Genomic DNA, 72,089 nt, shown 5'->3' with positions numbered 1-72,089 from the left:
TAGCCTGCAGCAATTAAATAGGCACAATTTATTTGCTTAACACTTGGCATGCCTTTCTGAGTCAACTTTTAAACAATATTGCTTTCATCAAATTAGAGTGACACGGGAATTGTATACGTCACCACTCACACCGCTTAACCAGCTCAGTTTTCCGTGTTAATGTAGCTGATGAAACAATTAATTTTGTCACCAGATGTGACCAGAAGTTCACGCTAATACTCAATGTTTCGGGCACTTGCCTTTTATTGACTACCTTGTTGCTTTCCTTGCAAGGACGCTCTATCCAAATAGTACAAAGATTGAACAAGCAGCCGCGTGTGTCGAGTTTTTACAACTAACCGGCATCAAGTCACGCATGGATGATTAGACACAAAGATGCACCGCCTCATTATGCATTATGCAAATATCGGACTCTCGTAAAAATCCCAAGGAGAGTGAATGTGAACAATGCATGTAGTCATTGGTCGATGTTGTGACCCTGTCTGGTTTTGTTGTCTGTGGTGTCAACGGCTGGATTATGATTACCTTGGCCGAGATGCCACAGCACGGGGAGTGTTTGAAAGGCAAGGGGAAAGTTATTGTATGGTAGGGACTGGTCTGATTGCACACACTGCCTGGGGATTTTGCCAGGATCAATATAGGTGGAGTGACAACCGTACACTTGATTAAAAGTGACTGCTACATTTGGCAGGCTTGGCCATTACTTTCCCACTCAGAGTCTCCGGGGTGAAAGAGCATAAAGTGACAGGGCTCCGTCAGCCCTCCATTACCACCTTTCGGAGGTCCCGCAGATAGAAGGCAGCCAGGGCAAAAATAGGCTGATGGACGATCCATGGGGAGATGAAAGTGAGTGAAAATAAAGGTGCTGCAGGTCTATATGCGAATGTGTTTGGAAGAATGTGTCAGTATGCTATATGCATCACTTTGTGTGCGTGAGTGTGTATGTGTGTATTTTGGAATCCACAAGTGAAGGTAGGCAGATGAGTTTTTGAGTATCAGCCAAAGGTCAGGGCTGGGTAGGAGAGCGTAAAAGCTAAAAGTAAACATTTCAAAAGGTTGTGTGGGAAGTTGTTCACACCGATAGAGACAAAAACGACTAAACTACCAAAACTTCTTCTAGATAAATACCGTTACATATTATGCCAGCATAGTCAAAAGAAGTTGTTTCGGATGTCACTGGCATAAACTTAGATGCATTTTGATAGCGATTTGATCTCAGCCGTAAAAGCTGAGTGTGTGATGAGAGTCAAATAGAAAGCGACATAAGAATCCATATGACTTGATGATGTTAATCTCCCTGACAAAATGCATGTCTGCTTTGGAACAACATAAGACCTTGACACATGCAAAGCTTTTAACAGAGCAATAATGAAAGGGGAACATGTCAACGCTAAACGGCTCAAAACAGTCATCGCTCTGTGCTGGTGTAAGTGACTGCTGGCCTGCCGGTGGAAATTTGGCCGGAGATGGATGTATGGATGAGGGTATTGCTTGGTGGTCGTATGTATTGATGGATGCGATGGGATGAAAAGAACGGGGCATGCCCTAGATTGGCTGTCCAAGGGATGAATGGATGGATGCGGGCGATGAGTTGATTGATGGATTGAAAGGAATGGGTGTATACCATGAATGGATTCATACATTTTTGTATCAGCGCAGTTGGTAGGTTAGTCGTTTCAGCGGATGGTTGGATGGATGATGGAAATGATGAAACGGATGGGTGGAAGCCTTCAATGGATGGATCAATTGATTCAAATAAATTAATTGGTGGGATGGTGCCTTCAATGGATGGAGGGATTGATGGGCATAAGAACAATGAATACTCAGATGCCTTGAATTGATGGACTGATTAATGAATGCAGTGGACGTGGATGTGTAATGGATTGACTGATGATTTTAATGGGATGATGCGATTGATGGTTTGGATGGATCATCAATAGAAGGGATGTCCTGTGGTAAATGAATTGATAGGCATAATAGAAGGAATGGGTAGGGTGGTTTGATGAATTGATATGAATGAATACATGGAAGAAAAGGAATGAGAAAATTCTTGAACGGATGTTGAATTCCATATACAAGACAATCAGAATTAATGGGTGGGATGGAAATATAATGGGGTTGATTGGTGGGTCAATTATTTGATGTAATGACTTTTGAAATCTTTAAATAGTCACTTGTTCGGTCCAACGATGCTCTCCAAAGGCCTTTTTTACATGGCACTTAACAGCGCAGTCAACCAACTCATTCTTGTATTGACGTATTGATGCACCAGTGCATGCCACAGCAGCATGTAATGGGCGCCTACCGCTATGGCCAAGAGGTGGGCGATATATATCGTCATCAATATCATCGTCAATCTTGCTTTCACGATGTGTAATTTTACATGATCGAGTATTGATACTGCCTCTTAAGCATAACGTCTCGAGTGAGCCCGATGGCCGCAAAGTATGAGGAAATGCTGAAAGCCAGTGTGCATGGACGGCAGAGGAGGAAGTGATAATCATTTGCCGAATCAGCGGGCAGGACCCGGTCACGTGACGCTGTCCACCCCGCAGACGAGCCTTTTCAAACATGGAGTGTCGAGAGAGGATTCATAGCGAGGCGCGAGTCCGCGTCGTCGGTAGTCAACCCCAAATGACAAGCCCAACGTCGGTGGGAATAATATTGTTAGATGTGCCGCAACGGTCACCGTGAAGAGCAATTCTGTTGCACCACGGGCTATATGGATTACGAGGAAAACGTGTCGACCTCGCAAGCACGCTAAACAAAAGCTTAAACACGCACACACACTCTGAAAACAGTCGCCGAGTTGAACCAACAAATATAAACGCATGCACGCACTCACGCACACACACACACACACACACACACTCACTACTTTAGCGAGCAAGTCAAATGTGACATCCTGGATGATCGGTTAACATTCAGTTTACAGGCTTGTAGTCCGCATCATTCATAACTAGCCTGTATTCCCGAGGCATGTTGCACAAATTACGGTGCCTTATCAGTGTGACGCCAGGATACACCCAAACATGAATAAAGTCACAAGTCTACATATCACCGCGATGAATGAGTGGGAAAATGAACTTTTCGGTAAATTGCAGCTTTGTTATTCAACTTTATTCTGAATACGGTGGCCAATGTGTGAGAATGGGTGTTGTCATGACGACGTCATTTTTTTTCTCTTGCTGGGTGACACTTTGTCACACGTCACATAAATACATTGTTTCTCATTCTGATTTCTGTAGTTAACACCTTTTTTCATTCTGATCCCTCTAGGAGTTGGCAGTGGTACACCAGTACTTACTGCAGCTCAAAATGTCACATCATTATGGAATAACAGCACAGACATTTCAATGACATAAATATTCTCAAAAAACTATTGTAAGTCTATACATAATTTTTTGTTCTTTATCGTTAAATATTGTCATAGAATATCATTATGTTTTGCGGAAGCTGTATTTAGCCATTTAAAAGAGATGTTGCTCACAAAGACTGTCTATCCACAAGTGGTCTGTGAAGCAAGTGCAGATTTAAAATATTTTTGGTAGAATATCGTCAAATTATCGTTATCGAGTTTTTGGAAAAAATATCGAGATTTTTTTTTTTTTTTTTGCCCATATCGCCCACCCCTACTATGGCCATACACCCAATTTGAAAACTGTCAAATTTATGCTGAGTTGTACATTGAAAACAGCAAGGAAAATGTAATAAAAGGTTATTGATTCAGTGTCCCAACCTCTGGGACACAAGACAAATGTCATATATGTAACAATAAAAATGTCACAGTGACCTGTTCTGCTTGAAGCACACCAAGAGTCTACATGAAGCTGTAGCTCACGGCAGAGCTGAAATCTCACCAGATCTTGTCATGACATTAGAACCGGATGGACTTGCTCTCTCTCTCACTCTCTTTTTTTTATTTTTTATTTTTTAGCTGCTACTCATTTCCTTCCCCTACTATTTACAGTAGTTACTAGCTTTTCTTCTAAACATGAAAAATCCTTGAAACATGAAACCAGCAAGAAAAGGCACCAGGTTTCTTCCTGTTTAGTTGCTTCGCAACCAGTACAAAATATGGACAAGCTTGTGCTGGGCCGATGTCGAACCTGTGGCGTCCTGCGCCCTAACCCGCGACATTATCTCAGAATTCTCATTACGGACGTTGGGGCCAAAGCAAAAAGTCAGATGAGAAAGGTGAGGGGGCAAACTAGGAAGGAAAAAGGGCATAGAGACGAGATCCCTATCTGCCACTAATCAGTTGTTAGTGAGGCTGCTGCATATTAATGTAACCACTGTGAGTTTCGATGGGCAGAGTGCAAATTCTGATTGCTCTGCCACTGATTGTAGCTGCTGATGAGGGCTTTGGCCTTTTTCTACTATGCTCTGATGGTCATGATAATTTGATCAACCAGTGATAGGTACAAAGGATGTCACAGTAGGAATGAATTCTTCTAAGATTACGTCTCACCTGTTGTTTTTTTCTAAGAGCTCTAAACTGACAACAAATCAACTCTATATCCAATTGCTCTAAACCCCACATCTAAAGGCCTAGATACACCAACCCGGCGTCGGAGGTCGGGAAGCGTTGTGGCGTCTGATTGCGCCGTCTGATTGTTGTAGTGACCATCGTCGTAGCGTCTTAGCCCATCAGAAAGCGTCTGGTGGGCATTTCAGCATGTTGAATCAGCGTCGTGAGTCGTGACATTTGGTCACTCTGATTGGCTGTTAGCTAGCAAATCAGCGCTCGGAGCACTAACGGAAAGTGACAAAAGCAGGCAAACAGTGAGCACGCTTTTGCTGCCTTAATCTTCTTAGAAGTACAAGAGCGAGGGTTGACAATTTAAGTATTTCACGATACTGTGTCAAGAAAGTGAGGGTTTACTTCGCGTGGGAGTTCAATCGTGAGCGAAAAATATAGCTGGATGCATTGTTTACGTTTTTATAATCTGCCTCCGGCCAATAGCTTTCCGGTTGGATTTTTCTAACCATGAGGAATAGTGACTACCGCCGCCGATGGTATGGAGGAGTATTACATCTCACGCATGTACAGGAGGTACTTTAATGGTCAGCGTCGCTGTCTGCCGTTGCGGTGTATTTTTCCAGCGTGGCGTGCAGACAGCTGGTCCGACGCCACAGGGGGTAAGCGTCTGTCACAGTTGGCCAACGTCGGATTGGTCTATCTAGGCCTTAACACAACATCCAACAACTTAACCACAATCACGAATCTGAATCATTAAACATAAGCATAACCCTCTTAAATATAACCCCACCCGACTGCTAACTTTGCCTTAACCACCTTTTTGAGTTACTTGCCTACCTCCCCCAGACAGTGGCACAAATGTAACTCCTCCCAGGCACATCTTCAGTGTGCGTGTTTGGTGTGTGCGTGGGTGTATGTGTGTGTGTGGGAGCGTGCACGCTAAGCCATGGCTTGTGCTCAATCTCGGGCCCATAATACGCTTTAAAGCAGGCAGCACAACCTGCAGACTCAGCTGCGACGGGTCATCAAAAATGATTCAAAGGGAGGAATCCCATTTAACCCGAAACCTCAAAGCCTGTGTTCCAGAGAGCCGGTCCAAATAGGCGCCCTGCTCGCCAATTGCCGCTATAAAAGCCTCACGTCACAGGACAACATGTTTGTCCCTCTCCAATCACTGGGGGAGAATAAGGGGTGTATTGTGCTTGCAAACATCCTTATAATTACCCTCAAAATGACTTTGTCCTTCAAGCCCGATTTTAATTTCTATAGCAGATGAAAATAACGAATGAATGCATCATTTTTGAGTGGAACGGGTGTTGTACCTGAACATTACCACTCCCATGTGTCCCTCTAACACTCAGTAGGCAATCATTAATTGCAGCCTGACGAATGTAGCTCACAAGATGATCGACAGCAATGAATAAAGCCTCCGCGTTACCTGCGACCCAGTGTCTGCTCCTTTTTTTCCACGATCGTGTCACGGCACGTATGAAGAGAGTGACGACGACGCTGCCGTGTTGTTGTGTCTGCGCTCATCACTGTAATGACACAACAATAATGATAACATATGCGCAGGCCACAAAGGCTGCCTCATTAAAGTTAACCGTCTGTACCTTTGCATTAGGATAGATGATCCTTCCATTGGGAGGTGATTTGTGCATTAGAACTGTTTGTTTTGTAAGCACTAGAGGTAGTCCACTGATATTACAAACCACAAAAGGGGAAGTGATCCATGGTTGCCGTGGCAACACACAAGATAATCCTCATAATAGGGAATGCATATTAAAGCTGTTATTTTGTAGCCATATCATTATGCGTTTCGGAGAACATTGGCCTTCACACATAAAATGTAAAAAAAAAAAAAAAAAACATGATGGATGAAGAAAAGAAACATTTGAATGCAACTTTGAGTACACAAAAGTTTCATTGTGCAAAACAGACTTTTATCGCATCCATTTATTTAAATCCCTCCCAAAATATTCCTGTTGCATTATTCCTCCATGTTTGAATTGTATGATAAAATGAAGGCTCTTCTCACCTCTTGAATGAAAATAAAACCTTTATGCACCTCATCGAGCAGCCTCTGCTCAGGAAGAGCGCTGTGGATGTTAATGCAATCCCTCAGATGGCAAAAGAGGTCAATAATACTCGTATATTATTTGACTTCCCTTTGACACGGTCTTCCGTTTGGCTGAGAAGATTTTGCAAGAAGCAATGGATTAACGAAAGCATTATATTCTGAAATTTTCAGGAGAAGGAAGCAGATTCTGGTCATCTGGCCAACGTGAAAATGTCCAAAGGGGATTTTTACCATGATTTTCCCCTTCCATTAATTTACAATGTGAATCAATATTTGTCAAAGCTGAAGATACTGTGAATTAAATCCCTCATGGCCTGTGATCCACAGTCTTATAACAGTTTTCGGCTCAGGTGATGGAGTGAAAAAGACAAGAGGCAGAAAACCACGTCCAAACGTGCTGGCATTCCAGAAATTCTTGTCATTTATTCAAGCTACATCTCATTAAATCCTGTCGTACAGCACCTGTTTGTTCTTCTCTGTACCCAAAATGGGAGACCAGACGTTTCCTAGTCTTAAGGATTGAGTTGATAGACAAAAGAGGAGCTATAATATATCAACTGCAACTATGTATGAGCAGGTGTGCTCATCAACTGGTGGCAGCCTGTGCAATGACTTTCCCTGATGACGTTGCTTCTCAGCAACACACAATAAAAAAAAATTGCCCAAATGACTGTTATGGTGTCTTCCCCACTAACAGATCCTGCTGGGCATGAAAACACAGAGCGCACAAGCACTCTCCCCGGCAAGTGCAAACAGTTGGCTGCTGCCAAGCGCTCGTCACGGGGGCCAAGCCTAGATGTGTGTGCGTCTTGTTGACGCCATTAACATTTTTTAATAAACACCTTGCGGAGCTGCTGACAGCAGAAGGCATCCTACTTGACATGTTCCCTCCCCCGGGCTCGTGCAAACAGCTGTTGGGAGCAACCATACATGCTGGCTGAGAATACGCACTTTGCCACGCGCTATGTCTCGTGTGGGCCGCCGTATCGTTTAATGTGTGATGATTTAAAGGAGTCATATTAGGCATTTTCCCCCCACAGTTTAAGCGTTCCCAGGTGTCCTGATAACACGGCTGTGACATGGTTTTGTCAAAATACCCAAAGGATCGAGTTATAACACAATTGACACACTGAAATCAGCCAGTTTTATCATGGCTCATGGCCCCACCAATATGCTCTGATGTTGCCCTCGATTAGGTAGTTTGATTAGCATTTTGCACACAATTTTTAAGGGAATCGCATTTTATCATCTTATAAGTACAAATACATTAATTGACAGGTTGCTGTCATCAAAAATATAGCACAACATTTGCTGTTATATACACATAAGCGGTGCACTGGTACATGTGTGGTGTAAATTGAAAATGTTGCCTTTTTTAGGGTTGGGGGAGAGTTCGATGGGGCTCATGTGTGTTGTCTCATTGGTGACCGACAACAAATCTTTTTGGGGAACGCGATGAATGAATGGAGTCACTTCATGAACAGATTTGCGTTGCTGACTCCCCGGCAACAGCGTCAAAGAAGTGAGGACAAAGAACATACTTGTACATGGACCTTAAAATTTCCATTGATTTTTGTTCTGAATCATATTTTATTTAAAAAAAAAAATGATGATGATATAGTGAATACATAATATGAGTATTACCCTTTGTATTGAAGTACTGAAAAAAAAAAGGTTTCCACAATATTTAAATTTACTGAGCTGCCCCTGGACATATGCAATGTGTTGGCTAATGGTACAGCGGGCCAGTCACCAGAGAGTAAAAGGCCGACTTGGGAAGAGTTTATCTACAAACATAGCACTATGAATCAAGCTGAGTTCAGGTAAACTTGCAAAAATGTCCTTTGGGAAACAAACATCGCCTAGAAAACTACAATAACAAAAGATCTGTCATCTGGTAAGATGCACAAATGTATGTTTCTGAGGGTACAAAAAAAAGAGAAAAGAAAATCATACTTTCATTAAGAGCATTTCCTGCATTCCCTGCATTGTGGGACTGCTAAGTATGATATAAAGCCATCACCATATGCCTGTGTTTAAAGTCCCCGTACAACATGATCTTGGATTATGGTGACAGTGGGGAATGTTATCGCAGCTCTGGACTGCACCAGTGTGCTTTTAATCATGTAATGAAGAACACAGTGTATTACATCAGACTTGAAATAAAGCAAAGCGGGTATTAACAGATTTCCTTGATGGGCTTTAAGCTACAGTTTATCATCCCATTATACTATGCACACGATTCAAGTCTGCAGCTGAAAAGATTTTTTATTTTATTTTTTTGCAGCCAACAATATTTGGTTACATGCCTCTCTTTTCATTTGGTCTTTGTGTAATGATCATCACAGTGAACATTAGCAGAGCTGAGCCCTCCCCACTTTGGCGTGCTCCTTTATGGCCTTGGCAACGCATTCCGCCTAATAAATAGAACACAACTGTTAAGGTATGAGCCTCAGCTAATCTGTGCAGCCCAAACAAAAGTGCACATGAAAAGCAACAATCGACTTTGAGCCAGCATCCACCCACGTACCTCAACTTACTGTACACACCTGAACAGCACAAAGGATTCAAAGAACTTTTTCATTCGCACTGTATCTGTTCAAGGGATTGCATATGGATTTGGGCAATAAAAATCCAAGAAAAACAAACAAACGAAAACAACTCTGTCAGATTGTTCAGGTGAAGGAAAAATGCATTTACTGCCAAAAGAAAAATAGTCACACCAATGTATCGATCGATCGATCGGTCGGTCAGTCAAGCCAGAAAGTTGCCATTTGAAATGACTTTAGTTTTGTGTTTAGTTTTATGTCTGTGATCTGTTTTGTTTTGTTGTTTTTTTTAACGAAATTAAACGACTGAATGAACATTATCCGTGACTGGTAATTCCATGTTTTTTGCCACAGGTACTAGACTCTTTTTGCAAATAGCAGGTGAATCTTGCCACTGAAAGAAGCCTACTCGTAAAGACTGCCTAATGTACAGTAACATATTGTCACTGATCTGTGAAAAACACTTATGTCTAATTTTGGATTTTCTTAAAATTTCACTTTATTGCGATGTCTGTTATGCGGAAACACCATTCACGTAAAAATACGAAAATTGAAATGGACATAAGTGTTTTTCACATGACAGCAACGATAAACTCAAAGCACTGCAGCAAAGCATTAGTTTGGCTTTATGAATGTTTCAACATTATTGTACCTTTTTCATTTCATTTTATTTTTCACATTGAAAAGTCAGTTGTTGAGGTTACTGTGTAGGAAAATATTGCAACTATATAACATAAGATATGTTGTCCATCCTTTTTTATCCGTCTTCATGTTTTGTAGCATCAATTCAGTTCTGGAGGTGAGGTCAAGTGAATGTGGCAAGTATTATGTAGTTTTCGACATCGTTTTAAAAGGAAAAAATACACATTTCTGTCTTTCGCCATGTGAAAATAACACACTATTCATTGTTCTCCCCCCTTGCTACTTATGTGCTATCATCGCGTCCCTGAGCTAGCAGATAGACAGCTTCTCACATCATTTCAGCCTTCCCCCCCACAGATTTATTAGACAAGCTTTGGCTAACAGGAGGCTGGGAGAGCTCCTCCTCACTGAATTACAGAAATCATCTCCCATTAAGCATTTTAATGGGGAGACGAAATTCAAGGACACCCTCAATGTTATGATTATCACTTCAAAGACAAGCTGTTGACACTCTGCAAAGTGGTAACCATGTCATGAATGAATCATGAGCATTTCTTTTTGGTCAGAGGGCTCTTCCTCCTTCCGGCGGTGCAGTGGCAGTGACAGGTGGGCCCACGGATGGAAGGACATTGTTTTCAAACCAGGGATGAAGAGAGAGGGACTTTTGTCGGTCATCCATGTGCCTTGATCGTGCGTTGTCGTACCGGGATAAACGTCATGTTAATCGGCTTTTATGCCGCATGTCGACAGGCGAGTGTCATTGAATCGGCGTAGAGTATCTATGAAGCCCTTATGAGTCCGCCATGACTCACATCACTTTCACCATCAGAGGGTGCACATACGGCATAGGACTTTCACATGCACACTCAAATGAACTAAAAATTGGACGGATCTTGATTGGCCATTACGATTTTTTTCTTTCTCACAGGTACCCAATGTTTCTAACATGGATACATTTGGGAGCCATAGCAACAGAAGTCATGATAATGAACCCAACCATCCATGTTAGAAGGGAACATTAGGGCCATAATCTGAAGGGGGAAAAAAGATTAAGCCATAGACTGTCAAGAAAATTGATGTAATTTAAAGAAATGTGAACAAAAAATTCATAACAAATAGTCAGTTTTGTGATTTTTGTCATTCTCAGAGAAGAAGTGGTACAAAAGTTGTAGCTTGAGAATAAAGTGTATAATTATAATAGTATAAGAAGAATATAAGAATTTATATTTTTGTAAGGAAAAATGACCATCTTTTTACAGAAAATGATGTTTGAATGCAAAATTGCTAGTTTAAGTAAAATACGAAGAAACGGTTGAAACATTTTAGGGATAAAGGTCATAAAGCATCAGAAAATACCAAAACGCACAAAGCTGTCATCTGGGCAAAATGTGTCTACTTTGAAAAATCTAAACTATACAACATATTCTGTTTTGGTTAACGTGTTTTTGTTTACCAAATAATTCCATCAATCTTTCTTCATAATGTTCATGACTTACTTATTCAATTCAGGATTGTTTTAAATAATGAAAAAACTGGGAATTAGATGGAGTTTCCAAATGTTTGACTGGAAAGATATACAGCACACGCACACGCATACGCCCCCACACACACATCTGCAACTTAAGTAAGTAGTAAATGTACTTTATTTTGGTTGGTGACATACTTCCAGGATTGAAACAGGTGGTACTTAACATGTCAAATTTTGACATGAAAATCCCTCGGTGGAGCATCTGTATTAGAGCAGGATTAAGCCTTTGTTGTCAACTTCTGTGTTTTCCTTCCTTTCTTCTTTGGGGTTTAGAGGCAAAATGTTTGTCTCTGTCACACACCTACTTCACCTCAGCTCATCTCCAATGTGTTCCATCGCAAATAACTGGAACCAAGTACAAAGTAAGTACCATGTGACCAGGGAGATAATGTGTATGCACTTCAAAGAATGCATAATGTGACTGTACTGTAGGATCCTGTATTTATACAGTACTGGTTGACATTTTAGGAGACAGTTTCTTATTCAGTGGCATTAGGAAGTGTGTCCAAACTTTTTATTGGTTGTTGTTCACATACACACACTCACCCAAACACGGTATATAGAAACCGTGTGGGTCCAGGCTCAATTCCGGCCATTGACAAGCAGAAGAATATGGGCAATAGACCATCCACCCACAACATCAATCAACAAAACTCCTGATCTTGATCTGCTCCGCGCTAAAGTTGCTCCCTGCACCAGCGTCCTATGCAGGGGCATCGAATCCAGTCGTTCATGTCGAACATCTAGTGTGCTTTGCTCGCCACTGTGTTCACTGTTTTCACTAGTGTGATGAGTTGAAAAGCAGAGATCAAATTAAGTGAATATGCATGTACACATATGTGTGCATTTTAAAACAGCAAATAGGATTCTTCTATATACTAGAAAAGATACATTTCAAACAACAGTATTAAAAACTACAAGTTTTCCCCTTCAATATAATCGCCCTGGAGTATTTAAAAAAGTTTAAATATTACTGAAATAAAGTCTGAATAGTCCTAATGTTGCAACTATATAGTTGCTTAATTACAAGATTAACAATTCAAGTAATTTTATTGTCATACCAACACACATTTCCATTTCATATGCCACAAAATATGATCAGAACAACAAAAATAGATACAATTAATATGTTAAAAATATAATGGTAATGATGCAAGGTTAAGTAAATAATGCAATGTTACAAGAATAAAGTGTCAATATTATAAAGTTTTAATTTATTTTTAAAAAGTACTTATTGCTATGAGAGTAAAGTAATATTAGTAAAAAGTTTCCAGAATGAAATGGAAACTTTACGGATAAAAAAAAGGAATGTTATGGGAATAAAGTTCGAATATTACATAAGTCATAATATTGCAAGTAAAAAGTCACCATGCAAGTTAAGTCAATAAAGTCATAATGTTACGAGGATAAAAAATGTTGGTCATCTGACAGATGCGATATGGGTCAATCTATCCTCCGTGATGAGGAAATGTTTGGCGGATTGTCAAATGGCGCAGAGTCAAAGGTCAATCTTGAACTCCTACCCCCCTTCTTTTTTCCCGTGAGCACTCCCCACGCAAGCTGGCGGGCCGTCGAGGTCTTGGACGACGGCTGTGATCTTTGGCCAAACGACGTCTCCACCAACCCGGTCAGACTGGATCCTCTTGTTCCCCGGCCAACTGGCCTCCTTCCCCTTCCCCCGAGCTGTGGCCAGCGCTCTTATTTCTTTCGTATGCTCGACACTTCTCTTGGCCCACCATGGATGCCAGCCGTCCCTGGGCGCCCTCTGAAGCCTCACCAGAGAGGAGGATTAAACAGATTTATCTTTTTTTTTTTTTTTTTTTTTTTTAGGAGAGCGTAATCACCTATAATCTCAAATTCTAGGCCTCTTGATAATGAACCGGGGGCTGTTTGGGCCATTTGGATCAGCTCCCCCAGGTCACCTACTTAAACCATGAAATGGACCTGTCAGAACAGCGGAGCAGTCTCAGTGAGGAAATGGAGTTAAGGTGGCCAGCGGGGGGTTTGTAAAGTTGACTTCTCGTCTTGCACGGGCCGACGCTGACGACGCTTTGGCCAGCGACCACTCGGCTATTGATCCCAGCTAAGTTGAAAACCCTCAGGAAGTTAAGCTCTCATCCGACATGTAACGTGGAGGATGAAACAGCAGACGAGGACATGTGCTCGCTCTAATCTTTGAAAAACTAAGAAGTGGAGCAGCATTTTAATGTAGTGGGGCAAGGCAAAAATGAAGGCGGGGGCCCAAGTGTCCATCCCGATTTAGGACACTTGGGGGTGGGGGTGGGGGTTTTTGTGTGTGTGGGGGGGTAACATCATATATACCTTTTCACAGTGACATCAGACATAAGTGGAACCTGGTTTTTGTGATTAATCTGCTCCAGAATGTTTAAAACTGAAGAATATGAAATCTAGAAATATTTTCCATAGAAAATAATGAGAATCTATTTAATGCTTTCCAGACACCCAAAAATATGAACAAAAAAAGGGAAGAGGGAATATTATCAATTATCTTTTAAAGATGGAGTATGTAGTCTTGAAGCTGCTAGCAAGATTTGATTGTAGCCTCGCTTCACTTCTCCCTCCTCCCCGCTCTCTTCTCTGCTCAAAGAAACACCCCCAGCTCAGTAGCATTCGTGCACGGTGGGTTGCCAAGGCTGTCACATTGCTAGCATGACTTGTTTATGATGGAGTGTGTTGCCAAAAATTAAATGTTACTGGTTTCACGTTGTATTTTTTGGAATGTACAATCAATTAAAACATGAGGTGATCAATTAACTTGATGACCCAATGTAAGCGGCCACATTGCCGCTGGTGATCGGTGCCGTATGTAGCTGTCCATACACAGCCGCCCGTGCCTCAAAAACCAGCATTATATCCCTTGATATGAAGAGCTATCAAATTCCTTTGTTGTAACTTCTGTTGTTAACCAGTGTTCAAGAACCAGCCAATAAACCATAATAGTCTCTGTTACAAGAGCCTATGTCTCAGCACAAGCCTCTGTTAGCCACAGTGCCCGTGTGCAAATGACATGCATCCCTCAGATATGCCTTCTGTCTCTATAGTCTCTGACTGGCTAGTTTTAGGAACGCCGTAACAATTAAGGAATAATAATTAACAATTGAAGTAGAGGCACAAAGTGGGGCCAGAGAGGGATGATAAAAAAAATATATATATATTTTACTTTCAGGTCATACAGACAGTTTTAACAAATATTGTATGACAAAAGCGTGTTTTTCTTTTTTTTCATCTTCTTTTTCATCACCGCGTACCCCAACTTTAAATCATGTTGACAAAAAAATAAAACGGCAGATGTGTTTTGGATTTCATTTAAATATCATGGACTAAGAAATAGATCCTAAAGTGTTAGGGAAATCAATAAAATAAAGCGAATGAAAACCAAGTGATTTGACTCGCTACAAAATGGAGAATAAAGCAGAAATGAGAAAATTGCAGTGTGTGGATCAGTGTTCTGTTCAAGTGTAGGTGACATTGTGTTTTTAAAGTAGCTTTTCCATAATACATTAGCTGTGAGAGAAAGACGAGAGAAAGGTGGTGGACGCATTGATATACTGTAAGAAACAATGGATCTGACAAAGCTAATGTTCTCTGGGAGGTGGGGTGAAAATAATACTGATAAAAACAAAAAGAATGTCACGACAGGTGTGAAAATTCTGTTTTTCATCTTGAATGCTTGTGTGAGAATAAGGATGCCAGTGAAGAAGTGTGGCAAAGTTGTTTATGCCAACTTGTGTTTCAGAACACAACAAGAGTATGAGTGAAGACAAATAAAATAAAGCAGTGGCATTTGTACTAGTGTCACACAGTTGTCAGAAACATATGTAATGTTATGGGAATAAAGTTATAATATAGTTATAATAAAGTTATAATATAGTTATAATAATGTTTGAAGTTTTTCCTTTTTTTGTTCAAGAAAAAAGTGGTACTACTTCCAGTGAAAAATTTTAAATTAAGTACATTGGAACTTAGCCATGGCGTTAAAATCATGATCAACTAATAATAATAATAATAATAATAATAATAATAATAATAATAATAATAATAATAATAATAATAATAATAATAATAATAATAATAAAAAAATCATGATCAAACCTCACAAACACACAAAACATGATTTACCAACACCTAACAATTCACAAACAAACTTCATGTTTTGCAATACAAAACATCAATCACAAAACAAATGCATTTTGTTTTGCACGTGTTTTGCGCATAAGAAATATACCTATCAAACAAAAACAGCATGTTTTACACATACAAAGAAACATTTCTTCAGGTACAAAAAATATCATTCAAGTACACCTCTAAAATCATTCAAGTACACCTCTAAAATCTTTCAAGTACAAAAAAAATCCTTCAAATACAAACTAAAATCTTTCAAGTACAAACAAATATATCCTTCAAGTACAAAAACAGAACAACCCTCAAGTAAAAAAAATCCCTCAAGTACAAAAAAAGCAATTCTACAAATATGGAAAACTGTCACGTGACTTTTAGCACAGATTTTCCACCTTTCAGAGCCACACACAAAACGGTAATTAAGAGGAGAACTTACGTTACCCACGAACGCGGATACCGATGAAGTTTCTCACAATTTGCACGCAACAGGTGGCCCAATAGGTGGCGAAACTTTGGTGCATAGCTTGAATTTTGCGTAAAAAGAGAGTTGTACTTTTTAAAGCCCTATGTCAAAGTCAAGGCCTGCGAGCCGGATGTGGCCCGCGAGGTTTTCTACGGCCCGTGGGATGATATTGATTTATTATGAGATACGGCCCGCAGACCGCAGCAAGCCGATGTGGGCAGCAGATGTGATCGGGTCCTTTGCGCCTGCCGATGACGCCACGCTTTAAAATATATTGTAGCATCTACCAAAAACACAGACGTAGTTTAATGATCACGTTTTTATTAGTCCAACCAGCTACTGTGGGCCGCAGCCGACGCCAATACAGTACAACAACCGCTCAGTCAAAAAAGTGCAACGGCTCTCCTCCTCCGCTCCTCTCCCTTCCATCCCCTCTCAATCCAACGCGCGGCTCGCGCGATGCATTCACTAACCTCGGAAACAACACAACCCTGCAAAACACAAATTCGACCACAACACAGATAACCCAATTCGTTACATTATTTCTGCAATATATTTCTTTCCATCTATATTTGCTACCCCCTGGCTGTTGTGTTTATTGAATATAAAATAAAATAACGAACACTATTGCTACTTTTGCGAGGATCGTTCTTCGGTCGTCTACGTGCCGACTGAAGACTCACGTCGCTGTTTCGTGGCTTTCAGAATCGGATTGTGGTGAAAAGCTACTCGGAGTTAAACACGCTTTATTAGAAATACTTAATGAGAAATACTTCATGTTAGAAAGCTCATGTTGTTTTACTATTAGTAGTTGTTGGCATTTGAGAAATTCATTGAGTTTCGACGTAGTGGTGAGTTGTCCCACACTGTGAGCAGGCAGATCGATCCAAATATCGATATTATCGATACCAAGCAAGTACTTGAATCGGATCGATACTATTGTTTTTTATAGTTTTTGCATTGTATTGTTTACACTATTTGCACTTTCTGACTTTATTTTCAAAATAGTTGTCATTTTGACATTGTTATATTTGTATTTGCGTTATATTGCTGCTTTGTTTGGTTTGACTCTCTTGACTTTTGTTCTGAAACAGTTGTTGTAGTATAAGTATTTTAAGTTTTTTAGACTGTTAAAGTTTGCATTGTAGTTATTTAATAAAAATATAAAACATTTTTATTTCCTAAAATCTTTGTTGCTGTGTTTATCATAATCATAATGAACTAATTCAAGGGGGATCTGACATTTCCAAGCAAAAAGTATCGGTATCATATCTGTATCCGCCGATACTACCCTGTATTTACTTGGTATCGGATCAACTCCAAAATTCCCAGTATCGCCCACACCTAACATCCATACCTTGCCACTCCAAAATAGAGTCAGCTGGAGACATCATACTAATTATATGATCGTCTCCATTTTACTTCACACTATGCACAGTACATACAATCCTGCAGCCTGAGTCAACAAGAAAATTGTTTCCAATTTGGCAGGAGAAACGCAAATGTTCCGCTTATATTGTTTCACAAGACGGCAGCGGCTTCTTCTCGGATCATAAGCGGAAGTGACGTACGAGTTACCTCCCAAAAGTAACAGTAATGTGCTTTATTTTATTTTTTATTTAGTAACATAAAAACACACCAGGCTATCAGTCCGGCCCTCGGCTTGTAGCATTTTTTTTTTTATTTGGCACCCCGTCCATTTGACTTTGACACCCCTGGTTTAAAGATATGATAAACACTTGGAATGTTACGAGAGCAAAGCGAAAAAAGTTTCTTCAAGAAAAGTCCTAAATTTACGAGAGCATTATATTCATAGTTTTTTTAGAAAAGGGTTCTAATGTTGTAAAGATGTGACAAATGAAGTGGTATTTTTCAAGAAAAAGTTGTAAAATACAAGAAAAAAATATGAAACTACAAGAATTACAGAGGCTTGCAAGAAAAAAAGGCAAAATTGCCATAAAAACGTCCTAATGAATAATGTGCAAGTTTTCCTTAGAAAAAAATGTCTATGACAAGAAGAAATTCTCAATATTCCTGATCCTGATAGTCCTTAAGATACAGTAAGAAATAGTAAGTATGCTTATGAACATTTTATTGTAAAAATTACCCTTTACTTGCAAAAAAGTACAACTTTATTTTCTAAACTACTGAAGAGGGGGATAGGGGATTAGGCGATAGGACCGGACTTGGGCACCCCTGTTGTAAAGTATATGGAAAAGTGTTTTTGATTAACACATTTACAAAATACAAGTGCCTTTCCAGGGGAACGTGATTCAAATGAGCTCCATATTTTTTAGAACAGTTTAAGTTATTTTGAAAAAAAAAATCTCACCAGTTTTAAGCAGTTATGTGTTCCAGTATGGTTTCCATCTAAAAATGATGCACTAATGTGGAGCTCTCACCACATGTGACGTGGCACATGATCATATTCCTCCCCATGTACCTCTCTTAATCAAAGGCCCAGCAGCAGCTCGCTTCGCAATAATGGCCTCACTCGATTACACCGTGTAAAGTACTCCATTAGTTTCTGTGTTCATGAATCATTAAATGCTGCCAATGATCGGATAGCTTGATGATGAACTGCGGATGGAGGAAATGGAAAGCCGAGGAACTGGGTGAGGTCACAATGGTTCCGAAACTCCTAACGGCCGAATGAACATAATTGAGCATAAAGGTGGTCTTACTACTTGATGTCGATTGACTGTTGTTTCTAAAATATGTTAAATCGTTCATTGTTTTCCGTGACTAAGACCTAAATATAAGTCATATATATATATATATATATATATATATATATATATATATATATATATATATATATATATATATATATATATATATATATATAGATATCACGATAATAGCCTATGCAAATTGCATATCGCAAAGACGTGCAATAATTTTCTTTTGGAATTGTATGCTTTTATCTGAATTTGACCAGTCATCAGATGCAAACTTAAATGTGCATCGCCACTCAATAGTTGGACATTATCTAGGGGAATTACAATTAATTAGCTAAGAACATTCAGCTTGCCTATTTCGCCCCATGAAAAAAAATGTACTTCAATCATTAGATCATAAAAATGTCATTTTCTTTAGGTACATGTTAAATATCTCAATAATATCTATATCGCGATATTCAACATCATATCACATATTTTTCCAACATCGGGCAGCCCAGGCATGCTGTTTAAAAAAAAAAAAATTAAAAAATGTATTTTTATCTGCTTCTCATTATTTGTGTATCACTGATTTAAAAAAAAAAAGTAAAAAAAAAAAAGTAAAAAAAGTCATTCTCTTGTATTTGTATATTTGATTTACATTTAAATATATATATATCCTTTTTTTGTGTTGCTCAAATAGTGGTTGTCCCTCTAACTGCAGCCGTGCCCACAATCACTAACCTACACAAACTCAGTAGTAAATAACACACAAACAGTAAATACAAAGATAAAAAGAGGTACCTATAACTTGATTCTTCGCTTGTACATACCTTTCCACATCTTTTTTAACCATTTAGCATTTCTTTTGTGTACTAAATGATTTCATAATATTCCCAGTGTTTTCGCCATGGCCTTTTTTTTTTTCTGCAGGATATCTGCACTTTTTGCTTTGTGCGCCTCTGAATCGGCAGCCTCACAAAAGCTTTGTAAACTTTCTCCTTTAGCTGTACTTTTTACCCTTTCGTTTGCACTATTACAGCATTTTAGCAAGGAAATGTGGAAAGAAATGAGGGCTGGCACTCTAATGCAGTAAAATGCAGTGAGAGTGAGGACTAAATGTGGTGCAGAAGAGTTGAACTGTTTCTTCCACTGGTCATTCTGTTCAAGGCTATAAATATAAACAGTTCAATGGGAAAAAGCAATGTGCCATGCGGCAATGTATTTTAAACCACTGCATTAACTAGTTCATTGTGTGCTTATCGTAACCTTGAAATGTCATAATAAATTATATGAAAAACAATTCTGGGCCATAAAAAAACTAAAAGGTGCGGTGTTCCCCCACATATTCAAGCTTCGTGACTCACGTAAACTTTGCAGATTTTTTGGGGAACTGATCTTCCATTATCCGTTGATCTGTTTGCAGTTTTCGTGCTCATACTGCAACACATTATTTAGTTGCCGAATTATATTTTCATTTTTTAATTTCAATTTTTGGGATTGGATATATTTTGTATTTATTGTTTTTCTAACATTCTGAAATGTTGTGTTATGAGTGTATATCTATTTTTATTTTGCTTACATGTTTGTTCATTTTTTAGTTGGTTTGGAACGACACATTTCATGAGCGAAGAAGAATAGAGAGAGAGTGGGTATTAGAGCGAGGTTGTTGGAAATAAAGAAGAGACGTATTGAAACATTGTCCTGCCATGTTGGTTGTTTTGGCAAGGAAGACATCAGAAGTGCACAAACAGTAAAAATGTGGCAATCTTGTGGCATCTTGATGCCACCAAACTAAACTAAGTACCAAACTGTTGAAGTGAATAGAGGAGCATTACACAGACAAACAGTAGTGCTTTGTTGCCATTTTGTAGCTTTGATCAGCAATTATAAAACTTTTTGAGAGTGGAGGTAATTACTTTGTTATTACTTTGAGGAGGTTTGTTCAACGCAGCTCTGTCCCTATACCCAATGAATAGTATGCTAGCGCCTTTTTGCACCGTGTGACCATGTACTATTAAGCCACTGTGAAAACCTGTTTGTTCTTGACATTTGAAACTTTAAAATCAAAGACCCCTATGACATTACTTCAAAACGGCATTTTGTACATATGAATAAAAAAAACTGCTGCGTACATGTACACTTGTTTGCCTTTGTAAGACAAGATGAGGACAATTTGTTTGCTTTTGTATCTTTCTATGTGCGTGTGTGGGGTGGGGGCGACAAGGGGCAAAACAAACAAGAAAATGGGCTGATAGAAAGTTGTTGAACAGAGAAAGTTTCACCTTGAAGGAGTCATAAAAGGAGCGCCTGAGGGGGAGTTTGCAGCAGGGAGGGGGGACGGGGGAGTCGGTGAAGATGGCGTCGCAGAGGCGCAGACGGCGGCTGTTAAACGTAAAAGCCGCGTGGCGCTCGGCGGCATGAAATTGATGAGTTCATCGTTGTCTCATTATTGCCATGATGGATCTGATTGGCGACTTCCCTCCTCCAAGGAGACTTACTGACTCACCGACGCAAAGCGTGAGCGACCGGCTTCACCAGTGGCATCCATTAGTGGCGGGTTCTCACGCATGCTTAAAACTAAATTAATAATTACCCCAGCTTTAATTATTGTCATGAATGGCATGAATGAAGGGAGGTTCCATGCTCAATAATTAATGATGCTGTCATGAAGTCCGTGGTTGTTTTTTGGGGGTTGTTTTTAGCGTCCATTTTTTATTTCTTTGTTCGATGCTACACAAGAAACAATAAGACAAGATGAACTGTTTCAACTGTATGTAATGCGATACACGCTATCATAACAAAGTGGCAGTAGTACCATAATAACAGCTCCTCTTTCTCCATTCATGCATTCATCCTTTCCTTCTCTATGTCTCTTTCTCATATGTGCTTTTTCTTGCCATTGTTAATGCTCAGCCTCTAATGGCCATGGCGTCTACCCTGACAAGACTTAAAAAGGTTTGTCTGCCTCCTCCATCCCCGTACTTATTTAATAATGAGCCTACGCAAAGGCAGAGTGTCTATTCATAATGGGCCACCGGAGGAGCCATGTTGGTTGCCGTACAAATGTTGGCCGACCGAAGCAAAGCAAAGGAAGAGCTCTAACTGAGAGATGAATGAGCCCTTGGCTGCTGGATGACTCAACTTGTCAGTATGTGAGCTCATCAAACACACCTTGATGAAACAATAGACTTCTGTGGAAATGGTATGTGTTGTTTCTGCATCATGATGCATACCTGTAAAGTTGTACATTTTTAGCGTAATTTGTAACAGGTGGAAACACCTTTTCATGTACGCCGTACATCATGAAATTGTATTGTATTGTATTGTATTGTATTGTCCATCCATCCATCCATCCATTATCGATACCGCTATCGATACCCACGACCTCTGAACTGTGAGGCGGACGTGCTAACCAGTCGACCACCGTGCCGCCCCCTCTTGTATTGTATTGTGTTTTCTAATTGTGTATTTTATGAAATACATCTGTGTTTATTTTCGCTCAGGACTTAAACTCAAACCAAAATGCCGGCCAATGGCAAAAATACTAAATTACTAACACTTATGATAACAAACCTGAAAAACGAAAACCTGCAACCTGAAATGGAGAGGGTTTTACTGTATTTTATTCGTTTTTCATACAGGACATATCGGAACATGAAGCCAAAAGGAATGCCTGCAACTGTTGCTAGGTTGCAATTCTTACGCATTAACTGGATCTGATGCAAAGAAAGTTTGTGTGTGTGTGTGTGTGTGTGTGTGTGCATGTATCTTTGCGCGGGCACACACATGAACACACACAAGCAGATGATCAATTACTTTTCTATAATTGGACAGGGCTTTAATGAGGCCAACAGATGCAGCCTTGCGCACCTTTGTCAGGCACCCAGTCACTAACGTCGGTGGCCCAATCAAAGTGTGCGCTCATGAGCACATCTATACAGAACACCGAAAAGCACTTAAAGCGGAGGAGCTTTTTTTTAATTACAGACACCTGACCCTTTTGTCTTTTTAAACTCACACTGAAACATATCTTCTCTTTACCAAGAAGTAAATGAGGGTTATAATCACATTAAAGGAAAAACGTTTATTCTATTCATATATTACAAAATGAAGACTTTGGACTGCACTCAGTAAGATATTTGTAGAGTATGTAGTTATTTTTCCATCTTTCAGGTTGCAATACGATATACGAGGTCTGACTAACCTGGCGTTTAAATAGTGTTCAAAACACTTGTATTAAACTTGAACTGCCTCATCATCACAAGCACACACGTACACAAGCACACACACGCACACAAATTTGGCAAGACATTATTTTACAGGTAGCACTCTGTTCTGGCCTCTATTAGGGTAAATTTTATACTTGACCACCATTACACCTTTCATCATGTGCACCCTCAGGTGTGAAAATCCCTATTTTCATTTGGTTTTGTTCTTTGAAGGAGAATTCAAAATTTTAAACAGATGCCAGGTGTCTGATTAAAGTTTTTGGCCATTCTCTTGTCAAAATACACAGAAGATAGAGAATTACTGTACAGCATTCGGAGTTTTGACTCATGCGAATGCTGAATACGGCTTTTGTTGCCATGACGACCAGGACACACAATGAAGCGGGCCTCCTTCGTGTTGCCAAACTAAGCAACTTTGTCAAAATATTAGAGACTTTTTCAATTCTTCGAGCAACTTTGTTGTTGTTTTATTGAAGACTTATGAGGACTCTGTGACTTCTTCCAAAGCAGAGATTTTCACCCCTCTGCATCCAGACTGCAAATGAATTGTGCATGCACGAAGCCACCACTGCTCACGGTTCATTTGACCACATTCACCCCCACAGCCCCAGACTCAACTATACAATTAAAAAAATCAATTTTCATAATATTGTATGTGCACTTTATTGTCTTTTCTAATATAGTGCCACTTGAAAAAAATGTCCATATTCTCATTATCATTATTATTAGTACGGTAGTAATAATAGTTATAACAGTAATAGTAGTAGCACACTTAAAAACCTCTTAAACTATTAAGCTTTGTGCTAAATCTTAGTCCCTACCTCAGATATTTGGAATATTCTATCTCGCCAATCATGCAAGAAAAGTACTATTCATAAGGATGTGATAGGGGATATTCATAATGATGTTCTAGGATGTGTTTAGTGTAGGAGAGTTAAAGCCCACCAGTCACCATTTTTAAACTCCATATAACACTGTTCACCTCATCGTGCAAATCAGGGCTCAAATGGACTCATTTTCAATGCCACACTTATTGTGAGCCTTTTAACTTTTGACATCGAGATCATTTGTTGCCATCCATGGCATGTAAGTAGACACTTGACTTGTGCTGTGAGTGAGTGCATACGCTCACTTCACTGTACCATTGACTGTGGCCTCAGCACCCACGGAGACTCCGCACATCAATACTGGGGTAACTTGAAACGGCTGTGCATTTTTTACTATCAAAGTGAACATCCTGTGTTGTGTCTGTGCAGCTGACGCCTCATTATGGTCGGATCACTTGCAGCAAGACTGTTGTCTGCGCAAGAGGAGGCGGCTTCTTGTTTATGGGACTTGAAAACATAAAAATTGACATTTCAAACTTTGGGATCTCCAAAGGTAGCAGACAGGATATGGCAGCGGCATGCGCGTGTGCACTTCAATGACGTTCTTCTGAAAGCCAAGTTACTTTGCTTATTTAGTGGAAAAGCTGAATATACAATATAGTGAGGCTCCACAGAATCCTGTCTGCTATACAAACACCATACGACAAATTGTTATAGTGTATACTTTGTTTTATGACTGACAGTCCATCAAGACAGTTGCTCTTTATTGCAGCACAAGTTTATAACCGTGTGCCATAATACATAAATATACGGAAGACCAGTAGGTCATGTATTCCCGGACACTGCCTAACCTTCAATGTACTGTATTTTAATGCCCACGCATGTGGTCAAGTAGAGGCACAGTCGCCGATGCACTTTCAGTTGCTTTATTGATCATGTGCGAACACAACACGCACAGAGCACATTCATTCGGGACCTGTTGTCCGCCACATCTCTTGCCCGGTCACTCACAGGGAGACTGCTCATCACACTGATGTCATGTCAGTTACCAGGCCCCACCTTTCAAAGACACACTTAAAGTCACAGATACTACACTATTGAGATTTCAAGTTCAGTTTTTACATATAATAAGGATAATAGAATGAATCCACTCCCAGAAAAAAATAAAGGTAATCAAAGCTCTTATTTGATGAGTGTGGCCTATTACAAAGTTTCTGTTAGTTCTACTGCCTCTGATGTTTTCCTCTTAGCCTTATCACCACTAATACCATTTTAAGATAATGGGTACACTGAAAAAAAAAGGGTTGCTGAATTCACTCAATTTTATTTTGGCAAGTGGTTGTAAAAAATAGTACGTGTTTATTGTACGTAAATTCAACACAACATTTTTTCAGTGTATAAACACAGTCAAAACTGGAGGGGGACCACATGGAGCCAAGCTACTTTGTCTCACCCTGTTTTTGTCCTAATTAGTTCAGGCAAAAAAATAAGGGAATTATTATGGTTTGAGTCCAAGTAAGGCAGATTGTTTATGTCAGTAGCAGATGAAGAACTATTAAAACGTTGAGTTCATTCAGAACTGAAAATAATAGACATTTTATTTTCTGTGCTAAAAACATCCGAAATGATTTGAGTGTGGTTCTGCGCTGACGAGTGACGCACCCACTGACTCCACCTGATACTGTCTATTGTTGTTATCTTATTTGCTGTTTTTCTGTGCTTGGAACTGCTGTTGCTGTAACCCATTAATCACTGGCATTGACAAATTTATTTGATTTGATTTGATTTATTTGTCTTTTCCGGCCATTCAATCCCAGGAATTCATTTTTTTTTTTTTCATATTTTTTTCAAAATATGGGTAAAACAGGGTCTGAAAATGTCTGGCAGTGAATGTGTTAAGGCCGGGAGCGCATAACCGTGTTTCTAACAATAAAGACGGGAGTGCCGTTGAGCGTATATGTCCTTTTTCTTTTTTTTTAAATCCAATTCTCTGTCTCTTAGCCAATGAAATGCACCAGAATATACAGTATATGTGACTGTGTCGTGAGACCACGGAGGATGTCCCAGAATTTTTTAGGACAGCAATCGTGACGCGCTTTAGGCCTTAATGGAGTGACAGAAAGGGTCTCTCAAACATCCATACAGAATGTTGTTTCTGTGTGCATTTATGACAAATCTGTAGATGGGCATAGATTTAATCCAAATGAGAGACAATATGTTTTTGTTTCATTCCTTCCATCCATCCATCCATTATCCTAGGTTGGGTCATGGGTGTATCATCTTAAGCAGGGAGCCCAGACTTCTATCTCTCCAACCACTTCGTCCAGCTCTTACTAGGGGATACTCAAGCCAGCTGGGAGACAGTATCACCGACGTGCCCTGGGGCCCTCCTCCTGGTAGGACATGCCTGCAATACCTCATCACGATCCTCTACTCTGTGACTCTCCGAGTTGACTAAGCTTCTCACCCTCTGAGGGAGAGCTCAGACACACTGATATGGAAACTCATTTCAGTTTCTTGTTTTTGTGTTCTTGTTCTTTCGACCACAACCCACAGTTAGTGACTGTAGGTGAGGGTGGTTAAATTGAGAGCCTGTCCGTTCGACTTAGCTCCTTTTCACCAAGGGACTGATGCAAAGTTCATTTCACTGCAGACGCTGTATCTCCACTAACAGCTTTCAATGTCGTGCTCCATTCTTCTTTCACTCGTGAACAAGACCACAAAATACTTGAACTCCTCCACTTGGGGCATGATATAATCACGGAGCACCCTTTTTCCGACTGTGGTCTATGGCCAGGCGACAGCTGCTTGACGAAGTCAACAGAACTACATCGTCCGTTAAAAACAAAGACGTAATACTGGGCCACCAAACCAGAACTCCCCCCACCCCACCCACATCTTTTGTGTGCCTAGAAATTCTGTTCATAAAGGTTATGGACCACAAAGTACCGGATGACATTAAGTACCGTATTGGCCCGAATATAAGACGGCCCTGATTATAAGACGACCCCCTCTTTTTCAAGACTCAAGTTTGAAGAAAGTTCTTTTGGACACCAAATTAATTTTCATACAGAAAATAATTACAGTACATCTGAAACAAATGATTATAACAATATACTTGAGAGAAAGGGCATGTTATTTTGCCTCATTCAAATCTTAATATCTGAACATTTAAATATGTAAACTTAAGTGCAATCACATTCGTAAATGAATGGCTTCAAACAACAAAATTGCAATAACTGCATTAACCATCAAAGTGAAGACTGTAGTCTTGAAACAAATCTGAATAAGGAAAAACATTGCAATAAAATAATGCAAACTGGTTTAACTTGAGAGTATCTGAGATCTATCATGACAGAACATTACTCCTCCCAAACAATTATTTGCCTCGCTGTGCTCAGTGTCGCTGTCCTCAATCCCATCCTCTGGCTCCTTCCATAGCACGTCATCCTCACGTGACAGGGGTTGCTTTGGCCTGCGGAGTCAAGTTCAGCATTCGCTTCAATGATGTCTGGCACCATCAAGTGTCGTGAATGGGTATAATCTCTAGACCTCGAATGTAAGACGACCCCCACTTTTTCAGTCTTATTTCAATGCAAAAAACACCGTCTTATATTCAGGCCAATACGGTATGTCCACCCCTGCCTAGTGTCTCTCATCGGGGGCAAGTCCAGAGTAGTTGAATATAGTCCAACCCCTCTCATGAGGACGAGGACCTCTGAAGCGGTACCAGAGCCCAAGCCGTGTGTCAAGCAAGCTCGACTGTATCTAGTTGGCACTTCTTGACTCCATACACCAGCTCAGGCTCCTTGCCTGATGTGACACTCCACATTCCTCAAGGCAGTTTGTGTAGCAGAGGATCGGACCACCAATGGGAAGGCAGACCCATATTACATCTTTGTAGCCTAGAAATCCAAACTCAATGTTGTACCAGCGATTGAGTCTGGTCACAGTCACATCAAGCATTTTTCTGAGGCGGGGCAAACCTGAGCGAACAGACAATGGAATGAACCAATTAGCGGAGACTGGACGTGATCACAAAACACGACAGAGTCATGGGTAGCAAGGGGAACACATCTTCTTTTGAAATAAAAGAGCCGTCAGCTGATGGGGTTTTACTGACTCTGTGTTTCTGGTCATTTAAAACTGAGTTTAATTCTGAATGAAACAAACAATCGTCTCACCTACGCAACATTTTGAATGTTATGAAGATGGACATGTGCCACCGAAGAGTGACGTTGCTTACGTAGAATACGTCACAGAAAATAACCACATTTAATTGCACGGTTAGCTTTGAATTGGGGCCAAGCCACAGGCTGTCCTGACCCATTTCTTTCATGGAGAAAGAAAGTGGGTTTGGCATGCCAGGTTAACATCTTTGGTCTGTGCCTGGCCGAGACACTACAGCACATTACAACTTAGATAACTTGTCGCAAAAGTAGCAGTCTGCAACTTTACTCAGTGATTCTTGTCAAATGTCTCACGCCTCAAATGCATGCAATAAGTAACGGAGTATCCAATAAAAATCCTTTGATCATCAAAAGTCAATATGGTTTCCGGCTGAGAGTCAAGCTGACAGCAGATTGAACAAAACCAGGAAATATAAACCTGCTCAAATTTTCACTTGACTACTGGGGACCATCTCCAACTGTTATTACACTGAAACACTTGCTAACACTGGATGATAGTACTTTGCCACACTCAGAGTCTTTTCTGCCTAGAGTCCATTTACTCCATGTATCTTCTTCTTTTCTCGCGTTGTTCTCTAACCACTGTAATTTCAGAGAAAGTGTTTCCAGAAGCCCAACGAAAAATACCCCCAAAACAAGGAGTTATTCCTTTGATAGTGGCTGCAATGAGGTATGCTGAACTTTGGAGCATATTCAGGAAAATGTTGGTCAAAGTCCAAATTGTACAATTTTTGGGGAATTCAAACTTTATAACAGGGGGTGTGTACAGGGGGTACTGGCTTACATCAATTTCGATGTCATAAACAGCATGCAATTAACTTGTTTTTGCAGAGGCATACGACTAATTGCCACGTGGCACACAAAGGCATATTCATGGACTCAAATGCTTTTTAGATGTTTTATTGTAATTATGACTTTACGACGACATTAGCTTAGGTTAGTGATAGATATGGCACATGCCAACTTAAGTGCATTTTCATCTTACATCGCCGCCATTGGAGCAGAACTCATCCCAAACCTCTTGTATATGCATATGCATACTTTTATACATCCAGTACACAGACCGTAAGTGTTGTACTTTATGTCCTCTGTTCAACTTCACCAGCTTCACTAATGAGCAATGGTAGGGATATTGGCAACGTTTGACAGAGCAGAGCAATATGAGAAAATATAGACGGCTTGAGGGACAACACCAAGCCCTTTTCAAATCCGATCTTCCGTTGAGCAAACGACGTAATCCTTTATTTATTAATAAAAGCAAATTGAACAAATGAGAGTCGCGCTAGCTGCTGTGTCTATTATGCCAACACTCGAAAGCTTCGTTCCAGACAAATTGAAGCCGCGTCTCCATATTCCCATGCAGGGTATTTTATGGTAAGTTTAGCGGGGGAATCTCAAAGGCTCATTAGATGTCTTCTGGCTTTGCTCGCTGACTAAAGGATATCTGCATTTCTTGTCAGAAAAATGGTGAGGTCCCACAAAAAAAAGACAAGCGCTGTTATGAAAGTAGGTCTGGTGAAACTTTGAAGAGATACGAAAAGAAGAGGAATGTCTAATGTGTCCAGGACATTAGTGGTGAGAGGTGTGCGTTGATAGTGCCCGAAGCCCTGGAGCGTTTTAGCATGCTCTTCAGTTAAACTGCCAGGGCGCTTCATTAACGAGTGTCCCAAAACAGTGAACGGGGCGTCAGGCTGCTCGAGATCAGTGTAGCCCACATATGCAATTCAAATGGTCTGACAGGCATGTCCCCACACCAGCTACATCTGTATATCTCTACGTGACGGTAGTTGTAGTGAGTGACAGCAGGAGGGGACGCAGTCCAATTAGAGCGACGCTACTGGAGGATGATGAATGGTGCCGGGTTGGAAATGAGGAAGAAAACATGGGCTGAAGGTGCCCACGGCTATCTCCCTGAAAGAGCACAAACACCGAATGGCTCCTCCATGCAGAATAATGCAGTAAACGTGAATGCTTTCTACCAATGCTCGCCTCCTTGACTGGTGCAGCCTTGAACTTAAAGTAGAAAAGCGAAGACACTCAAGCCACCCTATGTTCACATACTGAACTCTTAACAAAAAGCAGCCTGTTTATTGCTTGTTAGTGGAGAAGAGGCAATGGTGTGTCACCTCTGTGAACCTACGCTACACTTGTTGCTAGGGATGCCGCATATACCAGACCAGACATATACAGTACCTGTTGCATGCTTTTATGCTCAATGAAGACGTTTAAATATAAGGCATTTTCACTCGACTTTATAGAGTAATCCCCGTTATTGTCAACCAAATTGACAATTTGGCAGATTGCAGGTTGCGTACATTTGTGTCACAAGAGTTTCATTCATCCATTTAGGGATGAACTGATAGAAACTGTCAAAAATGGCAGACAGCGTTTTGTATTTGAAGGACACTTAATGGTATGATCATCGTTATCATATTTGAGGCTCAAAGCAGTTTGCAAGACGTCCAAACAGCTGCATTTCCTCAAATAATGGCCAACTCCCTAAAACACTTTACACCTCACCCCGTAAAAAGTTAGGCCAGTGTGCTGCATGTGGTCCGCGCCCACGCTCTGACTTTTTTGAGGGTTTGGGATTTAATCATGGGTTAACCCCCCGCCCCCATTTTAAATAGCTTTGAAATAGCTTCACAGAATGTGTTAAAAAGAAACTAATATCTCTTGAGAAAACAATAAATGTATTAGTGTTTCAAATGCAATGTTTCTCTTTTGAGAAAACATTACATGGGTTAGACGGCACAGTACATGCAGGTGAGCATACATCTGCAAAACCATGACTAAATATTCCTTAATCCCTTTTCAGTGGGGTATAAATGATGACGATAGGACTTCTTACAGCCTACCAGACTATTCCCAGCCCTTCTGTATCATTATACAAACACCGTAAAGTTTGCAAGGAAGTCACCGAGCTTCCATTCTCCAGGATTATGTTGGGTCTACTCATAATAGAAAGGATATTTTACAGGGAAGGGCGTCATGCAGCACACAGTCATGTACAACTTATCTAAGAATTCCCTGGCAGGGTTACCATGCCTTGCGTCACTTACCATCCAAAGACAGATATGGAAGACGTGCAGAAGATAAACAGCACTGGATGAGTTGTGTTGCAGCAGGGGATCAAGTGATGTACATGTAGGGAAATGAAAGTGAGTCTTTGAAGACATTGCAACATCTGCTGTGGAGCTGAACTGTGCTCATACTTCGGAGCTTGAATGAAACAAAGAAAACTATCAGCATATGGTATATGGAAAGCCTCCGTTGAACAACCAATACTATAGAGCAAAACTTAGAAATGAGCGGAGGCGTGAAATTTACACTGCCCACATTCACCAAATGTCAAACATGACACCGAGCAAATGTGTAAAGCCACTTCCCACTCGATTTCCTCAACAAGATTTAAAAAATAAATAAATAAATCCAAGTTTGACATTCAGAAACAGAGGATGACCAGAAATTAATAATATCTGACCTCTATGTTTTTTAATTGCATTTTGTGTAGTGAATGACCACTGCAGAAAAGCGCCACAGGCAAAATAGACGGACCTGGTTCAAAACATTAACGCAATAAACATCCTGAATAATAAGAACACAAAGACAAGTGAATGGTGAAGATGGACAGATAGATAGAGAGATAGATAGATGGATGGATGGATGGATGGATGGATGGATGGATGATAGATAGATAGATAGATAGATAGATAGATAGATAGATAGATAAATAGATAGATAGATAGATAGATAGATAGATAGATAGATAGATAGATAGATAGATAGATAGATAGATAGATAGATAGATAGATAGATAACTGTTCTTAACGAGTTATGAGCCAATCTGAATTTCTTTTTGCAGGTGTATTTCACATCATGATGATGTACAACACTTTTACTCTTTGCTATACTGCCTCTGAACGGACACGACATGCTTTTTATCTCAGGCATAGTGTACACAGGATTGAATAATTAAATCCATCGCTCTCAGCAATCTCTCAGCTGACACAATTCAATAGCCCACTGTATTAACAGGCAACGCACTGCTTGCGCTTTGACATCACTTCTAGTCTGCAGATGAAAATGATTTGCCCAATATGGTACTACCCTTATGTTGATTAATTATTCCATTTAGTTCTGAGCTCTCCACTAGCGCAATATTCATCACAATACACAGTTTTTACTAGTGCTGGCACATATAATTTATTCTTGTTTCGAATATTTTTGCATTTAGTTCCTCTTTAACTGTTTACTGGCTGAATATGAAAGCAATAGAAAACAACAGTGGGCAACAACTTCAGTAGCCCTACAGTTGCAACCATCACTGAGGAAGAAACATTGTAGGTTAAAATTTCGAAAGAAGAAATTTGAATGTTTACTTTATCTTGTTCTCAACTGTTCATACGTCCCTACTGGCAAATCACGGGATCAGACAATACTTTTATCTGCCATCTTATTCCACACAATGCACATTCTTAAGCAGTGACACTAAGACGCTATCTTAGAGTCTTAAACTTGTGAATGTCAACAGAGTGCTTTTTTAACTGTTCATTGAAAATATTGTGAGATACACTTACTTTGCCAAAAAGGGGGCTTATCTTGTTGTTTAATCCAAGGGATGGGCACGTTTCCCTTTTTTGCCAGTCCATCCTCCGTCCACGCCCGAATGTAGCCACAAGAGGACACAAGCCAGTGTCTTATTGTGCCGGTACCAAGCCCGGATAAATACAGAGGGTTGCGTCAGGAAGGGCATCCGGCGTAAAACCTTTGCCAAATCAAAGATGCGAATCAAACCTATGACTTCCATACCGGGTTAGGCCCGGGTTAACAACGACCGCCATCGGCGCTGTTGACCTACAGGGCGCCAGTGGAAATTGGACTCCTGTTGATCGAAGAAGGAGAGGAGGAAAGTGTGTTCGTAGGAAGAGAGAGAAGAGGAGCGCTAAGAGTATAGGACTGAGAGTAGGGACATTGAATGTTGGAACTATACCAGGAAAAGGTAGAGAATTGGTGGACATGATGCAGAGGAGGAAGGTAGACATACTGTGTGTCCAGTAGACCAGGTGGAAAGGTAGCAAGGCTAGAAGTTTAGGAGCAGGGTTCAAGTTGTTCTATCATGGTGTAGATGGGATGAGAAATGGAGTAGGAGTTATCTTGAAGGAGGAGTTTGTTAGGAATGTCCTGGAGGTCAAAAGAGTGTCAGATAGAGTGATGAGTCTGAAGCTAGAAATCAAAGGGGTGATGTTCAATGTTGTTAGTGTGCTGCACAGGTAGGGTGTGAGCTGGAGGAGAAGGAGGAATTCTGGCTGGATTTGATGAAGTGATGCAGTGCATACCTAGAAGTGAGAGAGTTGTCATTGGTGCAGACTTCAATGGACATGTTGGTGCAGGAAACAGAGGGGATGAGGAGGTGATGGGCAGGTTTGGTATCCAGGAGAGGAACGCAGAAAGACAGATGGCAGTTGACTTTGCCAAAAGGATGGAAATGGCTATAGTGAATACTTTCTACCAAAAGAGGCATGAACATAGGGTGACTTATGTGGTAGGGAGTAGTGGTGGTAGGAGCACACAGGTCGACTACATCTTGTGTAGACGGTGTAACCTGAAGGAGATCAGTGACTGCAAAGGCGAGAGTGTAGCCAAACAGCATAGGATGGTGGTGTGTAGGATAAATATGGTGGTGAGGAAGATGAAGAGGGCAAAGGCAGAGGAGAAGATGAAATGGTGGAAGCTGAAAAAGGAAGAGTGTTGCATGACTTTTAGGGAGGAGTTAAAACAGGCTCTGGGTGGTCAGGAGGTGCTTCCAGATGACTGGAAAACTACTGCTACTGTGATCAGGGAGACAGGTAGGAGAGTACTTGGTGTGTCACCTGGAGGGAAAGTAGATAAGGAGACTTGGTGTTGGAATGAGGAGTTACAGGAGTGTATACAGAGGAAGAAGTTAGCTAAGAAGAAGTGGGACACTGAGAGGACTGAGGAGAGTAGACAGGAGTACAGGGAGATGCAGCGGAAGGTGAAGGTAGAGGTAGCAAAGGCCAAACAAGGAGCTTATGATGACTTGTATGCTAAGTTGGACAGTAAGAAGGGGGAGACTGATCTAGACCGGTTGGCAAGACAGAGAGACGGCAATGGGACGGACGTGCAGCAGGTTAGGACGATTAAGAGTAGGGACAGACATCTATTGACAGGTGCCAGTAGTGTGATGGGAAGATTGAAAGAGTACTTTGAAGAGCTGATGAACAAGGAAAATGAGAGAGAACAAAGACTAGAAGAGGTGAATGCGATGCACCAGGAACTAGCAAAGATTAGTCAGGATGAAGTGAGGAGGGCACTGAAGAGGATGAAGAGTGGAAAGGCAGTCTGTTATGATGATATACCTGTAGAGGTTTGGAAGTGTCTAGGAGAGGTGGCAGTAGAGTTTCTGACTGGTTTATTCAACAGGATCTTAGATAGTGAGAAGATGCCTGAGGAGTGGAGGAGAAGTGTACTGGTTCCCATTTTTAAGAACAAGGGAGACGTACAGAGTTGTGGCAACTACAGAGGAATAAAGCTGATGAGCCATACAATGAAGTTATGGGAAAGGGTAGTGGAAGCTAGACTAAGGGTAGAAGTGAGCATTTGTGAGCAGCAGTATGGTTTCATGCCAAAAAGGGGTACTACAGATGCAGTATTTGCTTTGAGGATGTTGATACAGAAGTACAGAGAAGGCCAAATGGAGCTGCATTGTGTTTTTGTAGATCTGGAGAAAGCTTATGACAGGGTATAGTGATAGTGAGTATATTGGTAGAAGGATGCTGAGTTTTGAATTGCCAGGCAGGAGGCCTAGGGGGACCAAGGCGGAGGCTTATGGATGTAATGAGGGAGGACAGGAAAGTAGTTGGTGTGAGAGAAGAGGATGCAGAGGACAGGGTTAGATGGAGGCAATTGATTCGCTGTGGCGACCCCTGAAGGGAAAAGCCGAAAGGAAAAGAACAAGATTCTCCGTCCACGCCCTGGGTACTCTTCCATCCTTGTTCATAAAAATAATCATCCTGCGACCTCCGTCCTCGTCCTTTGAAAGTGCTTCCATCATTACATTCCATCGGTCCGACAATCATTTTAAATGGGCTTCCATTTGCGTTTCCGATTACCAACTTCGACAAACTTTAAAAAAACAACAACTGCGCAATACCGGCTCTGGTAATTTAAAACAGAATGCAATGAATTGCAAATCATGTTCAACCTATATTTAGTGGAATACACTACGAAGACAAAGACAAGATGTTTCAGTTGGATGTTTCAGTTGCCCAGCAGTGGACTGGAGGAACTTGGTTTTTGATTAAATATAATGTAATGCTTTGATATGATCCAAGGACAACTCAATTAACTTTTGCTTATTATTATCTGTCATAAAGGTTAATGTATTTGTCAGAAAATGACTGTTACTTCTTAAATTAGATATTTAATATTAAAATTGGCATTTTTTGGGGGGAGAGCACCATAAGCTTGTGTTGATGAAAGACAAACCTCACTGAGTTACAGAAAAAAAATCTATTGCACTAATAATTTTGGGAAAGCCAGAAACGGAATTAAAGCCATGTTTGTTCGATTTAACTCATCTCGAGTGTGTGGCAATTGGACGTCTGGTGTGCGCCAATCCTGGACAGCAAAGTGTTTTAACCTTGTGACAAACGTGTGTGACTGTGTGTATGTGTGTTTGTGTGTGTGTTTGTGGGGAGGACAGACTAATGGAATGTAAGGACAAGAAGCGCTTTAAAAGGACGAGGAAGGACCGTGTCGGAGGATGATTATTTTCATGAATAAGGACGGAGGGGTGCCCACGTCGCGGACGGAGGTCAGACCAGCAAAAAAGGGAAAAGTGAACCATCTCTGTCTTCCGGTGAGTAGACCAAATTCCACTTCTGTTTGCATGCACAGTCAAGTTTGCGCCAGTTTTTGCACATTGAATCCTTTAGGACAGGGGTGTCAAAGTCAAATGGACGGAGGGCCAAATAAAAAAAAATTGCTACAAGCCGAGGGCCGGACTGATAGAATGTTCATTGAAATTTAAAAAATTTCCAGATTGGATCGGGTCCTTCGCGCCTGCTGATGATGTCACGCTTTATATTTCTGTAATATATTTCTTTGCCTCTGTTTGTCACCCCCCTGGCTGACAAACAGTTTTTATGCTCGGAGTTACTATATGAAATATAAAATAAAGTACATTACTGCTACTTTTGCGAGGCAGCTCGTACGTCACTTCCGCTTGTGACCTGAGAAGAAGCCACTGCCCTTGTGAAACACGATCAGCGGAACGTTTGTGTTTCTCCTGCCAAACTGGAAACAATTTTCTGGTTGACTCGGGCTGCAAGATTGTATGAACTGTACATAATGTGAAGTAAAACGGAGAGGATCATATGATAGCTGACTCTATTTTAGAGTGGCAAGGTATGGATGTGGGTGCTCCTCTCAGAGAACACAGGCCCGTATTCCACTTGACATGTCTATTTATTGTGGTTTGCAACAACACAGACAAAGAATAACCTAACAACATCATCCAATGCGCATCCATTAGTTAACAATATGCCTAAACATTGCAATTCACTGTATTAAGCAATTAAACAGCCAAACAATACATATAATACACATTCACACGTTTCATCACTAGAATACTTAGCATATGAGCCAAAATAATTAACTAGTGTTCATCAATGTGACATCACTCACGAGAGCATATCTATGCTATTATGTACATCAGTTACCTGAAACGAACTTAAATGATTAAACTCACCTTTTAACATTTACATACAATAACAAACGTGGTGAAACACGGGCAACCTGCAACTACTGAGTTTGCTGGCAAGAACAAACTACGACCTGTGTCGAAGGAGAAAAAAGAAAAAAAAAAGTCACTCGCTATCAACACTTAGCGCTCGAATACCGTTCAATGCCTGCTCACAGTGTGGGACATCTCAGCACTACGTCGAAACTCAATGAATTTATCAAATGCCAACAATTACTAAGAGAAAGATTTACTAACATGAAGTATTTCTTAATAAAGCGTGTTTTACTCTGAATAATGTTTCACCACAATCCGATTCTGAAAGCCACGAAATAGTGACGTGAAGTCTTCAGTCGGCACGTAGACAACCGAAGTACGATCCTCGCAAAAGTAGCGGTAATGTTCATTATTTTATCTTATATTTAGCAAACACAACAGCCAGGGAGTGGCAAACATAGATGGAAATAAATATATTGCAGAAATAATGTAACGAATTCGGTTATCTGTGTTGTGGTCGAATTTGTGTTTTGCCGGGTTGTGTTGTTTCCGAGGTTGGTGAATGCATTGCGCGGCTTGCTGGATGGGAGGGGATGGAAGCAAGAGGAGCGGAGGAGGAGAGCCGTTGCACTTTTTTGACTGAATGGTTGTCGTACTGTATTGGCGTCGGCTGTGGCCCACAGTAGCCGGTTGGACTAATAAAAACATGATAATTAAACTACGTCTGTGTTCTTGGAAGACGCTACAATATATTTTAAAATGTGGTGTCATTACAACGCGCGAAGGACCCGATCACATCTGCTACCCACACTGGCTTCCTGCGGGCCGGATCTAATAATAAATCAATACCATCCCAGGGTTCGTAGAAAACCTTCTCGCGTGCCGGATGTGGCCCGCGGGCCTTGACTTTGACATATGTGCTTTAGGAAATCATGCCCATAGTGGTTCAAAATGTTCCTTTGGCACGAACAAACTCAACGACATCTTCAAAAATCTTCCGACAAGAACTACACAGTCAGTATGTCCCTTTAAATTTATTGGGCTAATTTCGAGAATTATATAAATTAACATGAGCAAAACACATTTCTAAAAGGCTTAGTGTTAAGATTCCCGAGATCACGATTCAAAATAGTAGTTCAACCTTTTGCAAAAAGTCAAGATTGTCACCTTGAGGAGGTGAAGGTGGGTGCCCTGTCTCATCTGATGGGGATTATTTCTCCCTTCCCTCCAAAATGCTTGTGCTCCACCGCTAATCACCACCTCCAGCGATCATTGACTGGTGCCACTTTGGCCGAGGCTAATTTATGTGTGCTACAACAGGAAAGCTTAAAAGACAATCCTGCTTGTCATCCATGTGATGGATCGGTCACCTCGCTTGCTCCTTGCGTGACGTCTCATATGTTTTCATGTCTGCTCGATGACCTCCACCCACTTGCATTTTAAAGTATCAAATAAACTAGAAAACCATCTGACTGTTACCAAGGCAAACATTTGTGAGCTAGATGAAGCTAACGTAGCAGTCGACAGTTTCTTCAGTACAATTTCTTGTCAAATCGCATGACCAGGTTGACTCAAATGCACACCAGCCAGAGAAAATCCACACCAAGTCTTTAATTCATAAAAAGCTGCATGATACTGGCTGAGAGTCCTACTATGCCAATGGCAATGGAATAAAAACAACACGAAAAAAGTTAAAACCAGTAAATGTGATCAATATAAACCATAATGTACATTTTTTTATGATAAATGTTTGTCCAACTCTAAATTGTACAACTTCAGATAGGTTCTAACTTCAAGGTACCACCGTATTATTCACAAAATGCATCAGGTGAACCCATTTTCACAAATTCTCAATTTGTATATTAGTTCAGGCATGGACAAAAAAGGAATTTAATTGAGAATGATGATGAGTCTGTCTTAACAGTTAACAGTTAAGATTAGAATGTACAGTACATGATCAAATGTACTAGTTTTATCAAATAACTCATTATGGACAATAAACCCATGCAAAAAAGTGTTTAGTATCGTTCAACCCCCTATTACACAAACTACACTAGAGATACAGTGGCAGGCCCCCTGACCCTGAACAGGATAAGCAGTATTGTAATGGATAGGTGGAGTGTTAGCAGGGCAGTGTGGGACATGTCAAAATCGCATACGGTACTGTACCTCCAATGGGGAAAAATGTATAAAAACAAAGAAAGACATTTTAAGAGACTTGTCATTGTAATGACTGTCATTGGGTGACACTGATGAGGACACCAAAGGTACTATCGTGAAATAATATATATAAAACATAATACAGTTTTTATATTTTTACATTCACATATTTCTAATGTTGGAGCTCTACATTGAAAATAATTATTTTAGGATTTTTGATTGGGAAAAAAATGAATTTGAATATCTTGGTCAAAACAGGTAAAGACATCTCAGAAAGTCCCAACAAATTGGGGCTGGCCAAGTGCTAAGAAATAACTTGTTCTGGTTGAGCTCCAAAATAAACCCTAGAATCTATAATAATGAAAACGTATTGAATACATAAAAACAAATCGGAATCAACTGCTGTATTTATCTTTGATTTTTCTACTTTGAAACAACAATCTCTTGGCACCACACTGACCTTCCAGAATGATGTTGTTTTCAATGAAATATGAAAGTGGAGGGAAATAAATGTAATCTTGCATTTTCCAGCTGTCATTCTTATAAATCAAAAGAACTAATTCGTGTTGCTCGCACGGCGAGTGTGATTGATGAGTGCACTGTGTGCTCCAGTAAAGGAGAAAGAGTTCAACAATACCTTTTAAAAACTATTTAACTGTCAAAAAAGCACAAGTTGAAAGAAATATGACTTTTATTTTTTTCAGTTTTCTCCTCAGCACAACACAACAAACCATCGACTCACCACCGCAAAATCAATAGAATTTATTCCAGGTGAGCAGCATCTGCTTTCCTGCTGTTGTTGACTATAAGTTGTCTATTTTTCATTACGGTTACTCGCACAGTGCAGATTTTTTTTCCAGCATTTCCTGCCCCTAAAAAACGCAGGCCTGCAGCTAAAACTATTGAAGTGCTGAGCATGGATTGCATTAGCGTAGCAAGCACTGTCACACCTTGTTATCCTTTCCTCTTCTGTCAGATCTTATATTGGCATATGGATCGTGCTTCTTAAACAACCTCTGCAGCCGTAGAAGAAACGAAATATGGACATGATCTAGAGATAGTATTAAAAGTTTATTAACGATTAATAAAAAGTTTAAAACATCAAAATGTACAATAATTTATGTGGAGCTTTTCTTGTGCTTAATTGACACGTGGATCCCACATATGGACATGAGGTACCTTGATTAAGGTTTTATTGAATTGAACTGTGCATTGAAACATTTACTGTAGCTATGTCTAAAATTTTAAATAATTTATGCAGAATTTATACAGGAATTATTTCAATTACATTTGGATCCTGATCATTACACTTATGTACTTTTGAAAAACTGATCTGATTCACTTTTTGAGTGTCGTTGACGTGAAATGCCGTCAACGAGAATCCTAACAAGGAGTGCCGTCAACGTCAATTACTGTCAACTATGTTTTTTTTTTTTTTATATGGGAGTGGGCAGAGAAAAGTCTTGGCCAACTGTGGTTTGATCATTATGCCGGGAAATACAATAAAAAAAGGAATAACTATGACCAGTAGATGGCAGCATTTGATCTCTTTCGGAGGAGCTCACTGTGTGCAACAGCAATGTGTAAGCTCCTACAACATAGCTGACCCTTGGAAATGCGACCGTTAATAGCAGCTTGTGATTGATTAAAGTGTTAATTGTACTACAGTGTCGAAAATGAAAGAAATTATTAATATTAAGAGACAGACATGCCTGCACACACTCTACTAAATACTACTACGACTACTAAATATTGTGCAAATCGTCTGTAAGTTTGTCAAATACTAAATTGCTACACATTATTTTACCATCTAAAAAACATTTTCAATGTTGTTGTGTTTTATAGAAGAATATGACTGTTCAGATGTTTGTGGTGTCACAAAGTAAACATTATTAGCATCAAAGTTACTGTGGTGTACAAAATATATCTTTTCACAAAGAGCTTGATTTCTGTGTTTATTTGGTCCAAAATAGGTGATTTGTGTGAAACCAATCCATATTTTCCTGACGATTACTAAACAACGGAAAAAGGTCAAAACAAACTTTTTTGTGTGATGAAAGAAGAGAGTCTAATCTTTCATTTGTATTTTCTATATTTACATGGACATACAACAATATTTTGTGAGCCCTGAAAGATCAGTCAGAATGCTCTAAATTGGCTGGCTCTCAAGAGGTTCTCTTTTTTGAAAATGGCTGGTATTGGATTCATCAAACCTGTATACATTGATTTGCAAATAAAAAAACAAAAAAAGTAGTAGTGATGGGAATTTCGACTAATTTGCCCGCCGACTAGTCTCAAATTTTATTTGCGACTAGTCGACTAGTCTATAAGCAAGAAAACTTGGAATTTAATACATTGAATTCAAAGTTTAAAATACAAATGTTTTGTGTATTTACAGTAGGGGCTATTTTAGCCCAAACATTCAGGACAGTTTGTTAATTTAAATTCTATTGATGTAACAACAACTGACTGAATAAAAATGAACAATTGAACGATAGATACATTTCTGATACATTTGCCAATGCAATGCATGGCATTTATTATGAATAATGGTACCGACTCCCAGTCCAGCAGGGTCTCATTCGCCATATGTTAGATGCATTATCATGCACACAGGTGACGGCTTTATTTTCTAGTGCCCACGTACCCATCACACTCTGCAAGAGACCAGCCAAGTTTTCATTTGTGTGTTTTTCCTCCAAGGCGCATGAAGCACACAGCTGCGGGGATGTCCTTCGTCTACATACGTTATACACGTCATAGTCATGTAAGATTCGGTGGCTATGGACGTCCATCCGTCTGTAGTTAAGGCATTGGCCACATAGCTGCTGCGCTCAAACGCTCGTAGTATATATTCTTTCATTTGGTTATGGCTACTCTCGAAAGATTTAAAAAAAAAAAAAAAATGTTTGCCCTCAACAAAAGAAAGCGGCAGCATATCGTGTCATTTTATAAATTAGTTGGGTAATCTTTGCTGTGCGGTGAGCATCGCAGAGCCTGGCTGGAACAAACTCTCTCATGCTCGTCTGCCTGGCCCCGCCGCCATCGACCTGCTGGTTCACATCGAGATTTACTTTGGATGTGGTTTCTCATCGCTCCGGGAGAGTGGTTGTAAGCGAGTTTATGCTTACAAAGCCTACAGACGACGTTGCTGTCATCTGCTTCATTAAAATACGTTGTATGTACTTTTCTTCTCCAAACTTAGATTCCCCGCCCCCTAGTATGTGGGCGGGGGGGAGGGGAGCAAATTCTCTCTCTTGGTGCTCAGCTTGTTTACAGAGGTCGAGGCAGAGGCGTGAGGAACAATTTGCGTGATACTAATGCAGTGTTTAACCTACTAGTAAAATACTAAACGTTTAATAAATCGTAGACGGCTAAACGGTTAAACGACTAGTCGCGCACATCCCTAATAAGTAGTATAATAGTAGTAGTACTTATAAGAAGTATAAGTTTACGCTAAAAAAGTTAAAGTTAACAGAATTGTTTCAGAAAATATTTAGAATTTCTACTTATTTGGCACATGGATCCTGCTTATTTAATCTTTATTTATTTTTTTTTACAGTTGAGGAAAAAGCATACACAAGATACCCATTTAAAGGGCTTTGAATGATTTATACATTGTTATTGATTCATTTGTCAACACATTGTAAATACTATAACATCAACTCATTAAAGTATTTATGTGGATTTCAAGCCGAAGCTCTTATTCGACATATGGATCCCACTTCTTAAACTGCTTCTACAGTCGAAGGAAAAAAAGGAAACTTGTCCACACGCAGGTAACATATATATAAAACAAATATAAACACACGCATTGTGTATGAAACTGAGAAAAAACATGATCTGTCATGGGCCGCCAGCAGAGATCAAATTGATGTTAATGTCTGTGAGAAGCCTTTTCCTTATGAGTTATAGCATCAGTGGTCAAATGTCCTCCAAGGGGCGAAGGCACAGCTGAGGACATGAATGTTTCACAAGACGCCTCTATGCAAAGCCTCCACATCGGGAGTTGAGTTATTAAGCACAGCGAACTTGCTCCACATGACGACACAGGTCTCCAATCACTCTACAGCAGGGGTGCTCACACTTTTTTAGCATGCGAGCTACTTATAAAATGACCAAGTCAAAATGATCTACCTTCCGGGTAGAATATTTGTAATGGGTAGGTCCTACCCACTACAAAAATGCAAAGAGAGAGAGAGAGAGAGAGAGAGAGAGAGAGAGAGAGGGCGGCAAGTTCGAGGAACAGGTTACTACGCAGTTTGAGTGTGCCTCCCGATCCAGATTTACAGCTCGTCGAGTCTGTTAATCTTTGAAGTTGTATTTGTGCCTTTCCCGATTGTGCATCCACGAGAGGTGAGTAGCATCGCCTTTCAAAGTGTATTGTCCTTCGTTGGCGAAGTTGAAGTCCTCCTGCCACTAACGAATGTGTGCAACGGTTAGCATTAGTTGGTGCTATGTTATCCTAACATATGTCATTCTGGCTTGTTCACCTGATTTAATGTGTCTATGTCTATTAAGTGAATAGGATGGGCACATTAACATCTTAAAGAGAAGTCGACCCAAACGTTTTTTTTTCAAGAATATGTTCTATGCAGGCCCACTAGTTGAAACAAGGCATTCTGATATATATTGCGTTTTTTGAGTAAGAGTTAATCCACCTGTTTTTATCTATATACAAGCTTAGTTTGTAACTTTGGTTTTCTTCTCTCTGTTTTAGAGGCCGCACACACACCCGCACATACACGACTACACCTAACTACAGCACATGTACCCAAATACACAAGGCGCTTCCAACTACGCTACCTTGCCTCATCGGCCGCTACTGCAGGATATTAACCAAAGTGGATACATTAATATTGGACTTTATTGGACACTATTGTGACATTGGATGTTCATTGCCAAACTGTTGGATAAAACAGATTAAGCAGCTACCTGCCTCCTCCTTATTCCGCCATCTTGCCTCACTTTGCCTTTCCGAGCATCCTGGCCACAAAAGTGGTGCTCTGACCGGCGCCCCCAGGTACGGTAAGATAGAAATTTGAACCACCAGATGTACAGTCAAGGTTCGCACAACGCTATCGACATAGCGTCCCCAACATTTGTGTTTAAGGGCTATGTAAATAAATTAGACTTTTGACAAGAGAAAAGTTCACTGACCGAATTGTTATTATTGTCATTTTTAATACATTTTTAAAGCACCCCTCTGACTGCGGCACAACTAGGGGTGGTTGTGGGGGGGTTTGGTGAGTGTACGGGCGCATGATCGGGGGTGGAAGGCGGTCTCCAAGTGCACACTTCACAGCAGCCAACTTGACATCATCCACAAGCGGAGATATTCATGTCGACCGCATGCCTCTCCTGCACTGAATTTAAAAGGAATGAAGGTAGCCGCTTCCATTGGTCACATTGGAAACAAGCCGGCAGTGTTCACACACATAATGGTGCAAATACCCACTTTTACCTTTGCGCATCTCCAAAAATACCAAAAGAAAGTTTGACTGTGCTTTGGGATAGACTTGCGCTGGTCACCAAAATAGTGCCCCATGTGTGGAATACTGCAGTTTTTCAAAACCCGAAACGACTGAGCCGTATTTCAGCGACGCAAGAGATTGTGTGCAATCTTCCGGTTCAGCTTTCAGGCAACACTGCAGTACATAGTAGTGTGTAACAAGTAAACAAGAGAACTTACAGTCAAAAAGTTTGGTTCATATGATTGTTTTTGTCCCTGTAACAAGTAGTTACCACAGTCCTACATGAAAAGCACATGCAGAATCCCACACTGAAGTTGGCTCCTTCTGCATGATGCCTCTTGTGTTTTGGGCTACTAAAAATAAGACGTGACCCCTTTACTGTGCGTTGCTCTTGCGAGAGGAAGAGAAAGTGGGCTTGCCCTCACCATCGCACCGCGCTTACAGTTTGCCTGCAGCTTCACCAGACTGCCGCATGTAATGAACTGAACTTACAGCGTCTAGCACTTATCGTGAGTCCACATTAGACTGACAGCTGCATGGATAAGCAGTGGATGGGAGTAACGTCAGTGGATTGGGCTGAGAGCAGTTTCAAAGCTACATGTCCGCTCTCGCCTCTTCAGCACCAAGCTTCATTTCAATGCAAAACAACAACAACAACAACAACACAATTTGGATGGAAGCCATCTCCATTTCCAAAGAAGCTGCGACACCCACTATCTTTGGAACGATACTGAACAGTTTCTGACCCCTGGAGTGTTGCCCTCACTTGGTAATTGCTGAAGCTGCCTGCGAAGCAACAGTTATGAACGTGAGCTACACGGGTGAACACGGCGTGATGTGGGCGAAGCCAAAGCGATATCGTGCAGACTAACGCGGCCAGCACGTTAAGCAACGGGCTGGTGTTCATAAAGCATTCCTCGCTCTCTATGCCGCTGGAAGCACCTTTTAGTGGACTTTGAAATACAGTCCGTTGCCCCAGGCGTTTGTTCAAGTGAGATAAGTCGCCGGTTGGCTTCATCAGACACCAACAACACACACGCACACACACACACACGCACACACACACACACTGTTTGTGCATCGTAAACACTCCATCGCTTTATTGCCTGCAGGGGTTGCTCTGCTGCAAAAATGCTCACTGCATATGTGTTGCTCAATGTAAACTTGCCGTTTCAGTTGCTTGAGGGTTAATTTTTTTTTTCTTTTTTTTTTTTTTTTTAAACCTATCCATGGTAATGAAAATCTGCTCCAGGGTCAAGCAGTCACCATTATAAAGCCTATATTACTGAACAGGCTGAATATATTAGATTTTATTTTTAAACCTTTGGAAAGGGTAAAACCAAGTTACGAGCTGTTAATATTAAAATATAAAAACAGAAGGAAACTAACGCTTGTGCATGGGAGGTAAGGCTCTTCACATGTAAACTACACACTTTATGTATGCATGTACCATTCTTCTTCTATGTATTATTATTATGAAGTTTCATTGTACCACACATTTCTGAGCCAGGACAAATACAGTATGTGTGTTTTGTTTTCCTGCGTCACTTAAGTTCCATTTCAAGTTCGGTTACTATCACTGCACTTTGAAATAGAAAACATTTACTAATTGTACAGGTAATGTTTTACTTGTAGCATGTTACATTTTAGCATTCTTAACCGTCATACAAGTATATAACTACAACAGACAGCATACATTAATGATAAGCTCTAATGCAAAGGAGATTTATGTTGTTGGTGCACATGTTGGATAACTTTTTTTTTAAACATTCTTGTCACGCAGTTATAAAAGTAAGTTATCCATTACAAAATGTTAAACAAGAAAATACTGTATGTCACTTTGATAACAAGTGATGACACATGACTTTTTTAAGATATAACCGTTGACTTCTTATTTAATTTGTTCTCTTTTAATGTTCTTCTTCTCAATGTATTTTCTTCTTTTTTGGGGGCCAAATTCTCAATTATAAAACAGTAGTGGCTTTGAACTTCAGATGTTTCACTGTCGGTCCTTAGAATGGAGTTCCATACCGAAGACATACATTTTTTACACAACATACTCGAGTCTATCTTTAACCTACCCTACACAGTAGTTTAGTCATAATTACAGTACATTTATATGAAAAACAATTTTAGGCCATGGATACAAAACAGTCAAATTAAAAACAGTACCAAAACAAGAGCACAATTCCATCGCAAACAGATGATCACCTGTATACAAAATACCAAATTCCAGCTTGAAATATGTTTGATGATGGGATGCCGGGACTGGACAGAGAGAAACAAATCAATCAAGACAAGTAGAGGTATGGTTGATTAGATGTGAATGTTTCTTCATGTATTGTTTACTGTACAACATTTGCTCAGCGAATGTGGAATTGCTTGCGCTTCATATTTGGCTCTGACATGCATGTCTGAGTAGTAGGTGAGGAGGGAAATTCACTCACCAACACTCTTTTCCGAGGTGATAGCTTATGGTCAAAAGAGAGCCCTTAAATGAGTGCAACCTTTGCAAAAAACCTGCAGCAGCAATGTCATTTCCAAAAGATTCCGGGAGAATGGAGTATTTGCCACTACATCCGTCGAAAGAAAAATGCTTAATGCAAACAAAGCATTTTCCTTACAATCAATTCGTTCAAGCCGAGCCAGCCAGCCACTACTAGTATTTGTTTTCAAGCTGTGATTTTAATTGGCTTTCATTTAAATTCAGACCCACAAGCGTTTTGCAAATAAAGTTAGTAATGGGGTTTATTAGTCCTTGGTGAAGAGATGAGCAAGGATCCCCCAAAAAAACATCCTTGCGTATTTCAAAACCAATAAGTTCTGTTTTTTTTCTTTTTTATGTTCCCGCTGCACCCATCACTGACTCATGAGCAAGCTGAGTGTCAGCCAATTAAGCGAGGTTCATAATTCTAATACAACTTTTATGAGACTGAAGGTAGACCCCAGAACAGTTGGAACATGTGCTTGCTTTTTCCCAAATAATAAATCCTGTTTTTTTGGGGGTTTTTTTTTTTTGCTTATATTGAACTTCATGGTTGAAGGAATACTGTGCTAATTACAGTGAGAAGTAATTAAGTAAATCACAGGTTGGAGAGGTTGCAAATGTTTTTTACTAGAGAAGGGGATAAGAGAGGTTTATGATCATCCCAGCATGCAACATTTTGAGGTTACACGTGGCAGGAGATGGCACAGTCAGTAACCGCCATACTTAAATTTTATAAATATGATTGCTTCATATTTATGAACAGGAAGCACTTTTCATACATATATTTACTGTGATTATGACTTTACAATTGTGTTAGTGTAGGTTAGCAAGCAATAGTCATAATAATAACTTTAGTTTGGTCACCGCAGAAAGCACAGAATTCCATAAATCCAAGAAACGCTGTAAGTGAGTCATTGATTGTTCAGAATGATTTCAATTGTGTTGAGTTGATTGTAATTTATGTGTTGAATCAACTGCAATGTCATTAGATGGGAGCAAACAGCAGAGGCATTGCTGAATCAGTCTCAACTAGTTTGCTGTCGAAAGAAGCACAACATGGCGTCAGCTATGTGGTTGGCCAAATCTTGCACAGAAACAGTAGTTTACAGCACCCACAAAGGGATTCTACTATTCATTTAAATATTGTATTTTAAAATATATTTATTGTTAATTTCACCCATAGTGGACCAAGAATAAATATTTTAATAAGTGTCTGCTTCTCATTCTTATTGTACTGCTTATTTTCTCTATTTCTTTTTTATGGTGCCCTTGAGTGGCCAAAAAGGTCCTAAAAATAACATCAATAACTTTCATCCATAATTTTCCTTCATGATTAATAAAGTATCAAACTACCTCCCTTCGAACAGGTACGTAGGAAATTAAAGTAAATGTAGCAGTTATTGTTTAGGGTTACAACCTTACCAAAATACAACATGCAGATTGTCACAACGCTCACCGTTGAATGCAGAAGCATTTGTGATGCAATATTAATGATTTTAAACTTTCAAATGAATGGAACTTTTTCTTCCAGACAGATGGTGAGCCAATGCAACATAACTACATATCCAAATATACTTTTAATAGGTACAACCATCTTAAAGTCATTTAAACTGTGAGTGTGAATGTAAATAAACTTGACAGACCATGATGCTTTTCATCAACAAGCAGAGTGGGCGAAATTTTGAAACAAGCAAACAAACAAACAAACAAACAAACAAAGAGACTTTGGTTGAAGTGCGCCACCTACGTTGTGGATTCTGACCCATCTTATCCACCCCCAAAAGAAAGGTTGTGGCTGCCATTTGCCCTGTGGCCAACATCTTCATCATGTCAACAGAATGATGATTTAGGCCGTCAGCTATTCTCCAGCTGTCTCACATTTATGTCTCCATCCATGTGACAGCTTCCAATGAGCAAGAAAAACACGTTTGATGAATCAGAGAAGAAGAGTGGGGCAGACAGGAGTTTGGGAATCCAGGACAGCCTTAAATAATTCCACTTGTGCATAACCAAGGCTAAATAGCTAAAATAGGACTCATATTCAAATGGAAGGCGTACATTATGCGTTGATACCTCCACGCTGCGATGTCCCAAGGGTGCTACTCGCATGAACAGCGGATAGTATCATCACTTAAAAAAGAGGCTTTAGAGAGTGTGTGGTATGGTCGCCGAGATAAATAAGAGATTTCATCTCCACTCCCCGCTCTCTCATTCTCTTTGAACTCACAGCCAATTTGGAAATGCCTACACTGACCCGCACCTGAGAGCCTGAAGAGCGCAGACTGCGCAGCACTTCTGACATCCAACCCCACTCCGCTCCATCGGCGCACCCGGCCTCTGTCACTCGTGCGAGCGTCAACTTCAGAGCAAAGATGATACAGTGTAATTGATGCGCTGCTTCGCTCCAGTAAACAGCCAACCTGCTGGTGTGAAAATGATTCAACCCCAAGAGACAATAACTTCATGTTTTTTTCTGTGAAGCAAAATGTCGTGGCACCTGATTGATTTCATTTCCCATTTTCATCTAAAGTATGTGTCCTACCTAGCAGTTGTCGAGTACATCTGTGGCAGTACCTCACCAATATCATTGCAACACATTCATCTAGCAATGCATGGTCACAAATGACCATAATGTACAGTGGAAGACCAGGCATCCTCTGATAAACCATCAGGTTTGCAGGGAGCAGGAGCCTATTGGTCGACACCCTGAACTGACGATCACCATACAATAAAGTGAACATATCGCGACAGACACCCATTCACACTATGCTTGAAGCAATGTCCGGTGAGTGAACCACTACACACCGATGCACACGAAAAATGCACACCCCCACCAACAACAATGCCAAAAGATCACTTTTCACTTTATCATTTAGCCCCCAAAATATAATGGATTCCTTCCTGACCTGACCTGCACCACTGCCTCTGCCAAGTGCCAAGTTCTGTGACATTTTTGCAAGGCAGCATTTGTGCCATTCTGCTACCATGAAGGTGAAGTCATCAATAGTTGGATTGAGCACCTTAATCCTTCTTTGACAGAAGGCAATGTGTGGCACAGTGAAGCAGTCAGTGTTTAGGTAACACCCTCGATGCATGGCCTATTATGTAAAATTGAACCCTTAGTTACTGTTGCCAAGCCTGTCAAGCCGTCAACCAGCATGGTACTTTCATTGTTTGAAATATTACAAAATCTATAAAAATGTGAGCTCATGCATGGAAATTGCAGAGCAAAAGTGATGAGCAACATTGTTCCTATAAAGGCAGGTTGATCTGCAGCGGACCTGGGCAAAGTACGGCCCGGGTGTGACCATCAGGCCTGCCCACAGTCTCTGACTGGCCCTCACAAAGACCATGAAATCAAAACAATAAAACAAATGTGGTGCTTTGATTTTGATCGGCTTTTTTAAATGTATATATGTGTGGACGCTGGTACAAGCAAGCAAGCGAGTACTTGTGTCTGCGATGTTGCCAATTTAGCAATGTTTGCACCATATTTTGTGACTTTTCAGACCCCTCTAGCACCAAATTTTCCCCAAAAAAGAGACTACCAGAAATGACAAAAGTGGTCCTAATGTTATCAGTATTTATTATTTCCTTCACAGTGGAGGGAAGAGTGTCAATATGATTTGGAATTATCTAATAATATGGTAAGCAAATTTACAGTGTCAGAGACCGTACATATTGGATGTACATCATCACTATATCATTACACATCACTATCAATAATATTATACACTTCCCACTTATCTATATATTTTGAGGTTATAAACAAATTTGTGACATTGACATGGACACTTCATCTCCAGATGAAGGCTAAACTCTCCAGCGTCACTGCAGACACGCAATGACTTCAGTGTCTCTACTGTATATTGTAACATGTTTGCTTCAGTAAAATTCAATAAGTCATCCATTTGGCACATTTGCATTGGGCATTAATCAGTGTTATGCCTACTGATTATTAGGCGGAGGTAAACATGCCACAGTCTTATGACTGGACAACTGAAAGGGAAGAAAGCAAAACAGACTGAACACAGGAGAGAGAAATCAAAGCCATTTGTGGTTTTTGTCAATAAATAATGTCCACATTGATGGTGATGATGATGAGTGTACTATATATTGCTGTGGCAGATATTTTCTTTTACTCTAATACTTCTGCCCCAGTTATACTAAAGTGTCCTCATGATCCTCATTTAAAAAAATATATATTTACTTGGGAAAAGGCATGAAAAATAACCTCGGGTATGACGCCACATGCGGATTCACCAACTCTAAAGTCACATAGGAATTACACGTATCACGCTGCTTGGGCAAATTTCCATTAAAATATAATGTGTATGATTTATGTGTACCGACTCGTGTTTTTTCTTCCTTTTTTTAATAACTGGTGCTTCATAATGAATGTTATTAAAAATAAACAGCAGTGCAGAATGCTGCAAACATAAATTAGAGTTTCTGCTGCGACAGACAAGTCATTTATTAGCATAACAACCGAACACATCCTATTTGAAGCGTATTCTCACGCACCACGGCCAACACCCATCTTTGATTATTCAGTTTTATGTGCGGTCTCTTATGAGCAGCCAAGCTCGTTGATTATAACATTAGAAGACTTGCCCGCTCAGCAGACAAAAGTATTAGAGGCGCCGTTACAGCAACAGCCATGTGTCTTCCTTCCGACATTTACATCTCCTATGCTAATACAGACCAAACGGAGCTGGTAATCATTCATCAGGAAACTGTCTTCAAATGGTAACTTCCTCTGTCCTGCTTATTTATTATTCATCGCCACGGACGGGTCAGGCGGCGAGAGGCTCTACGACGACTACAGCCGGCCTCATTCAAGTGTTTATCTGCCACATTGCTTGTCCGATGTTTTCCATCCCTGGCACCAGGCGTGCTTCAGTGCATCTATAGATAAAACACCTGGCCTGCAGCTTCTTTGCTGTGTTTAATGATAAATTCTGCTGCATGGAACACGTAGCAGCTTCTCATTGTAGAAATGGAAATGCATTTTCAAACATGGATGGCAACATAACATGTAGGAAACACGAGATGTAGTTGCATGTATGCAACACTCTTCATCTCTAGCGTGCAATGTTTGATTGAAATTACACAGAAGCGGACGTCAAACTATCGCCAAGCACGGGAAAGAAAAATTTGCTTCATCTCCACCGTCTTTGTGATGTTTCGTCTTGATCCCTGCAGGAATTTGGAGAGTATTAATAAGCGCATCAAAGCAAATAGCCATGAATGTGTTGCTCTTGCATTGAGAGGTATATCTTCTCTCTCTCGCACACAATGTGCACACATACCCCCACTGCATGCCCACCTGCCAGCTGGATTCACTGTGAGCATCTACATTTTTAGGTTGAAATATTATTTTCCGAGCAAGACAAAATCACGATCACTGTTGCCAGATGTACGATGATTCTTGCACTGCTATTTCAAATTTGTGCATTAAACAATCAATAAATCCTCAAATGTACAATAATTTCAGCTTTCCATTTCACTTAACACAATCGCGTCTGTTGTCATTATGATATATGCGATTTAAGACGGCATTTTTTTCCCCAGAGAACTTCCTCAGTGTTATGTTGTGAAACATTCAAATGTCTGGCTTCAACCAAAATAGCTGGCTTGTAGCATGGGTTCCACAGACATTTTGTACAAACTGTCACAGAATATTAAATGAAACAATTTTGTTGATCAGGAAAATATAGTGTCTGGGGGTATTTTTTCCTCCTCCCCCTAAGAATTAGGAAATTTCGTCAGGTCCTAAGATAGGTCATACATGACAAATACACAGCCTTGAAGGGTTAAAAGTCAGATAAAAGTGTAATAGACTTAGAATAATACTCATAAGAATTCAACAAACCAGTATTTCTGAAATTAAAAGAAAATAATTACTGTTGAGTCACCGATGGTGTAGTGGTACACACGCCTGCGTTGTGTGCGGGCAGCGTGGGATCGGTTCCCGCTCAGTGGTGGTGTCTGTGTGTCCCCTGCGACTGGCTGGCGACCAGTTCAGGGTGTAGTCTGCCTTTCGCCCATTGTCAGTTCCAGCACCTCCCCGTGACCCTGTACAGCAGGGGTGTCAAAGTCAAATGGACGGAGGGCCAAATAAAACATTTTGCGACAAGCAGAGGGCCGGACTGATAGAATGTTCATTGAAATTTTAAAAAATATCCTGATTGAATCGGGTCCTTCGCGCCTGCTGATGATGTCACGCTTTATATTTCTGTAATATATTTATTTGCCTCTATGTTTGTCGCCCCTGGCTGTTGTGTTTTCATCTTTGGAGTTGCTAAATAAAAAATAAAATAAAGTACATTAATGCTACTTTTGCGAGGCAGCTCGTACGTCACTTCCGCTTATGACCCGAGAAGAAGCCACTGCCCGTTTGCGTTTCTCCTGCCAAACTGGAAACCATTTTCTGGATGACTCGGGCTGCAAGATTGTATGAACTGTACATAATGTGAAGTAAAACAGAGAGGATCATATGATTGGTATGATGTCTCCAGCTGACCCTATTTTAGAGTGGCAAGGTATGAATGTGGGTGATCCTGTCAGAAAACACAGGCCCGTATTCCACTTGACACATCTATTCATTGTGGTCTGCAACAACAAAGCCAAAGAATAACCTAGCAACATCATCTAATGCATATCCATTAGGTAACAATATGACTAAACATTACAATTCACTGTATTAAGAAATTAATCAGCCAAACAATACATACAATACACATTCACACGTTTCATCACTAGAATAGTTAGCATACTAGCCGAAATAACGAGTGTTCATCAACGTGACATCACTCACGAGAACATATCTATGCTATTATGTACAGCAGTTACCTGACACGAACCTAAATTATTAAACTCACCTTTTAACATTTACACACAATAACAAACGGGGTGAAACACGGGAAATCTGCAACTACTGAGTTTGCTGGCACGAACAAATTACTAGCTAGCTGTGTCGAATGGCGAAAAAGAAAAGAAGGCACGTCTCTCGCTATCAACACTTGCCTGCTCACAGTGTGGGACATCTCAGTACTACATCGAAACTCAATGAATTTATCTAATGCCAACAATTACTAAGAATAAAACAACATGAGATTTCTAACATTAAGTATTTCTTAATGAAGTGCGTTTTACTCCAAATAACTTTTCTCCACAATCCGATTCTGAAAGCCACGAAAAGTGACGTGAAGTCTTGAGTCGGCATGTAGACGACCGAAGGATGATCCTCGCGAAAGTAGAGGTAATGTTCGTTATAACAACAGCCAGGAGGTGGTAAACATAGATGCAAAGAAATATATTACAGAAATAGTGTAACGAATTGGGTTATCTGTGTTGTGGTCGAATTTGTGTCTTGCCAAGTTGTTTTGTTTCCGGGGTTAATGAATGCATCGTGCGGCTGGATGGGACGACATGTGAGCGAGAGTAGCGGAGGACGAACAGGAGAGCCGTTGCTCTTTTTTGACTGAACGGTTGTCATACTGTATTGGTATGCACCTGTGCACCTGACAATTTGGTGACAGAAAGTAGTCTAGACGTTAGACCAGGTGAAACCAGGTCTAAGTTGTGGCACAGGTGGTGCAGCTTGATTTTGGCGAGTTTTGAGCATGGCGCAGGCAGACAGATTCAGCGCTCCGCTAATAAATGTGGTGGATGTCATTGTATCTTATTTATAAATATGACAATAGTGTGCATCAAACCCTCTGAATCATTGTAGAAATCAATAAATTGAATGCATTATTATCATCATCATCTTTAAAATATATTTTAAAAGCACCCCCCGGTCACGGCACAGCGGTGTGTGTGTGTTGGTTGTCACACACGGATGCAAGATTGGATCAGGGATGGAAGGCAGTCTACAAGTGCTCACTTCACAACAGTCAACTTCAAATCATCCGCAAGTCGAGGTCTGTTTGCCGTTTAACGTACTCTGCACGCTTTCATCTTTCAACAAGTCTATATCTGCTTTTTCAATATCAAAGACCATGTGCTCGCCTCTGCTGTGCTGAAATTAAAGGGAATGAGGGGAGCCGCTTTCATTGGCTGGGAAAACAAGCTGACTGTGTTCACCCCCACAACAGCTAGACCTGCGCTGTCCACAAAAAGAGGGCCCGAAGATGAGAATTGGTCCACTGGTACTGACCAACTTTGATTTTGATGATAGCCTAGCATTATTCTCTAAGGAAATGCAACAGCGTTGGAAGTTATTCATTGTCCCAAACTGTTGTCATATTTTTGAATGAAATACTAGAGGTCGACCACACTCATCCGCGGAGCGCTGAATATGTCTGCGTGCGCCTGGATTAAAGACACCAAAATCGCGTTACACGACCTGCGCTGCAAAATAGACAGCTAGTCTAAAATTCATTCAGCTTTTTGTCACCAAATTATAAGATGCGCTGGGGGGCGCAGCAGGAACGCCCAGTGAGGCGTAAGCGTGTCTACCAAAATCATAGACACGCTATAGTATACGAAAATGATGATACGCCCGTTTGTTACACCAAGCGCAGGCTACATTTAGTCACCAAATTATCAGGTGTGTCAGGGGCGAGGCTGCTTCCTGCGGCAGCACTCCAAGACAGGCGCCACACAGCCCCAAACACGCTAGACTAGATTTGCGCTGGCACGAAAATGAAGTTACGCCCCTTTTTACCCCAAGCGCAAGGGCACCAGTCTACTAATGAGGCCCGAGATGTCAATAAGGGGCTTTCAAAAGCTGCACTTATTCCCTGGTATCCAAACAAATCTACTGGATTCCAAAGCATAGACGGAGGAGACCTGGTCGACCCATCTTGACCATAGGGAAGGGCTCCTACTCCTTGTAAGATTCAGAGGATGTCTATTTTACTCTTTTATCAAAAGCACGGAGCTCAATATAAAGCAAATTGTGTGGATAAAATCATTGGTCTGTGTAAAATCCATGTAATTAGTTTTTTATAATTTTGCCATATACTGTAATACTTCAGTGCTTATGATCTGGCAACACAGGTTGCAGCCCCAAATACAACACAAGAGATCTGTAGACTGGAACATTCATGATTTCCCTTGCTAATAGAACACACCCATAAATGTCAGATGCATGTTGTCATGGCAACCGGTAAGATAAACATACAGTACTTGACCTTTTGGCCTGCAACAACAGCTTCATCAAGGAAGACAAGGAGTTTTTAGTTAAGTTGTGAGTGTTTTGTGAAGTCTATGGAAAAGGGCCCTGGGTATATCCCCGCTGGTCTGTTATCATACTTAAGTGAAGCATTATCTAGGCCCTGCAGCTCCCCCCCCAATAAAACTGCCGGTGGTGCACAATCACCAAGACCCCTTTGGGGCTCATATTTCTCGTTGCAGGTTGTCTGACAATTTGCTGAGCGAAGATGATGGAGAAGAGGCGCGGCAGTACCAATGAACATCAAGTTCTAAAAAACAGATCACAAAGATAAGGTTATTTGGATAAATGTATGTTGAGGTCACGTTTTCCATGTGGCATGTATGCGGCTAATATGTCTTTTTTATTTGCTCAAGGTGTTCTCATTAAAAGTGCATTCAGCTAGTTGCTGGTGTGAAGTCTGCTAGATGAACCAATAAATTGATCAAATTAAAATACCGGTACTTCTCCATATAGTGTTTATTAAAAAGTACTTTGACTCACTTGACCATACACCAAACCTTCTTCCTGTTTACATTCACCAAGCAATAACAGAAGAGAGGCAATGTCAAATGGTTTGCAGTAACACATTTTGGTTCACCACATCATTTAATGTGCAATAACAGTGTCATTCCATACATAAGGTTATATGCATAGTATATGCTAAGACACTTTGTATAACCATATTTGCACTTGTATGAATAGTCATGTATTGTTATATAATAATGACATGGTATTTACATTCTTTGGGCAATTATGGACGCATCCATCCATTTATTTTCTTCAGTGTTTGCCCTAATTAGGGCCGCACATGAGCTGGAGGCTATCCCAGCTGATTTTGGGCCAGAGGTGGGTATTCCCTGGACTGGTCGCCAGCCGATCGCAAGGCAAATTAGTGTGTAAAATAGTTTATCATAATCATAAAAAAAACATTCCATATAATTTAAACCTATTTTTACATTACTTTTATCCTAAGTATTTAACCACCATATTATTATAATGAATAAATGAATATAATGTTAAATGTGAATGTAAAATTGAGAAGATGAACATGAAAGATGATTAAATACATTTTAAATAACCAACTTTATGGAAAAACAACAAAACTAATATAGCATATATTGCAGATAATAATTCCTGGGCCATTAAGACAACTGAGTGGCCCAGATGTACAACACTATTTAGACAAGCTACTGTATTTTCCGAACTATAAGCCGAACCTTTATATAAGCCGCACCCACTCTATTTAAAAAAAAAAAAGATGAAACAAAACATATATAAGCCACACCTTTATATAAGCCCCACCTATCTATGTTAAAACCTTCGATATTTACTGCATTTACAGAAGGAATTTGAACTGTAAAAGTATGGATTTACAGTTTTGGATTTGATGGAATTACCCCTCTGTTATGCCGTTGTGAACCCCACGACATGGCTCAAACCCTTCTAAATACTTGTTACACAACACATTTAACTTTAAAAATACAAAATGAAGACTAAATACCAAGCTGCAGGCTGTAAGAGGAACGTGAGCTTCAACCATGGCAGAGGACGATTACGACAGAACATTCGCTAATAACTACGTTAAAGTTATTTAACTTAACTATACATTTTTATCATTAAATTGACTTACATTAACTAGAATGCCGTGGTGTATTTTATCCAAAGGTACAACCTTGGTGTATTGCATTTTTAAACGATTGTCGTCATCGTTATGCAAAGTGAAAGTGGCACTGCTGCTGTTGCTGCCGCTTCTTCTTCATTGCCTCCTTCTTCTTTTAAAACGAGGAAGAAGCACGGTCGCCAGGAGGTCATGGATTAACTTTCTCTTTGCAAAATAACATCAACAAGGCCCTTTGGATAAAATGCAATGTGGGATTCTCATTAAAGGCAAGCTGTTTGAAGACAAACTTAAGACAAAACTAACAAACACTTTAACATTTGATTTGCCGTTTCGTCATCCTTGTGTTGAGCCGTGCACTTCTTGCTTGTCGGGAGACAACTTATGAACACAGCTGTTTACTATCCTCTTATTGGGCTTGACTAAATGAATGGCACATTTGAATAAGGTTATAAGTTTCCTAACAGAATGTTGTTCAAAAGCGCTGTCCTTTTTTAGCATGGATGAGACTAGCGAGTTGCTGTGACGATGCGCAGCCAATCAGCTCACGGGATCGCACCGGGAACCAATCATGTGACTTTTATGAGTGCCTGCGGGTATGTACAAAGCCTCCGAGTCAACTCATCTCTTTGAAACAATGCATCTTTCTGCAATATGGCTGTATTTTTCATTTTTATTTGTATAATTTAGGAACACTTTTTGAAAACCCGCGTTGCATTGAGGCCGGTAGCGCCCCTAGAAGTGGAGGAAAAATCCACAGAATAGCCGCACCGTTCTATAAATTAGGAATTTAGGAAAAAACTTGAGGCTTATAGTAAGAATAGAAAGTACAGTATACTGCATGGAGAATCCAGCTGAGATCTTTAGTTATAATCATCAAAGAGTAACCACATTGTGAATCGAGGCAAAAGAAAAATGTTGACAGTCACTCCATCAAATAACCCACATTTAGATGCGTCGCTCACATTGACGTTAATCACAAGTTGCACAGAAAGAAAGGAGGGTACAAGTCGGCACCTAGCAAGAATTACATACATACATTCCGCCTCGATAAGACGCTCCAACTGTACGTACCTCTAGCTGAAGACATACTTGTGAGGGACAGAGGCTCACTTGGGAAGAACAGGCCATCTGCAAAGGTGCAAACTATCACTAAGATGCTCACAAGGACACGAGTGCCACTGCCGTGACCAATTTATTAAAAAATCTGGTGTGCTGTAGCTAGAAAGAGGATTGTGTCTGAGATTTGAATGTGAGGAGGACAGCAAAAGGAAAGTATATTTTCTATTTGTACAACATATTGATGAATTTTCCTTTAGATTTTGCTGTTTTCATTCACCATCATGCGTTTCTGATTGATTGTGAGACTGAAATTGCCTGTAAAATTCAGCAATATGGTTAGCAACAGGGAACTAAATAACAGATGAGAGGACAGGATGAACAACAGTACTTTAATTCACCACGACTAATTTGATAATAAAAGTCCATTTCCATTTCACAGAGCAGCCAATTACAGTATGTCGCCACCAGCACGGCTGCTACTGCTGCAGCTGTTTTAATTTTCCCACTGCACAATGTCTGTGATGATTTCCCTTCACTTTTTTTTAATTTTGACATATGTTTACTCCAATATATATGTATATAATAATATAATAATGAAATACAGGAATTAAAGAGGAACTTTACAGTTAAAACTGCTAGTATTATGGTTTGATTGTAGAATCCCGTCACTAATCCCTCTACCCTACAGACTCTGACCAAAGCCACACCCCTCACTTATATGCAAAAGCATGTTTCTCAAACATGGCCACACATAATGGCATGTGTAATCGTCATAATAGTCACTGAGAACGCATATCCTGTTTTAACAAAATAGCAGCTAAGCTAGCATTAGCACTATAAACCAGCCGTCATTAGCCACACCTGCTATGATGATAGCATGACTTATTTGTTTTGGAGTGTTACTATATAACACTAAATGTCATCAGTTGGAATGTACAATCAATTAAGAATCAAAAAGAAATGATATACAAACCTGTTGAGGAGAAATGCTGCTAATTCTGCGGCAATTCTTAATCCTCTCATCTACCTGAGATCCCTTAACTCTACTTCTGCTTGTTAGTCTTATGCCCAATTGTTTGCAAATTGTGACTGGTTATGGCTGGTTATATTTACTGTAGGGCTGAACGATTTATTTATAGTTATCGTAGCTATATCCAGACTTTAAGATCAAGATATATAAAAGGTAAAAATTCTTAAGATCAACTTTCCCAGCTGCCGCTTTTATACGCTTGTCCTTGAATACGACACTGAGGCCAGCTAAGCCTTATTTCATGCTAGCCAATGAAAAATATCCAAAAGAGCGAGCTACACTAACAGGTCATGCACGCTAGGTACCAGTGAGTTTAGATTAAATCGATACCAAGTAATACTGGATCAAATATCGCAATACCGATCCAATATCGATATCAGAAGTGACTGTTTTTTTTGTTAATTTTTTTTTTACACAAAGCTGCAAACAAAACCACATGTGTGCTGACGCTACGGTCACACCAGTGGGAGCGTACACATCATCAGCTGAACCAAAGTACTTCAAACTATTTTGTTACCACTTCCATGTCATGTGGTCAACAGTAGCGTGCATTCCATGCAGTGCCTACAAGACGTGGGCCTTCACCCTGATCGTTCTTCATCCAATCAAATGCATTTACAAAGTTCTGGTGGGCAGGATAAGAGTCAGCAGTCTGTTTCTGCCAAGGCAGAAAGCCATCTCTGGGGGTGACCATTTTGTCACTTCACGCCTTGCACAGGGAAGGCAGACCGTAAAGAAGAGAGTCCAGAGCACATTCAACAGCTTCAGTGGCAAAAAACAAGTCATCCTGCATTATATTCAGATACTGTAAGTCCAACCTGAGACTGACAGATTTTCGGCTGTTTTCCGGTGTCTATTGTATGTAATGTTTTGTGTTCATTTATTGATTTCACTTGTTGTATTATGGCTATTTTGTTGTTGTATGTAAAGTGCTTTGTTACAGCTGTAGCTGTTGTGAAATTTGCTATACACATAAAATTCTATCTGCCCGGAGACAGCTGGGATAGGCTCCAGCACGCCCCGCGACGCTTGTGAGGATAAGCTGTATCGATAATGGATGGATGTATTGTATGGTAATTAAAAAATAAAAATAGGCTCTAAACCGGAGCAAAGTGTTGCACAGGTACGTTCACCACGTGACGGCAACATTGTAAATTGTGAGGTCCTTTCTTAGCCAGAAATAACTAGTAATCTAGTTTTTCTCTCAAAGAACCTGTGAAACATTGAACTGTTGCCCTCGAGCCACATATACAACAATTGTTTGTAGAGTAATAATACTTATAATTTAGTAGTATAATTGCCGCATCTAATCACACCACTCCCTCATCGCCGCACTAATGTATTTCATGTGTCCCCCTGAAGGCTGAGGTGTGTAGACGGGTCTGCCCAGGTGACTTTAAAATCCCCTCAATGTTCAAAAAGGTAAGATAAAACAAAATTGTGATTCAGAGTGCTGTGTCATTAACCTTGTGTTTGGCTCTTTGACCTCAGCTGCCGTGAGTGTTTTGAATCAAACGTCGTTTAAATTCAATAGCAATCTTATTTTGGGGTGAGGGTTAGGGGTTACAAATCAAAAAGCCCTGCAAAGATGAAGGTCAATTCAAATATGGGTCATTCAGTGACCCCAGCTACTGCACCTCAGACACTTTGGATGCAATCTAATAATCAATATGAATCTTGATATGGGACAACATTGTCACTATTTCAAGCACCTTTGGCTTACCAATAAACTGCTCAAAAAAATTAAAGGTCCTGCTGACGGGTTAAGCACCTTCTACGGCCCTGTCCAGTTCCCCTAGAGCAGTGTTTTTCAAACTCTGTGTGCCGCAAGATATTGTCAGGGGTGCTGTGGGAAATTAACTATGTGTGCTTGTGCGGTCCAGTGCTTGCCAGCGTAATCATATAGTTACAATATTGTAGTTCTCTTCCATACCAGTAGGTAGCAGCAGCCACAACAACAACTAATTGTCTTTGTTTAGAGACACGCAAATTAGTGACCCATGTTTATCCAAACAGGCCCATGTTTCACACTGAGTAAGTATCAATATGAAACATTAGAAAATACTTTTTTTTGTGTTTATTTAATTCCTATTCAAGACGTTATAATATAACGTCATCATAAGCTTTGTTTTTCACAATTTCAGCTGCTGGTGTGCCGCGGGATATTTTTCAAATAAATGTGCCCTGACTCAAAAAGTAACTAGAGTAACTGCATGTCTCTTGGAATCTCCTCCATGCTCTTGAGACCGTGCTGGGAGAAACACAAAACCTTTGGGCAATAGCACTCATTGATGTGCCGCCCTGCAGGAGTTGGGCTGTCTGTGAAACTTCTGTAGGGTCCAGGTACTGCCTCATGCTATTAGTAGTGACATTGACCCTATCCGAATGCAAAACTGGTGGACAAACTGTCAGAAAAGTTGAGGAGGGAAAAATATCAATGGCCTCGACCTGTAAAACCATTCCTGTTTTGGGGATCATCTCGTTGGTGCCCCTCTGGCACACCTTTTGTTGATTTCATTAACACCAAAACAGCTGCAACTAATTAACAACCCCCTCTGTTACTTAATATGCCAGATCAATATCCCAGAGGTTTAAAAAGACGCAACAAATGAAAGCAATAAATTGACACAAAACACTCGGCCTCTGCCTTCCAGTGTGAAGTTTGCATGTTCTCCCATGCATGTGTGGGATTTCTCCGGGTACTCCGGTTTTCTCCCACATTTCAAAAACATGCATGGTAGGTTGATTGATCACTCTAAATTGCCCCTAGGTGTGATTGTGTGTGTGTGTATGTTTGTTTGTCTCTGTGTGCCCTAGCTGCGATTGGCTAGCAACCAGTTCGGGACCTAGTTTGCCCAGATGTGCTCTAAGTCTTTAAATTCATCCATAAAGTTGGTGGGCTGGGAAAAATATCACCAAACACCAACCCCTGGTGCTTATCTGAGAGGGCTTCAGTCGCTGCATAGTGAGGACGACGAGCAGTTGTCTTGAAGAGGCTGCCAAATGAATGAGAGTGAGCTCTACAGAATGAAGGAGCGCTGGCGGAAATCTTTGTGTGCCACTCGCAAAATCTCTATCCCGCTATTTCATCCATGGTACATAAGGAATTATAAATATAGTTCAATTTTGTAAGACACAAAATATGTGTGCTTTATGCCCTGTATTTTTGTCTTGACAGCGGGCAGCTGACTCGCTATCTTAAACCCAGAAATTGATTTTTCGTCTATATGTGAACGCTTCTGTGTGCCGGGCATAGTGGAGTGCTGTGACGTGGGGCTGTTTGGGGCTAATGGAAAAGCAACTTAAAGAAGGGCAGAGCCATTAATAACAACGAGTCGAGGAGACAGGTGTGAAGGAATCACAGGTGTCAGTCATCGTTACATGTGATCTGCTTCCAATCCAAATTCCAAATGATCCCCCAATTAAGAAGAAAAATGAAGTCACGGATGCGCTCTGCATTTGACATCCTTATTAATTACTTCCTACTTTGTGAAGAATTGACTCCTGCTTTGTGTCACCTTGGAGTCCTCCTCTGCGCTTTGCTACATTAGCCAAGAGAACAACATAGTAATATTTAAGCTTTAGCAGATGAGAAGTCTTAGTAATATTTTGTAAGTGGTGTATGATGTTCTTAAAGCAGCACAGAGAACTAACGTTTCGTACGTCTGTCTCGCAGTTCTGAGGTTGCAGGGTTTGAATCTTGGCTCTAGTCTTTGTGTGCCAAATTTGCGTCTTCTGTCCACTTTGCGAAAGCATGCATGCATTATTTTCATTGAAGACGAAATTGTCCATTGTGGTGAATCTGAATGGATTTTTATTAAACGGGACCCGCAATTGTCTGCGACCAGTCCTGGGTGTAACCCGCCTCTTGCCCAAAGTCAGCTGGTATGCGAATGAGGACAAGTGCTGGAGAAAATGGATGGATGGAAAAATGGACACGATTATTGCTTCATGTGACTGTTATCACTATCACAACTCAGCTTTACATTTGGAAAGATTTCTTCTCTGTCAAAACAATCATTTTTGAAAAACACAAATATCTTCAAGGTCTCATAGACAGTTAGATCTTATAAAACTATTGCAGCAATGTAAGTATAACAACTGCAACTGCTTTCCAACAATATGTTATTGCAAAGCATTCCCTGTTCCTCTATTTTTTTGTAATTGTATACATCTTTTATATACTGTAGTTAGAAGTTCAGAGTTTTACAAGTTCCGACTGCCTGCGAGTTTATGAAGGTCTCTGAATGTTATTGGATGAGTGAATGTCTCAATGAGAGTAGTCAGTGGGGTAAGGGCAGTGCAACTGAGGACGGCGGAGAAAGTGGCTGAGCGAGCTTGTTTATGGAGACACACAGAGTAAGTTGACGACTGAAAAACAAACCGGTCAACTCGACCATCGTCAACAACCAAAAATTTGAAGTACTTCAACCCCTCCATTCATTGTCCACAATGACAACTCCGGTTGGCTGTGAAATATGGTCACTCTACAATGTTGTGTGTCCAAGTTTATGTTAAGCCTCTTGCATGTTTCCCTCATTTTCTTTTCATTTTGTGTTAGGCACCACTTTCACTACATTTTTTTTTTGTTTGCTAGTAATACTGTTGGAAAAAATGTCTGTACAGAGGGTTAGTCAATCCTTCTTTACATTGATACGAAGTTGATGTTGCAGTACAGAAAAGGATACATCCATTTTTCATCAAGCCAACAAATGTGAAAAAGGAAACATTTCTAATCAAATCTGTGTCTCAATTACTGTAAACTAATCAGATACGTCATTTTCTACACCGTTTGTCCTGTACAGCACAGATGTCAAACAGAAGGCTTAGGGGCCAGATCCGGCCTGCAACCTAGTTTTATGTGGCCCGTGAAGGCAAATCATGTGCGTCAACTTCACGTTTCTCGCTGGTTGCTTTCACTTTTAATAACACAGAGATGTGAGATATTATTTGTTACCAATACTCTCTTATAAAATAAAGTGAAAAATGAACTTCAAATAATTACATCAACAATTTTAAAACTGCCGTTCCATCAATTTGTTGTATATATGTGATCATATAAGGCGATCATATATTTATATGGGTTCATAGTCATAACGGTCCCTCAAAGGGACACCATAACTACGATATGACCCCCAACAAAAAATGAGTGACACCCCTGCTGTAAAGTGTCGCGGGGGGATGCTGGAGACTATCCCAGTTGACTTCGGGCAAGAGGCGGAGTACACCCCGAACTGGTTGCTGACTGTCGACTGGGTAGCACAGTGTTTTTCAAACTTTTTTGAGTCGAGGCACATTTATTTAATTGAAAAAATCCTGCGGCACACCACCAGCTGAAGTTGTGAAAAAAAGCTTATTTTAGCTGCTGCTACCTGCTGGTATGGAAGAGTACTACAATGCAGTAAAGGCATGATTACGCTGCCACGCGCTAGACCGCACAAGCACCCAAATTTGATCATTTCCCACGACACACCTGACAATATCTCGCGGCACACAAGTGTACAGCGGCACAGAGTTTGAAAAATACTGGGTTAACACGTCTGCCTCACAGCACAGAGGTTATGGATTCGAATCCGGCATGGAGATAGCATGTTCTCCACATACCTGCGTGGGTTTCCTATGAGTACTCCGGTTCCCTCCTACATTCCAAAGACATACATGGTAGGTTAATTGAACACTCTAAATTGTCCCTAGGTATGACGGTGAGTGTGAATGATTGTCTTTGTGTGCCCTGCTATTGGCTGAAAACCAGTTCAAGATGTACCCCGCCTGCTGCCCGAAGACAGTTGGGATAGGCTCCAGCACGCCTGCGACCCCCGTGAGGATAAGCGGTTTGGATAATGGATGGATGGATGGGTTCCATGCCATCGAAGAAGAGTGTTGAGCATAATGAAATTTATCAATTTTTTTGGTTGAGAAAAGAGTAGTTTGCTGTCTTAAGGTTTATTCTTGATCTCATCTGCACTCAGACTCAGACCTCGTGGACTCTGACTTGACATGGACTCGGACCTTTGTGACTCGATTTTACCTTGGACTTGATAAAGGTGGACTTGACTACAGCCCTGATAAATTGTGATAGTACTATATATTTTGCACACCACTATGACGCACACTCAAATATTTCATTCCTACTAATACAATATATTCCCCTAATTTTGTAAAAAATAATAGTTGTAAGTACTAACTCTCATATCGACTCCAATTTCACATCTGGTATTGACATTTTAAATTCGCCTACCACCTCCTCACCCTTGCTTGTTGGGAAAATCGAAGGATTTGTGTGCAAATGTTATATCAAAAGCATTATAGATCCAACATATTCATTGTCGACTGTGTGACATTATTCGGGGGTGCAGCTTGATAGGGTTAAACACGAGTGGATTAAAAATGCCGGCACACATCCGTTTGCATACTTTAATCCTCTTAGTGCCCACTCCTAATACGTTTTTATATCTTTCCCATCTCTCGCTGAGGTGAAATATCAGATTAGTTGCTCAGGCTCGACTCGATCTCATTACAACCTCATCTAACACCGAGGGCTTGTTAGGCCGATGGCGGCCGCTTTGTCCGTGGAAATGCAGAGCAGCTCGGGATGATCGTGTTAGTGATTTTTCGTCTGAGTGTATAATAGTGACACGCACACACACACATGCACACACACACACACACAGTAGAAACATACCATGCTTTCCTGCATACAGTATGTAACCGTTTCTTGGATTCATGACATGGAGACATGATGGCTATTGACTCTGACAAGCACACACATACACCTACAAAACCCACTGAATAAGCCATACCTAGTGTAAATAATGCAAACAAATTGCCTATCAACCAGAGACCTACATTAAATTTGTTTCCCACCATGAGCAGAAGCAGTTCTCATGGCGCTAAAATCAATCCGTTTGTTGCAAACGTTAATGAAACGTAGTACACAGGAGCTAAATCAATGAGCGTGTTTTACCCGTACGACTCTCCGCTTTGTCGTACAACACAAATTGTCTATATTTCATAACTATCTCGCTTCGACAGCAAGATCGGTGGCCAGTGCAATTAATGGCGAGGTTGATGGAAAATACGACATTCAAGAGGAGATAAAATGCAGACTGCAAAGTTGTTACTCTGTTTGACTTCGCGAGTGCCGGCAACTTTTTATTCACCCCAAGGATTATTCGGTGTTCTCAAACAGAAGGAGGCCCAGCTGGCAGGAGGCCGAATGAAAATAACTTAATTCAGTCATGATTAGTTGCAAAATAAGAGCCGCATGCTGAGTCACTTTTTTTTTGTTCTGCAGCACCACTACAAGTCCTAACCGTAGCATTTCTCATGTATGGTAGAATATAATCACCTTCCTAAAATAATGGCCAGTTATTTTTCTCAGTAAACACGAAAAACTGAATCAAAAACTGATTATATTTACTAATACTTTCATTCCAGGAGGTAGAATCGAATGATCTGTTAACTAAGGATATAGCCGATTTTAGCAGAAGTGGCCAGCATCCTGAGGAGATGTTTAAGGCAAGTAAATAATTTTTGTCCAAATATGATTTTGGCCATTATTTTAAGAGGGTCACAATATGATGAATACAATTTCAATTTGCTGATGTAGAAGTGCACAGATCATACCTTAACCCAGTTTTAGGCTACCACCCACTAGTGTTCTTGTTGTACTTACAAAAAATAAAATAATATATCGCAAACGGAAGCCTGTTTAAAATGCTACAAGCAAAAAGTCAGATAGACGGACTGTGGAAGGGTACCCATAAACGGACCGGGAATTTTTTTGTAAAATACCCAGCTCTGCTGAATACACATCATAACAGTCAACTGACTAACCAAACCCTGACACATTGCTGAACAATGTCACCCATTAATCCTCATTGGCCAACAATGAACATCGCACGATGTGCAGTTCACCTCCTTATCTGTGGAGAAAAGGCAGCGGTTAATCCACAAGAGTTACAACTGGCAAAGTCGCTCTTTATCCACCTAAAGATGATCCCGCCTTTGCAGCCCTGTGCCCTGCAGATATCAGTCGGAGCGTGTAAAAGTGTGCGTCGAACGTGGGCCCTGATGTAGGCAATGAGCCGTGATGAGTCTCCCATCAACAGCGTTCCACACTGATGATTATTGAGGGATGCAGAACAGGTGGACTCAGTATGCAGCATTCACAGCGGTGTGAATACATATTGATGGACACGATTAACAGCAGTGTTGATGCTGGAGGGGAGGTGGGTAAGCAAAGGGTCTGCGTCGTGAGAATTATTTAGGAAATGGTATGAAAATCTAAAATGATTACTTTGGAACTGGAGTTTTTCAACTAAAATAATTTGCAAGTACATACAGAATGTCTACATTATGCCGTTTGAAAAAAATCCTCGTAAATTCATGTGGCTTGTGAGACTGAAATAAGAGATTTTTGAAGGCTCCAGCACAGCCGCGACCCTAGTGAGGATAAGCGGTTCGGAAATTGAATGAATGAATGAATGAATGAATGACTGAATTAATAATATTATTGGTTTGTTTGTTGTTAGCAAAACTAAAAATTGTCAACATTCACAAAACGGTATAGCAACTATAAAAGAAAAAAATATGTCAAATGCTTTCAATTTATTAGAAATGCAGTTATTTGAAATCTAACTAAATTCTTGACAAAAAATGTCTAAAATGATTTTGATTTGTATTTTTGGTTGGTTAGTTATTGATAAAGATGAACAATACCCACCACCCTTGAGTGCAGATGGTAGAGGCTGTCCTTATAATCCTGACCTTTTCCAATCTCCATGCTCCAGAAGGAAGAATCATCAAACCAAAATACATTTGGTGGGTTTTGGTGATAATGTCTACTTCAGAATGAAAATTTTTCTGGTCCAATCATCTAGCTCAGGTATTAAAGCGGAAAACAACCCAAATATTTTTATTCCAGAATATGTTCCCAGAAGGCCCACTAGTTTAAACACGGCATTCTGATTAATATTGTGTTTGTGGAATATGAGTTTAGCAGCAAAATCCACCCCTTTTTAGCCATTTTGTCACATCTGTCGACTGAAAATGACATCACAACTGCTTAGGGCTCAGGTAATGACCAATCACAGCTCAGCGTCAGAAAACAGATGAGCCGTGATTGGTGGTTACCTGAGCCCTGAGCAGTTGCGATGATTTTTCAGATTTTCAGTCAACAGAAGTGACAAAGTGGCCACCCCAGAGATGGCTAAAAACTGGTGGATTAACTCTTATTCCACAAACGCAATATTTATCAGAATGCCTGTTTCAACTAGTGGGCTTGCATTGAACATATTGTTGAAAAAACGTTTGGATTGACTTCCCTCTTCAAGCTGTTTTATTGACCTCAGCTTGTGGTTTATGTTGACTTATGTTGTTAAAAGAACAATGACAACCAAAAATGTTTGTCTTTACTGCACTTTATATTATGCCTCATTCATGTCAGGGTGCATGCTGTTGATTGCAGAAACTGCAGTTTGACGCAGTGTCGTTGTGCAAATGATGTGCCTCACATTTTTTTGAATACTCTTTTATTCTAAAACTATTCTATTTGTATCTTTTTAGTGAATCCCTTCACATCAAATCATGAATAAAGAGTCAATTGTTTATAACCTTTCACATGCACTCATTCTTGATTTGGACACTTCCTTGAAAAACAGCCAGTGTATGCCTATAAGACATTTAATAGTGAGTACAAGGATGAGTTTCTTGCAGGACCGCATACATCAAACTCATTGTGCGGCTTTGCATTGTATGCAGCTGCAGTAAACACTATGAATGAGAAACATCGCAAGCCAATCAAGAAGCAGTGTTACCCTAGAATGGTCATCTCCCTCTCTCTTTCTCTATCATTCCCTCTTTCGACTGCAGCATCCATGAATGAAATAACTGTTGACACAAAGAGAATTATTTTTCCACCCTCGCTTCGCTCTATGGCCAATGGATTATGAAATGCTGTGATCCACCCTCGGTCATCAGGCCTGGGTAAACATGAGCTGACACATGGGGGAAAGGAATCCCCACTGCCTCGGGGCCAGATCGCATCCGGCCAAAATAAGCAGAACCATCACACTGACTACATGCTAAGCAACAAGAGATAATGAAACCAAGGATTATCATATTAAATATGTTGGTATTTAGCATCAAAGCCTGGATGATGGCGAAGCACATGCATGTTTTACACATGCATCAGGAAAGCCTGCATTCAGTGGCGGCAGCCTGAAGTTTGAAGTTGATAGATAGTGAAGAGGAAAAGAAGGAAGGAAGGCGCGCGCAGCCCTTCAGTCATCAGCGGCTCAGGGCTTTCTTGAATTCAGGCAAGGGAAAGGTCTGCCTGTGCTGCACTGATTGGGCTGGAAAGCTGCCTCCAAGCCTGCACAGAATAGACCAAAACTCACCTGATCTTCACAGGCCAGGAACACGCCGTGGAGAGGGAAAGTGTGTGCTTAGTGGTGGTGTAAATATAACTATAAATATAAGTTACTGAATTTAGGGGGATATTCATCCAAAAGTCTTCCAATGTACTTGGAACCTACCTTTCTGTAGATGTCCCAAAACAGTAATGACCTGATTATTTCTCCTGAATTATTTAATATTTTTAGTCAAGATTTGCATATTGTGCACAGTATTTCCCTTTTCTCTCACTGTTTTTTTCTCAGGCTTCTGTGTAGCACACTGCTACCCCACTTTGTCATGCTATCACTCTGTGTTTCTTTTTCATGGTTTTACACAGCACACTGCTGTAAAACTTTGTCTCACTGTCACTCTGTGTTTGCTGCGCACCACTGAATGCTAGAAACTCAAATGTGATACAATATACTGTGGTGCCGAAGGAAAGGAGACGCAGGAGGTGTATCACAGAAGACTTTACTGAACATCACTTAGGCAAAACAGGAAGAAAAAAATAACTTAACGGAAGTTGCAACCCTAGTAACAACTCGTCCACCAACACATCCCTCAACCTTTAGTTCCATGGGGGTATTATGCCAGCAAACACCACACAGGCCCCCCCAGAATTCACCCATTGTCAAAATCCTCTAGCCTATGTGGAACGACAACCCACCCACGGCGGGTATGCAATGAAGGGGTCGGGGAGGGCCAACGGGAAGCGTTGACCCCCAGGCGGGAGGCGGAAGGCGCTGACAGGGCGCCTCAGAGAATCCCGGCAGAGTCCGGAGCAGCGGGACGGGGAGGCCGGCCTCGGCGAGGAGGTCGAACCAGCACCAAAGGCCCGGAAAAGTCCACATGAGCCAGCTTAACCCTGTCTACCGAGACGTTCTCAGGCTTACCCCCCGAGTCAATGACGAGGTCCTTATCACCATGTTGCAGGACCCTGAGTGGCCCGTCATATTTGGGTGTGTGTGCAGCGGGCCGCGGTGTGCGCCCTGGCGGACGAAAACAAAATCCGCTGAGCGCAGGCCGGGTGGAAAATGGAAAACATGAGGGCCGTGCTGCGAAGTGGGAACTGGGGCATGCCGAAAGTCTCCAGCAGGGAGGAGTGTTGCTCAACTAGCGACCAGGGTCTCGTGGCATCCGGAATGAACTCCCCAGGCACCCGGAGGACCTGGCCATAAACGAGCTCGGCTGAAGAGGACTGTAGGTCCTCCTTGTAGGCGCATCTGAGGCCGAGCATGACCCAAGGCAGTCTGTCCAACCAGTTGCTGTCCATCAAGCTTGCACACAGGGCTGCCTTCATCGAGCGATGGAACCTTTCACACAACCCGTTGGCCTGGGGATGATAGGCGGCGGTGTGATGCAGCTTTGATGCAGCAACGGCGTTCCATAGACAGTTTCCTACCGGGGTGAGAGAGGTTGTGCATCGCCTCGAAGACAGCCCGTCACCAGTTCGCAGGGACCAGAGGGCGTGGCTGGCCAGTAGAAAAGTCACACAACAGCTTAACGCCCGACTGTCTCAATGCCACCTCCTCCAGTCGCAATCCAGTGTCTGAAGCCTTGAGGGTTTTTGGTCCCAGGGTCTGAGGCCTGCTCCACGCACATGTGGGCGTAATCGAGATCAAGCTGAACAGTCCCCACCACCGTCCTGGAGAGGCAGTCTGCTACCACGTTGGACCTACCAGCAACATGCTGGATGTCTGTGGTGTATTCAGATACGAATGACAACTGGCGCTGCTCACGGGCGGACCACGGTTCCGCCATCTTAGACATGGAGAACGTAAGTGGCTTGCGGTCCACAAACGCTGCGAAGGGGCAAAAAAAGGAAATGGCGGACTGCCCAGAAGAGGGCGAGGAGCTCCCTGTCAAACGTGCTGTATTTACGCTCCCTGGGAGTCAACCGGCGACTAAAAAAGGCCAGCGGCTGCCAGGCCCCATCCACCCACTGCTCATGCACTGCACCCACCGCCAGAACCCAGGCGTCCGTCGTGACTGCGACCGAGGCCCTTGGTGATGGGTGGGCCAACATTGTGGCATGATCAATGGCTACCTTGACATCGTTGAAGGCGGTCTCCACGTCAACCGTCCACTCAATAGGTTGGTTGGGGGATTTGCCTCTAAGGACCTCATACAGCGGGTGC

At 40.8% G+C, this 72,089-nt stretch overlaps 1 protein-coding gene across 1 annotated transcript; it reads left to right on the top strand.

Annotated features, from left to right (window-relative positions):
- The first annotated feature begins 33,450 nt into the window (after nt 1-33,450).
- On the top strand, nt 33,451-69,656 carry LOC147151726 (uncharacterized). Its single transcript, XM_086024670.1, has 2 exons — nt 33,451-34,249; nt 69,535-69,656. The coding sequence occupies exons 1-2, from the start codon at nt 33,451-33,453 to the stop codon at nt 69,654-69,656; spliced, it is 921 nt and encodes a 306-aa protein (XP_085880796.1).
- Nucleotides 69,657-72,089: the final 2,433 nt, after the last annotated feature.

The sequence above is a fragment of the Filicampus tigris genome, chromosome 2 (genome assembly GCF_054856515.1).
Source record: "Filicampus tigris isolate MCC_2025a chromosome 2, RoL_Ftig_1.0, whole genome shotgun sequence".
In the NCBI taxonomy this organism is placed as follows: Eukaryota; Metazoa; Chordata; class Actinopteri; order Syngnathiformes; family Syngnathidae; genus Filicampus; species Filicampus tigris.
The sequence above is the reverse complement of the archived record's forward strand: the minus strand, read 5'-3'. Positions and strand labels throughout refer to the sequence as shown.

What these genes read in the sequence shown, in the direction of transcription:
- LOC147151726 (XM_086024670.1), top strand. Translation starts at nt 33,451, where the DNA reads ATGGTGGTGTGTAGGATAAATATGGTGGTGAGGAAGATGAAGAGGGCA. An exon ending in ATTCAACAGGATCTTAGATA is followed by an intron (nt 34,250 to 69,534) that starts GTGAGAAGATGC and finishes CTCGGTCATCAG; the next exon opens with GCCTGGGTAAACATGAGCTG.